Genomic DNA, 71,018 nt, shown 5'->3' on the forward strand with positions numbered 1-71,018 from the left:
TTCAACGTAAGAATTTCAAGGAGGACACAATTGTTCAATCCACTGCGGGTCACCATCCCAAAGAAAACCCCTCTCCTCACAGAGTGTCCTCCAGCGATTGCAACTAAGAAGCCGTGGGGGAGTGCTTTCCTTTCTACTGCACTGCTTCTTTGTGTCTGTCCACACCTGCTCACTTGCACCCTTCCTGGCTGCTATGGGAGCAGGGCCGGATCTCCCTGGAAGGCACCCCATTCCTCCAGCCGGGGCTCCAGACCCTGGACTTGTTGCCTCCCACCACTCCTTGAAGACACCAGGGATCAATGGAAGAGGTCTTTTGTACTCAGGGTGGAGGGGGGCACATGACTGCTTCCTGCTGCCCCTTCTTCCTCCTGTCCCACGCCCCAACAGCTCTAGAGCCACTCTAGAGCTACTCGGGGCTCCCCCACCCACCACCATTCATCCTGTCTGGTACCCTGAGGGTCCCTACTATGGCCTCATCTCTCGCCCAGGCCCTTGAGTTAAAGGATTTGTTGACCACTCTGCTACATTCATGACAATCAGCCTCCCTTCCAGAATCTCTTTCTTCCTCAGCGTCCTGCTCACATACGGGAGCCCACCCTCCCCGTCCTATCCCTATCTGAACTCAGCTTCCTGGCCCACCAGCATCCTCTTATTTAAGAATTTCCTACGTGCACAAATTGTCCCTTGGCTTAGTGTTTGATGAAGGAAAATCTTTTGTTGGGATATAGATCTTTCCAGAAGTGAGAAAATGTTAGCCAACACTGATTTTACTCTTACTCCGGAAACAAATCAGACTGGAGTTCCTAGAGCCGGTGGGATGTCCTGAGAGTTCACCTCCTCCATGTTGCTTTGGTCAGTCCGCATCCATGTTTGGGCAACTCTGCTTTGAGATCATTAAATAAACATTTGTGGAGCATTTCTTGCTTTGGGACTTGCTGCTGGGCTGATGTAGATGAAGCAGAACACTGTTTCCATCTTCATGGCCTGGTGTGGGAAGAGAAGTAAGCAGGACCTGGCTCTTGCTGGGGTCATCCCTTCATCCCCCCAGCCCTGTGTGGTTTCCACTTGGATTAGTGACCAGCCTCCATCTCGCTTCCCAGCCCAGCTTCTCTGTGGCACCTCTCTGCCATCTGTGCTGCTGCCCAAGACACTGTTCTTATGCTGAAACCTCTCTTTGCTCCCCACTACTTTCAAATTAAGTCTAAAATCCTTGGTCTGGAGTTCACGGGTCTTTAGTGTCTGGCCCTAACCTATGTCTCCAGAGCCTGGCTCAGCCTCAGCAAATGTAGTGTTCCCAAAGATGCCACGCTTCCCTATATCTGTGGGCCATCCCCGAATGTCCCCATCCCACCTGGAAAGCTCCATTCACCCATCACTTTTACAAAGAGTCTTGTTAGTCATCCTGGTCACTCTCCTTTAGCCTGTGTCTAGGACACTTGACCTGTAGTGACTATCACCGTGAACTCTGATGGTGAGGACTGTGTTGGGCCCAAAGAAAATTGTCCTTCCTTGCAGGAAGTACAGACTAAAGGGTTCCAAGATGATGGAACATCAAGTTGGCAACCTACTAGCCTAGAACCATAGTCCTAAGGTGTCTCTAGGTGCCCCAGAGTGCTACAGTGCACAGCCAGGAGTGTCATGGGATATTTTAAATATTTATTTATTTAGATAGGGTCTTGCTATGTAGCCCAGGCTAGGCTTGAATTTGAGACCTCCTGTCTTAGCCTCCTGGGTGCTGGGATTATAGACATGAGCTGCCATACCTAGCTTGCCAAGGCTATTTTAAATGTTTGAGAGAAAATCCATCAGACTACTTCTACTAAGCCTCCCCAGGAATGGCTTTCTAACCTTGCTCTGGGCTTCCCCAAACCTGGCAAAGTGGCCATTCTTGAGTCATTTAATCAGGGCAGACTTCTAGAGAACTCAGGGTGTGAGTACTTAATGTTCTTAGAGCAGAGGGAATGTTCAAGAGCCCAGAAAGAATAACATGAATATTCATGACTTAAAGACAAAATCAAAGGGTGGCTTCTGGGGAAATGTCACTAATGGATTGTTGCTGGCAACAACCCAAATGTCCATCCACAAGGGATTGGGAACATCCAGACAGCAGGACACATGCAGCTAAAGAATAGAATGGGACGGAGCCATAGAAACCTAATTGTTTAATAAATAGAACTGCTACATGGTTTTTTTTAGCCCAGGAGTGTTGTAAAAAAATTACTGAGGCACCAAGGGAGCTATTTTAGCCTAAAAATTTTGGAGCCTCTAGTTCAGAAAAAAGCTCTTTGTTGGGACTTGCAACTTTTCTGTAAGTTTCAGGTTGTTTCAAGATAAAATATTGCACTGAATTTGGTTTGTAGTCCTCTTAGAGGTTCTTCATGGACAGAAGTTTCTTCTGTCTTCTATGCAGACACAATCGCCACACACAGTAGGTGGGTAGCCAGGATGGCGGAGTCAGGCTCCTGAAGCTTCTTTCTCCAGCCACCTTGTAACAGGTTCTTCTGCATGGGTAGCTGTGCCTTATTCCAAAGAAGGCGTGTGCAGCACACTGTCAAAACTGTGAAGAAACCAGGGTGTCCTATTCTATTCCAAAGAAATACACGATTTGACCATAAGGGGGCAGAGTTGGTTTTTTTTTCTTATAAAATTGGGGAAGTATTTGAATTTTGAAAAAAAGAACCAACAAACTCAGATTCTTGGAGGGTACAAAGTCTATGCTGAACGAACAAATTCATAGTTGGGGCTGGATGTGTGGCTCAAGTGGTAGAGCACCTGCATAGTCAGTGTGAGGCCCTGAGTTCAAACCCCAGTACCACCAAACACACACACACACAAATCCAATGCATAGTTTGACAGAGAGGCAACTGCAAAATACTGACTTTTTTGTACTCTAAAAACCAATTTCCGAAAGCATATTTGGAAATTGGTGCGTATTAGGTTACAAGTGTATCCCATTTTCTTGAATAAAATTAACAAATATACAATGCCCATGTCAAGGGCATTTGCTGTGGTCTCCATAGCAAACTAGAGGTTCTAACAGAGGGCCTTCACCAGGATACGAAATGTCTCAGAACAACAGCACGTGGACAAGCGAGAAGAGGGAGGTGGAGGTAACTGTCCCAGAGAAGACTCAAGCGCCAATGAGGACCAGGTACCACTCTAGTGCATTTGGTGTGGTGCCTGAGGCAAAGCAAATCCATGACAGGAAAGTGACCTGAGGCAGAGAAAGAAGTTACTGGAGCTGCCTAACTTGAGCCACTCATGACTTTGGGGATGTCAGGCACAGGTGCCAGCGCAGGGAGGCATTGCCTGATGTGTAAAATCTGTACAGGTTGAGCTGCCACCAGTGAAATGGGGTAGGGGCAGGGAAGGGCCACCTGTTCAGCCTGTCTTTCACTTCTTCCTTGCCCTCCTCTCCCTAGGAACCCCCTAGGAATGTCCCAGAACCCTGTGTGGAAAACACTGAACTGTCCACGAATCCTAGTTCTGCCATTTATCGACTGTGTGACCTTGGATAAAAGTCACCTTTAAAGTTTTTTTTAAATTATAACAATAATTTGTGTGGTTAGGTGCAACAATGTCCACAAAGAGCCTGGCCAGCTGCCTGTGATGGCTAATCTTGGCAGTCAACTTGAATGGATTGAGAGACACCTAGGAGACTGGTAAAGCACACTGCTGGCCATGTCTGTGAGGACGTGTCCAGAGTGAATTTACTAAGAGCGGACGACCCACCCTGAATGTGGGCAGCACCTTCCCACAGGCTGGGGGCCTGGATGGAATAAAAGGGAGAAAAGGAAAAAGCCCACTAGCACAGGCATTCTCTCTCCCTGCTTCCTGGCTACCATGAAGTGAGCTTCTTGCCTCAATGAACTGAAACCTCTGAAACCATGAGCCAGAATAAATCCTTTCTCCTTTTAAGTTGCTTTGTCAGGAATTTTGTCACAGTGATGGCAAAGTAACTAGCACACCGCTCCACCCAACCTTACCACTCATTAGTGCAGACTGCAGCCCTCTCCTTGGCCAGAAAATGGAGAGATGGCCCGCTGGGCAGATGAAAACTGAAGATGTTCTTGATTCCTGCAGCTGCTTGCCAAAAGAACCCTGGTGATCGTATCAGCAATTACACGATTAGAGTGATAATGTGTCTGAGGTGGGATTCAACAGGAAGTAGCCAATGAGGAGCTGGCCTCCTCGCGGGTGTTCCGAGTGTCCTGGAGCAGGCGGGAGGGAGGAGCAGGCCAAGAGGGGAGTCTAGCTGTAGTACAAGCTCAACCCCTAGGGGGCGCTGGAAGTGATGGGCCCTCTGAATTGGCTAAATGGCCAATCACTGTATGGGGGCTGCTCAGGGGCGTGGCCAAGGGCGAGATGGCTCTCTGCAGCTGAGGAAATTCTCAAAGGAAGGGGCCGATGGCTGAGAATTATCTGCCCACAGCCCTCCCAGCATTTGGGATGCTGAAACCAGGCCATGCTCACATTCTCCACCACATGGTGACAACAGCCCTCAACTCAGCTTCTCTGCTTGACTGTGAGCTTCGGCAGGACAAAAGGGCCTTATCTGGGCTTGACCACTTCTGTCTCCATCCCTGGCTCCAACCAAGAGCATGGCTCTAGGGAAGGTTCTTAATGGCTGAACTCCCAATGGACTAATGGCATGTCCTGTGTGTGTCCTTTGTACAGTGTGTTGGTCTGTAGCATCTTACATAGAGCCAGGCATCACCAGGAGATGGAGGCATAGGGAGGAGAACTGAGCAGCTGAGGCAGATGGAGAAGCAGGCTGCTCCTTGAGCACTGGGCCTTGTGTGTTGCAGGTGATGTGAGCAGCCTCATTGGTTTGAGGATTAGATCTGTGCTGGGGCCATCCCTTCCTGTTCCCGGACCTCTCACCTCCCTTCCTTGACCTCATGTCCCTATGCCAACTTGACAGATAGCCTCCCTCTGCTTGAGTCTCTCTCTCTCCTCCATTCCACCTGCTCTCCTCTCCTCTGAGCAATCCTGGCCCATGCCTGGCCAAGGGACAGGCCATGATGAGTGGGACACACACACACACACACACACACACACACACACAGAACACACACAGAGCCAGCCTAAAAATCCCTGGTGCTATGGGCAGGCAGAGATTGAAAATCTCTAATCTGCGAATGCAGAGTCAAAAATACTCCAAAATCAAACATTTGGGAAACTAACATGACACCACAAGTGGAAGATTCCACACCTGATCTCATGTGACAGGGCACAGTCAAAACACAGGTGCACAACAAACAGTTTTTTTTTTTCTGTGTTCTGGAGAGGAAAAGACCCTTCCTGTCCCCTTCAGCTACAATGTATCTTTTCCGCAGTGCCCAGAGTCCTTTATTACCATAAAGGGCAATAAAATGACACGTGTGCAGGTCAGATGTACCAATGGCAGAATCCCCATCATGTTCCACGAGGGGTCAAGACCTCATGTATTACTCACTGTGTTTTGCTTATTCTGTGCTCTGTGGTATAAAGACCTTGTTGAAAACATCAAAAATTTCAGCAGATATTCTGATGGGCAATAGCAATTTGAAAACGAGAAACCATTTATGTTTATCTATAGCACAGGAAGCCAAGCTGTAGAGGAAAATGGATGGCAGAGAAAGTCTGGAACATCTTACAGCGAGGTGGTGTGAACTGACCACTGCCTATGACCTGAAGAAACGAAAGGACACACTGGACGTTCTAGATGAAAGTGATGAACAGAAGTGAGTGAAACACAGAAAAACACTACATAAAGCTAAAATTGCCTCCAGACTATGAGTGTTCAGTGTACAGAAAATGTAAATGAATTTCATGTTCAGATCTTAGGGATCTTATCCCGAAGATATCTCATTATGTACATGTGACTATTCTAAAATCTGAAAATATCTGATTTTCAAAACACTTCTGGTTATGAGCATTTCAGATAAAAGATACTCAACCTGCCTTTGATTCTAGAGGTTTCTAGAGAGAAGAGATGCTGGTGGAGGGATACAGATCAGAGAAAGGCTTGGAGCAGCCCAGGCAAAAGGTGACGGGCACAGGCTGGCCACACTCAGGCCTCATATCTGTGAACTCAGTCACCATAAGGCAAGTCCTGGACTCAGTGTGCTCATCTGTCCAATGGGAATATCAGTTCTTCTTTCATTAGTTGCTTCTAAAGACAAAATTCAGTTCCATATGCAAGGGATTCTGAACTTGGTAGCTACTGAAGAAGTCTTAGCTACCTTTGTCTCATTCCTCCCCCAAGGAAACGTGGAGGATCTGGGAGCTTGCTGGGGCCTCCTTCCTCAGCAACATCTTGGAAAGAAGGAAGGAGCAAAGGAGCAGGAGCAGAGACAACCCTGTGGTTAGGGGGAGCAAAAACACACTGAAAGCTCCAGATTGAGCTACTGTATGGGAATAATTATGGCTGTTATTTTTGTGCATTTGTTTAATAACCTTAATTTGGCAACAGCCTGATATTATAACATCCTCTCCCACACAGAGGTGGCTTTATTTCCCGAATCACCAGAACCCATTTGCATTTTCCCTGTGGGGTTTGGGACAGGAAAGCTGGTGACTCACAGCTGGGGGTGGAGTCCCTAGAAAAGGCCCCTCTCCCAGCGGGGGCAGAAGAAGAGGAGGAAGTGCTAGCTTCTGGTAATGTTGCCCTGTAACAGGGAGAACTTGAAACGTGCCCAACCTCCCTGGAAGTGATCTTCTAGCCCGGCTTCTTCAACCCTGACCAAAAGTGGCCATTCTTGAGTCATTTAATCAGAGCAGACTTCTTAGAGGAAAATTTGTGATGTCATTGTTTGATGTCCTTGGAGCAGAGAGAAAGCACAGAACCCCAAATAATAATGACATGAATAGTCACAACTCAGAGATTTGTGTCAGAAGATGAAGACAGACTCAAAGAATGGCTGCTGGGGCTGGCAAAATGTTACTAGTGGATGTTGCTGGAAACAACCCAAATGCCCATCAATTGGGGACTGGCTGTATCCATACAACAGGGAACAGGCAGCTGCTGAACAGAACAGGGACCGAGGTATCCAAGCCGGAAAGTGGACAGCAATATTCCTACTCACAGAAGGACAAAGAATGGTGTTGGAACATCACCCTCTGTAACTTCTAATAAAACAATGAAACTGGGACATGTTTCTTCACTGGCCAGTAACTTCACAAAGGAAAAGCAGGTGGATGTCACAGGCTTCCTGAGGGAGTTTTGTGGCCAATGGATCACACCTGCAGCCAAGTAAGATTCTAGGTCCACCCACCAAGTGCCGGGAAATAGAAGGGACAGGAGAAAATAGTCATCAACAGCACGGGGGACTCAGTCAGACAAATCCAAGCTTTGGGGCACTTGACTGACAGAGGGAAGGAAGGAAAAACTTACACAATGTTGGTTCTATGAGTGACCGTCTGTATGGTCACTGTGGGTTTTTCTTAATCACCTCTATATTGTTCCACAGTCTCCCATCCTGAAAGGGCCTACATTGTTGTCACCTGCTGTTATTGAGGTAAATGACTGACTGGATGTAGCAGGTGAGGTACATGGTGAGATATCCTGTTTCCCCATGCCCTCTCCAGAAAAGTGAAGCCTTTTTTCTTATCAGATCCAGGGACTGTGGATGTAAGCATGTATCTATGCTTGTGGCCATTGTCTCTTTGGTCTGTGTGATAGAATGCTGCTTTTCTCTGAATCCTTCAGGGACCTTTGGGCTACTCATTCTTTCTTGTGTATAAAGGTAACTATATTTTGGGTGGTTCTGAATGGGTGATCTTTTTTCTTATTTGCACACCTCCTGATGAGCTCCCTTCTGCTCCACTGGCAGAAGCCAAAGAAGGAAGGAGCCAAAGATCAGGAGGATCGAGGTTAGAGGCCAGCCTCGGCAAATAGTCCTTGAGACCCTGTTGCGGGAGTTTGCTAGCTGAGATACGCTACTTTAGAGGCAATTAGCAGGAAGCAACGTTTTATTGTGCCAGCACAGACTCAGCAGACTCGTGTCCAAAGGCTGAGCCCTGAGAACAAAGGGGTCTCACCTTAGATACCCTTGCAAGCAGGTTACAGAAGCAAAAAGCAAGGTCTAATCCATATATGGTTATATTTAATTTTAATGGCTACTTTACCCTAGTGCTTATGTGACTTTCCCCTCCCTGGTGTTACTTGACCTTCCTCATATTCAGATTTCTCAGGTTTTATCTCTTTGTATGCCATCCCTACCTCCCTGCTACTTTCTCAGGATTCAGGCCTAGTCTTTCTTTTCATCCTCCTCTCTGCTACAACCCTATCGCCATTAAATCATCACAAAAAATATATATATTTGCCACAAGTTTCTGCTTTTATTTACTTTTGTGTGCTTATAAAATGTGTGAGCCTGTCAAACTTTGTTGCCAATTCAAACAAAAAGGATGTTTTGTCTTCATTGCCTTCTAACTACCTATCAGAACTCTCTCCATTTCCCAGAAGATGGGCAAAACATCCTTTACTGCACTGTAGAAATCCATGTTGAAGGGGATTGGACTTTGATCACATGATAAAGCAAGAGCACACCACACAAGGGAGGTATGAGGATAGGAAGACACCCAAAAAACTAGATAGCATTTGTTGCCCTCAATGCAGAGAAACTAACGCAGATACTTTAAAGTGACTAAGGTCAATAGAAGGGGACCAGGAACTACAGAAAAGGTGAGTTCGAGAAGAATTAACTTAGAGGGTAACACACATGTACAGGAAAGCAATGCGAGTCAACTCCCTGTATAGCTATCCTTATCTCAACTACCAAAACCCTTGTCCTTCCTATTACTGCTTATGCTCTCTCTTCAACAAAATTAGAGATAAGGGCAAAATAGTTTCTGCCTGGTAGCGAGGGGTTGGGGGGGTAAGGGAGGGGGTGGGGGTAGGGGTAAGGGAGAGGGGGAGAAATGACCCAAACATTGTATGCACATATGAATAAAATTTTTTTAAAAATCCATGTTAATATGCCAACCAATTTTACTTTCCCAGAGTTCCAAGATAGCACCTCACTGTGTATTTAATGCAACCCCCTTCCCTTTTTCAAGGGCCACTTTATTCCTGATTGGCTCCTTGCTATGACCTTGCTGCCTATTCTTGTCCATATCACTTTTCTTTTTGGTTTAATCTTGACTGAGTTTGAGAACTCTACTCAGTATTGACTCCACATATACTCCATCCACTTCTCTACAGTGTTCAATCCCCTCTTCCATCCTGGGTCCACTTTCTGTGATTGAAGTGATTACCTGTCAGACATCTTTATTTATGTACTGCTTCTATCCTGTGACCATGTCTCATAGCCATTTAGATGTAACAAAACAGTTTAAACAGTTACGAGTTTTTAGAGCTCTTTTGAGATCATTTCATAAGCTTAACTTTTGAGAACTTCACAGTGTAAAGCCCATCACTGATAAAGTAATGAAGGGAATGTTCAACACTGTCAATGTATAATTGAGAGAAGGCAGTCATATTATATTTATTTATTTACTTAACACAGGGCCTTGGGTTACGCCCACCTACCCATTGTCATCTAGTTTGAGTGTTCTTTTATGCTTTGGCAGGTACATATAGTCTCAGTCTCTCTCTCTCTCTCTCTTTCCCTCTCTCTCCTCTACTTTTTATAAAGACAGAAAGGAAAGGAAAGGCCTAGACACCTTGAGAGACACCCCTCCACCCCAGCATGAAGGAAAATGGTTGCCAGCAAGAATTTGGCAAGGTTATCCAAGGTAAAACTTATCCATACTACCCTGGCACTCAGACCCTCTGAAGCTTCCCGGTTGTCCAGAAAAACTCCACTGTTACTCACAGTACAGACTAGCCTCCCCTGTAGTACTGGATACTTAAAAATCAGCCATCGTTCCTCTTTCCCGACAGGAAGCTTTAGTTGGGGAATGGAAATCACCAGTCCTCTGCTAAGAACTGTGTTTGGTTCTGAGAATGAGAAAAGAATAAGCTATGAGTCCCTCACATAGTTCAGGAGGTTATGAATTGGTAGTAGAGAAAGAAGTGATGTGTAAAATAGTTAGACTTAACACTTAGAGAAATTTGCATTCTCAAAGAAGCTTGTTATTGCAGGTGAGCCTCTAACAGTTTTAGTTGCCTGTAAAATTCATAGAGACATGGGTATTCCTTCATCTAACAAGGATTAGTAGCTTGGAGATGGAGTGAGTGTCAGGTTCATTTGCTTTTTAGGTCAGATTCTCAAGCAGGAGCTAGTGGATGGGAAGACAGAAACTTTGCTCACTCACAGCCCCATACTTTTGCTGCAGGGCTCCTTCATCATCATTACCACCAGATGTCACAAAAGCCTTCCAAATTATCAGGGGCCCAAAAAATGATGCAGGAAAGCACTATGACTTAGGAATAATAAATAACATTTATTTAGGGCTCACTATGAATACAGTATTAAAATGTTCCTTCTTATCCATGTAATCATCACAATCTCTTTATGAAACGAGTATTGATGAATTTCATCTGTATCCAAAATAAAGTCTCCAGCAGGTTGTGACATTTTGGTGGCTGTATTCTTCTGACTTTAGGTTTGTCTTGATACCAGGCATAAGGCAGTTCAACATCAGGCCCTGGCCCTAAACAGCTTACCATGCCAAGAACTGGCAGATTACTACTTTGGTTTCAGTTGGTGGTCAAAAAGGGTTGTTAAGGTAAAGCTTGTAAAATTAATTTGACTAACCACACTCATTATAATCCTAGACTTTAAACAGGATTGAACTGGGTTGTGGGGAGTACATGTAAGAGCCCACCTACTGTTGAGGGTGAGTGGATATATCTGAATTGGCACACCACCTAGAATTAATAATAATAATTTCACACTTCATGGTGGAGCCCATGTGAGGTGTGTAATAAAAAAAAGTTAGCTATACTTAGTAATTTATTTGCAAATCTTACTTGGTATTGAAACTATAGGACACCTCAACTGTTGTGATTCTGGAGTTCAGTTTTTATTTCTCTACATTAAAATTGTAAGGGGGGGGGTCAGGGATGTGGGCTCAGTGGTAGTGTGCTTGCCTAGCATGTGTGAGGCCCTGGGGTTGATCCCCAGCACCACAAAAACAAACCAAAACAAAATCTCAGGAAGGATCTTTGATTCAAAATCCTAACAGCTTCAGAGATTTCTGGCATTGAAAAATGGGAAAGTGAAGATCTTGGAGCACCACTTAAGAAGCCAAGCCTGAAGCTCTTCTGCACTGCAGAAGTGGTACTGCCACCCTGTGACTGCAGGAATCCTGGAGTTGGCATCGGGGAGGAGCCTCTGGATGAACTGGAGGAAGGTCTGTTCTCAGTGCAGGGAGGGGAAGAGGAAAAGGATCTCTCATTTTTTCCTTTCTAAAACTTACTTTTTAGCTACTTCTTAGGCCTATCTCTTGCTAAGCTACTAGAGTTCTGGGTAGAGTTTCTGTGCCTTACATCACAGGTTTTCCCTTTAGGCAACACCTGACAGTGTTTCAGTTTCAAATGTGAGAGCAGACTTCCTGCCAAGAAGCTTAGGAGGACAAAGGAAGTAGTGTTTCTCTAATTTTGGTTAAGAACTGAACTTGCCTTATGCTAAAATAGTTGTTCTTTGTAGTCATCAGTTATCTCAGCAAAATCACCATCTATTGATTTCCATAAACTCTTGGGTAAATGTTCAGTTCTTTGCCTACTCATGAAAGGGCTTGAGCAGAAAAAGGCAAGCATGGATACCTAGAAATGGTTGTCTGATTGATACTGAGTTTTTTCTAGAACCCATGGCCCTTGAGTTTTAGGGTTTTAAGTCAGAGGCACGGCTGCTAGCAAATGCAGCAGAGCAGGCTCCTATGGCTAATGCACAGGTAGGAGCAGAGCATCTGTTCTCCCACCAAACCTCTCTCAGTGTATGTGATGCAGGAAGGCAAGGGTCTGTAGGGGGCAGAGCTTCCACTTGCCAGTTGGAAATCAGTGGCCTTCAGTTTCAATGAGACAATAAAGTTACTGTGAAAAGGTAAATGGGTGAAAATGTGGATATCTAAAACACTCCATATTATGCTTTCATTCACTACATTATTTCGATAACGATGGTCTTGTGACATTTGTGAGAAAAGTGACTGAAAATATTGTCTCTGTTGACCAAACGCCTAATGCTCCTAGTTTGCTTTGAAGAAAGTTGTATTGTGTGTAGATACATGATGCAGTTTCTGCCAATAAAAGTTTCTAAAATAAAAGTGCGCATTGTGTCCAGTGGATTTTTGGTTGGCAAGGAGTACAGAATTGCCCCTTGCTTCTTTGTAAGGTGTCTACTAGTCCAGTGGTCTCTCTAACAGTTTTGAACTCACTTTGCCCCCATCCCGTGTCTTACTATTCAATCTTTGAACATTTTTGAATCCAACTTCCTGTCATTCTTAGTTCTTGTTCCTAAAATTACAAAGTTTTTTGAACCAGAGTTGATATTTCATATGCGTTTTTAAACACATGTTTATGTTAGAAATTGTAGTGTAAAAGGAGGACGTTTTTAGGAAAATATTTTCCCTTCCTGCTTTTTGAATTTCAAGGACCATCTCATGCCAGACATGCTGATGTAGGTCTGTAATCTCAGCATGGGGAGGCTGAGGCAAGAGCACTGTGAGTTCAAGATCAGCCTGAGCTACACAATGAGACTCTGTCTCCAAGAAAAAAAAATTAAAATTTAAAAAGAATGACTCATTATTGGGTGCTATCATTATATGCAGGATGTTTAGAACAAGGAAATTTCTCAATTTATTTCAATAGTGGTAAAAGAGCTAAAGAATACAGACCCACTGAAGAGACAGTAGATGCCAGAAGTGAAGAACTGCAGGAGTTAATTCAAGTATGTGGAGAGGAAAGCTCAAGGGTTCCTTAGCCAGTGTAGCCATGATTGAAAACAGCCAACAGGATTTGGAGGATTTGCTCATGTATCATTCTTAGCAAATGGGAAACTCTGAAACTGAATTGAATGCGGGGATTTCTGGGGCTTTTCCTAAATGTCCAGCCTTGAGTCTGAGTTCATGTTTGAGGTATGGAGAGCAGGACTGAGGCCTCTGAGTACTAGTACAGTTTTGGACCCAAGAGAGGAGCTAGGCTCCCTCTGCAGTAGTTTGAGAGGCCAGGATGCTTGAACATAAGTCTTTTTTAGAACTCTTCCCAATCAGGATCCCAGGGATTAGGAACAAAGTAAGAACTTCAGCCTTATGCCATTATGTTACAGATGTGAAAACCACTATGCCTTTCAACTTTGTAGGACTGCCTAAATCTCAGTGTCTCCCCATGTCTCAAGGAGAATATTTTGCCTTCCAACGAAGCTTTCTATAAATCAATTATATGAAAGTCCTTAATCAGGGATTACATAGCCAAGGTAATTTCTAGAAGGAAATAGACGTTACTTACTATGTATAGGATGTTTTAAAAGGGGAGGAGCAAAAAGTGTGTTTCGTGCCAGTGGGAACTTAGGGGTTTTTGATCATTTAATTTACCCTGAAGTTGTGAAGTATTTTGTCTTGAAATGGTGAAGACAGTGTGGTTGCCTTCTTGATATGCAGGTGATATGCAGGAATTTTCAGGTGTTGAGGGTTCTTGGTCCGCTCTGAGATAGAAATCAAAGTGGACTCAAGCAGCAAAAGTCAGAACGATTTTATTTGTAGAGAAGGGAAAGGCTGCATGGGGGCATGCAGCGGACCAGGTTGGAAATTGGGTTTTATAGCTTTTTTTTTTTTAATTGACCGAGGGCAGAGGTGTCTCTCTGGTGCAAACAGATGTTTCCTGGAAAGGAGAAGTGTCTCCCTGGCTAATTACCACCTTAGGGACCTCCTGCAGTCTGCCCTTCATTCTGAAAAAGTATTCGAATCTTTTCCCATGTAAAATAATGATTTTAGTTCAGTTTAAATGAAACCAGTCAAGGACACTTCACACTTTAGGCGGCCTAAGCTTCCTGTGAAATGAGAAAGAAGTTAGCATTGATTGCAGAAATCTGATTAGAACAGATCCGTCCTTAAATGAGGTGACTTTTGGAATCTGTTCCATTTTAAAACCATCAGCATGTGTCCAGCCCTGTGCAAGTCAAGAGGAATAAACAGGATGAAGCCTGTTCTGGGACTTTACATGCTAGGCTGTAGTGGACAATAAACATACAGTAAAATAGGTTATTGTAAGAAGGGCTCTGAAGGAAGTCAATGCCTGTCCACATGTGCACGGGGTAGACCTCTGAGACGTTGTGATGTCACAGCTAGATTCTCGCTGTGTTGAGCCAAGACGGGGTGGGGATGCCTCCCCAGGCCAATGTAAAGGGCCATCTCAGATTCTAACCCTCTGTGTCAGGCCCAGGACCCCTCCTGCAGACCCCTCCTGATGCTCTGGTAGCCCCAGGTAAGGGAGTGGTGAATCATGAACCATGGAACTGGGAGTTTAGAGGAAATGGCAGCATTGTCTAGTAAATAACTGTAATGTACACTCTTTTGCCTACACCCTAATTAGCCCTGGTTTGCAGGTGAGTTGCTTTTCTTATAGAAGCAGTTCAGCCAGGGGGAGAAGACTATCTCTGGGTGTCAGCTTGGAAGAGGAGAAGCTGCCAGAACTGGACTAGCCCTGAGAATATCCCCAGAGGCCCCACTGTCACACCATACCCAATGGGTTGCTGCCCCTAGGTCTGAGCTCCAACCCCACCTCGCTGTGGGGGAGGGGCCCTGTACAAGGCTTTTGTGCCTCCTCTAAGGGAATGGAGTTTGGGTCCTGTCTCTGTGGGAAAAGGCTCTTCACTGCAGGGCATGGAGCCCAACTGGGCCGAGTCTTACAAAATGTTCTGTTTCCTAAACAAACGTGTCATAAAGAAAGGGTGGGGCCGGGCAGGCACTGTTGACAAGGTAAGCTAGGGAAGAAGCTGCCAGAGGCTTTACTCCCTTGACTCTAGCTTAGTCTACTACATATCCCTGTTGCATGTCATGTCTATACTAGGTATTTGGGCCCCAAGGCTCCTTTTTATGTCGCTAGAGTTGTGGTTGTTGGTCCAGGAATTTCCCATTCCGAGTAGGACCCAGGACTCGGTCCAGCTGACCTCCGAAGCACCTGGGCCAACTGAGCCCTGGTCCTCACACTCCTTGGACTGTCTTCCTGACATGCGGCAGATGTTTACACCCCCAGAAGACCAGGGGGACTTTGATCATCTAGGGTCATCTGCTCCCTCGCAGGTGTTTGCCCCACCTCATTTATTGACTGACAGTTTGCTTCAGTTCCTAGACCGGGATTCTGGGAGGCAGCCATCTCCAGAGCCAGATCCATTTGCTGTTGCACATCAGGAGGTGAGTGACGAGCTAAACCTGCCTGAGACCCCCAGAAGCAGTGCCGATGCCCAATAGGGAACAGAATCAGGGCCCCGTGTTAGGGTATGAGGCCGGACACCTTCTGAGAGGACAAAGGACACTCGAGACAAAGGAAAGTCACAAGGCGAGGTTTATTTCTAGCCAGCTAGGGTCCGAGCATCTGCCTGACGCAGCAGGTTTCAACAAGGACCCTGAGAGCAAAGTTTAAGCAGGTCTTATACTCTTTAAAGCATCAGTCATCATCACATAGGAATTCCTCATGCCCCTGGGGTCACATTTTCCTGATCTTGCCCACATTCTGATCTTGCCCACATCCTGGTGGTGGGGTAATATTATTTATTGGGAACTGGGGAAACACCAGAGGTTTACTTATCAGGTTACAAGGAATGCGTTCTCCCATAAATTAGGGGCTAGTAGTGGAATAGAAACCTAAGGTTTAGATAAGAACAGCAAGGGAGTCCTGTTTTGGAAAGTTTATTTACAAGTGGAGACAAAGAAAGGCAGGAATGGGTGCTTATCTCTGCATGGTGCCTTTCATCTCAGAACTTTTGCATGGCTCTAATGGGCAATTCCTCACAGCTCTGTCCGAGGTTACAGCTTTTAATTGACAGTTTACCGTATTTTACAACCCTGTGTCAAGTCTATCTTCCTCTTCACGAGGTTACCCAAGGGTCATGCCAGTTATAGCTGATTTCTAGGCTAGGTGGGCTGCAAGTTAAAGTACCCCAACACCCGCTCTGCCTCCTCCACTTGAAAGTAAGACTCAGACTGTCAGTTTAGAGCAGGCTTCAGACAGCCAAACATTTGATATACCTGTTCCACCTCTTCATCCTCAGAGATCAAAAGCAGCAAAGTTTATTTGCTGGAAACTGAAGAAGGATGCTGCTCAACATCAGAGACTTGATGAGACTGTGGCTGGAACTCCACACCAATTTGCAAACCTTCAGCCAGTTCCAGCTCCAGAGGTGACAGTTCAACCTCCAGCTCAGGATCAAGCTGATCAGAATATCTTGCCCAGCATTACAGAGAAGCCTGTGCATCTCCAACTTAGCATAACTGTACAACCTATTACTGAAGATGAGCTTTCTCCAGCCATGCAAGAGACCCCAGTTCAGCTTACAGAGCCCCCTATGGAGGTTGTACCTCAATCCCCAGTACAACAGGAGATGACAGTTCCAATACCAGGTCAGGATGAAGTTCCATACCCAACATCACCCAGTGTCACATTTCAACCTTCAGACCTGGAATTAACCATAACTACAGAAACCACCACAGGAGCTGACCTTTCTCCCGTCGTGCAGGAGACCTCAACTCAGCCTCCAGAGCCACCTGAGCACCCTGAGGTGACACTTCCACATCCAGTCCAGAATCAGGCTCAGCATCCCAACCTGAATGAAGTCACAGTTCAACCTTTAGCTCTAGGAGTTCCCTTAACTTCAGAGTCCAAACAGTCTACTACTCTGAAGAAGACAACAGCTCCTCCCCCAAAGGTGGAGGTGACACTTCCACAAGTCACAGTTAAGACTTTAAAGCTGGAGCTTACCAAATCTTCACAACCTACCACAGAGGTTAAACATTCATCTATGCAGGAAACCTCAACTCAGCCTCCAAAGCCAGCTGCAGAGACTAAAATTCAGCCTTCAACATCAGGTCAAGATCAGGCTCAGCGTCCAACGTTGGCAGTTACAGAGGCAAATAACACCACAACTCCTCCTCCACAGCACCCTGAGGTGACACCTCCACATTCAGAACAGCTTCAGTCTGGTCTGGAACGTACCACTATTGCACATTCTGTAAATCCCACCACAGAAAGTGCGCTAACTGTGCAAACGGAACCGAATGCCACCCCGTACACCAACATATGTGAGCTCTGTACCTGTCGAGATGAGTCACTGTTGTGTGTTGGTCTCAGCCCAACGCAGAAGCTCCACCGAGTGCCTGTGCCGAAGCCCAACACCTACAAGAAGGTCCTCACCACCCTGTAAGATCCACCTTTCCTCCCTTGTGCTCTGCACTCTGCCTGCATGGCAGCCTTTTCCTCAAGGTCTTCTGGGCCTTCCTCATCTCCCCAACCCACACGGACTGTCTGCTTTTACCTTTTGCTTATCAACTTTTCCTTGTCGGCGTTCTCCTTCTACCGTGGTTCCCTTCCCTGTTCTTTAACTCGCAATTGCCCTTTCTCTTTTTCCTTATCCACTTTTATTCAGCTGCTTCATATCACTGCTGAACCTTTGCTCTCCCAGTTTTGTTCCACCCTCTTTACAACTCATTTCTTTAGTGAGGAGTGAGGATACAACAAAGTGATTAAGAATACATCTGGAACTAGACTACCTGGGTTTCATTTATTAACTTTGTAAGCCTGAGGAAATTATTTAGCTCTGTGACTCAGTTTCCTCATCTGTGAGATGGGAATTATGATAATTACCATTTCATAGGATTGTTGTATGATTTAGATGAATGAGTGCATGTAATACTTACCTGAATACCTAGCACATATATGAATGTTAACTATTAATAGTAATATTCAGTCCCTCAGTTATGTCCAAAACTCATCTTTGTCCTTAGATTTTCTATATATTGTGTCCATTTTGTGCCCAACCCAGGTCTAAGTCACAGAATTATGTGACTTAGTCACAGAATTATGGCATTGTCTCTGGAACATGAAAATGATAGATGTAAAGAAAGGAAAAAAAAAGGCAAAAAAGCGGAGATGGTATATAATGAAATGCTAAAAGAGAATCAGATACTAGCAGCTGTAATTCTTCAGAATCTGTAATCGCTGAGTTGTGGAGGTTATGGAAAAGTGTAGGATAAACTGAAACGTTACCTGGAGCTTAGAGAGTAATTGTTAAATAGACAAAAAACATCCTAGGCAAAGGCGTAGCTGCAGCAGTAACCAGGCTTTAGTAGAACAGTCTGCCTGCAAAGAATTGGGTTAGGAAGCAATGAAAGATATTATAAAAGACCTTGAATATGAACTGTAGGGGTTTGAAAGTTACAGTGAAATGTGGAGAGTCACTAAATGTTTCCAAGGAAGAGCGGCAAATGATTAAAGCAGGCGGATTTGTTGTTTGGTTTGATTTTGGAGACAAAGTCTTGCTATATATAGTCGAGGCTGTCCTGGAACTTGTTAAGTAGCTCAGGCTGGCCTTGAACTCACTCTCCTCCTACCTCAGCCTCCCAAGCACTGTAAACAAACCATGATTCAAGAGAATTATTTTACAATCCCTACTTAGGGTGATCTAGAGGGGAAAGGTTAATTCAAAGAGACTACCTAGAAATTGCTAGCAAAGTGGAGAGGTTAAGTACGAGGGGAGTAAGTCAGAGTTTGTGATGAGAATAGACAGAAAATCCTGGGATTCCCTACATAGAAAGTGCACAGAGGATTTAGTGACTGATGAAAGAGTTGGGGCTCGGACTAAAGAGTTGAGAAAAATCAAACATGACTCCATAGTTTCTGTCCTGTTAGGATATGGATACCATGTGGAAACACAGCATTCCAGAAGGAGAGCCAGTTGGAGGGAATTGAGTTCAGTTTTAGGTCCTTTTACTGGTAAGAAATTAGAAAGCTTGTGGTTGAGTGGAAATGTCCACTAGGCAGATGAGCTGGCTTCTTCTCTCCACCTCCAGAGAAAGTGTATGTAAACTGAATAGGAGAGTGTTGCTGAGGGGTAAGGACAGAATTAAAGGTAAATGTTCAGAGGTATCCAGAGTGAAACTGAACATAAGGTATTGAATAGCTTCTTTTTGGCAGAGGCTGGGGTTTGAACTCAGGGCTTCACGTGTGCAAAGCAGGCGCTCTACTGCTTGAGCCACATCTTCAGTCCATTTTACTCTTTTTATTTTGATGATGGGGTCTCATGAACTATTTGCCTGGGTTGGCTTTGAAACCATGATCCTCCTGATCTCAGCTTCCCAAGTAGCTAGCATTAAAGGCATGAGCCACTGGAGCCTGGTTTAACAGCTTCTTTTAATCATGTGTTACCCGAGGATACATTCCCACTTTTAAAAAAAGTCTCAGAAGCTGGTGTGGTGGCTCACATGTTTAATCCCGCCACTCCAGAGGCTGAAATAGGAGAGTCTGAACTTGGAGGCCAGTCTTGACTACATAGCAAGACTGTCTCCAAAATACAAATGGTCAGGGATGTAGCTGCGTGGTAGAGCACTTGCCTAGCATTTTCAGATTGCCTGTGTTCAATCCCCAGCACCTCCAAGGGTCAAAGAAGTATATAGGAAAAATATGAAAGTATGCAGCCCCCCTCATACCACTCTTCCATGCCTACCGCCCATAAGATAACCCCTGTTATACACCCCTGTGTGTCCTTCCTTCTTCTTTCTCTCCTTTGCAGTTTCTCCCTAATGAGGTAATACTTCCATTCTTTCTCAGATTTGTGCTTTCCCTTATTCAGCAGAGCGCTTTCCACATCATCACATGAATTTCCCTCATTTCTACTTGTCCTCACCCTTCAGGGTTGCACTTCCTTCTTTCTATGTGCTCAACCTTCCTAAGATCATTTAGGCAAAGCTTTGGTGTTACCTGGCAGAGTTTCTTTATTCTTATTTGCTAATAATGATAAAAATTATTGCCCATTGTCCAGTGGAATTATGTATCCTTTTCTCACTGATTGGTAGGAGTCAGTTTAAACACACATCATTTTGAGAAAAACACTTAAATCCAAAGTAATTGACTTGCATTATATATGTAAGAGATTGGACAGTTGGGAGTTAAGCTTCTGATGAGAGGCCTCATCATTCATGCCACTCTTCTCACTTTATTTCTTTATTAATTGCAATCTGAAAAACTGGGAGTTCTGGACGTTAGAAAGCTGGTATGTTTTCCTGTATTTGAATATCCCCTCCCCCAGGTTGCAATGATTCTTTCACTTATTCTGCTCATTATTTTCCTACTTATTCAAGGTTATAAACTGTCTCTTCACAGAAATTTCCATGGAAACGCTATTGATTACATTGATAAAAATACATGGAAAGCCTATCGTTGGACTGAGAAACTGTGAGTATTTTCTTTCCAAATATGAATACAAAAACTGCATTGTAAGAGCCTCCTTGGTTCAGAATTTTGAGGTCAGTATCTCTGAGCAAATGTATTTCCCCTCCACATCCTACATTGACCTCTATTGATGGAAATTATGTAGTTATTTTAAACATCAAATTTTATAGGGACTGGGGGTTATAGCTCAGTGGTAGAGCACTTGTCTTTCATGTTAGCCAAAATGAAAATAAAATACAAACTTTCATGGTTCCTCTTTGAAATAAGAAACAATTTAAATTGATTTTCCATTGTACAAATGAAATAACAGGTACAGTGAAAACCCTCCTTCTCATAATCCCCCACTATTGAGGTAATGACTACTCTGAATTTGTTACCTATCCTTCCATATCTTTTCCCATGCATATATACATATTTACACACAGCAGATTATTTTGTGTGATTTTCATATCTCTTTTTACATAAATGCTAACATCCTGCCTCTTGAGTCTTTCTCTTCACTATGTCATGTCTCTTTCCTTCCCTGTACATAGAAGTTTCCCTATTAATTTAAACTCCTGCACAATATTCCATAGTACGGACACATCATAGTTCATTTCATAATCCCTTATTTTTTTTAGAGCACGTCAGGTTCTCCTGTTGCACTCATAGCTACAGTGAACAACCCTGTACATACTTCTTTGTGAGCATGGACAAGTATTGCTGTACAATAGGGATCTAGGAATGGGATGGTTAAGGTGAAGACTATTATAGACAGGGAATTTTAATTGCCCTCCAAAAAGTGGTGCCAACTTACACACCAGGGAACAGAATATGACAGTACCCATTTCCCCATACCTTTCATCACTCGATACTCTCTCTCTTTTTGATGAATTTTGATCCAGCGATAACCTTTCATCTTCCAGAATTCTCAGTGAAAATCGCCTGACTGAATTACGTAAGGATTCATTTGAAGGCCTGCTGTCCCTCGAGTATTTGTAAGTTAGTCAGTTGATCATATTTATTTGTGAGTTACTATCTATGAAATGTATAAAGGGTTCAAATGAGATAATTTCTGAAATCTCCAGCAAAAAAAATTCTGCACTTGTGTAAGTCTGTGTGGGTCTCAGACTATCTCTGGCATTAAATACTCCCTATACATTTTCAGATTTCTAAAAATTATATAGATAAGAGAGATGTAAAAACAAAATACTCCACTTACAGCAGAAAACGGGCAATAAGGCCTGAGCAATTATGGTGCTCATATGAACCTTATTTTATAAGTGTTCCTATGCCATATACTTCTTGTATTTATATTTAGTCTACAGCCCATGGGTCAAATCTAATCCACATGCTTTTGTGTAGCTCATAAGTTAAGAATTGGGTTTTTTTTGTTGTTGTTGTTTTTCTTTTTACATTTTTAAGGAGCTTATCTGAGTCACTTTTTTGGTCACTGTAACCAAATGCCTGGTAAAGGAGCAAAGACACATTTTGGCTCAGTTGAGTGGTTTCGGTCTGTACCTGCACTCTCCATTGTTTCGGGGCCTCTGGGAGGCAAAGGTGTGGAGGACAAGGCTGCTAACCTCACGGCAGCCAGGAAGCAGCAAGAGGGAAGAAAGAGGGTCTTGGTCAAAGGCATGCTCCTAGCGACCTGCGCCTTCCACCTTAGCCTCACTTTCTAATCGCTCATTCAGCTGTGAGCTTCTCAGTGGGTGAATCCATCAATGAAGTCAGTGTCCTGATGATTCAGTCACCTCTCACACCACCTGTTGGTGACCAAGTCTTTAACATGTGAGCCATTTGGGGGGGCACTTCATATCCAAACTTAGAAGGGTTATAAAAAAAAAGAAGAAGAGAACTCAGGACCGTGCACTTATAGACAGGAACTCCACCACTTGAGCATGACTCTAGCCCTTGTTATACCCATAATAAAAGTATCCCTCAAGATCTACAGTGAATGTTTTATTTATGAAAATCACGAAGGTGAGATTCTTAGGTGGGAGCAGGATTAGGGGGCTCTAGAAAGTTCAAATACAAATCCAAAGTTTAGAGTTTAGAAAAAATTATGTTTTCAATATTATTGAGTCTAAATTCTATCTATTCATGCTAATTAGATACCTAATAGCTAATCAATGCAATGTTTTCTTTTACTTTTCCTAGAGATTTATCCTGCAATAAAATACAGTATATTGAAAGAGGGACATTTGAATCACTACCTTTTTTGAAATTCGTGTAAGTTACTTCATTATGCCTGGAATCTTGCTACTCATTTTGAAAGATAATTAAAATTTTGCTAGTAGAAAGTTACTAAAATTAATTAGCAGGTTCTTTAGTCTGCACCAAAGATGAGAATCATTACAGGTCAGAGTGAACAGTCCAGAGCAGTGCTTCTCCATCAGTGTGACTTTACCCCCAGGTGACACCTGGCAGCTGTGGATATGCTATTGGCACCTAGTGGGCAGACAATAGGGATGCTACTGAATATCCTGCAATGGACACAGAATTGTCCATAAATGACAAATGTCAAAGAAATGTCCAAAATGTCAATAGCACTGAAGTTGTGAAACCCTGTTGTAGAGAAATAAAGATCACTTAACACAAGTAATCATTGAGCATTCACTCTTTTGTATCTAATGCACTGCATTTGTAAATGTTAAAGTATAAATCATAAGCCAGTATCATCCATAGTGAGATTCCTTTAAGGTATGTGAAAAGTATTGATGTTATAATTCATCATATGTAAGTTAGAGTCACTGCCAATGATAAGTGTTCTGAAAGAATATCTTTTTCCTCTCCTTCTTTGGCTTTTTTTTTTTTTTTTGTAGAAATCTTGGTTGCAATTTAATCACTGAATTGAACTTCGGAACATTTCAAGCATGGCATGGAATGCAGTTTTTACACCAAGTGTAAGTGGAATAGAAGACAAACATGTTTCAAACTTATTTGTGTCTTAAAAAAAAAACAACTGATAACATTACTGTTAGCTAGGTGTAAGCCCTGTACAAATTCTGTGAATAGTACGTCTTGATGCATTCCATTTTTTCAAATAAGGAAACTAACGTACAACAGGTAAGAGCCTTGTGTGACTTATATATGACATGCTCTGCTTTCCCTAGTACTGATCTTTGGCAGGGGCACTGGAGACATCATGCAAGTAACACTCAAATTGGCACAGTCATGGTCCCCCAATGGTGCCGCTCTGATGTGTGAATGGTCCTTGAAGTTCCACTCACAAGCTGAACACTGATTCCTTCTCACATGCAGAGTTCCTAACTGCTTAAATGTTTGCAATGTATAGCTGCTTACAGAGCGCCAAGTTTAACACAGAATCCTCCAGCAAGCAAATGGGGTGGGTGCTTTCTCAATGTCAGTTTCTTCTAAATGACAAATCAAAAGAATTCTAAAAACCTGCCATAGGGCACCTCTCCCCTCAGAATATTATTTTTCAAGAAAAAGATGGTGCTGGCAGAGTGGCTCATATAATAAGAGCACCTGCCTAGCAAGTGTGAGGCCCTGAGTTCAAACCCTGGTCCCACCAAAAAAGAAAGAAAAAGATGGTGTTTGTATTAAGCTTTATGGTGAAAAATATTAATAGGAATATACACTGCTCTAGCCTGACTCCATATACCTTTTTTTTCCTTACTACCTTCAACAAGAAATGTGGAGTTTAATATCTTTTCAGCTCAAAAATTCTATGATGTGCTGGGTGCCATAACCCATGCCTGTAATCCTAGCTACTCACAAGCATAAATGGGATGATCACAGTACAGTTCATGCCTGGGCATAAACATGAGACCTCATTGGAAAAATAACTAAAGTAAAAAGGGTTGGGGATGTGGCTCAAGTAGTAGAGCACCTGCCTAGCAAGCACAAGGCCCTGAGTTCAATCCCCACTACCAAAAAAATAATAACAGTAAAAGTTTAAAAACTCTATGCTGTTCACAAGCACACATTTGTAATCCCAGCACTTGCGAGGCCTAGGCAGAAGGATCTCAAGTTAAAGGCTACCCTGGACTACATAGGAAGACCCTGTTTAAAAAAACAAAAAAAGCAAAATAAAATAAAACCTGTGATGTTGAAGAGCCTGAAGGTCATCTGAGACTCGAGAAGGACAAATTTCACCTTGAGTCTCCAAACCCAACTTTGGGAAAGGTCATCCACCTGCCTCGTGCATCAGAAATCCAGGTTCCCAAGTTCCCTTCTGGTTGGAGGGAGGGTTGAGATTTGCCTGGAGGTGGATTAACTGCTCTTACAGATGGTCCTGTGTAGCAGCCTCCTTTATCCCTTCACTAATTTGCTGATGCCTATTTGGGGAAAGAACCCTAGGGGGTCTTTGCTTTCCAGTCAAAGTAGGGATGGGTATTCGGTTAGTTAAGACTCATAAAGGAGGATGCACCAACTTGTTATTTCTAGTTACTGTGTTACTTCAGAGGAAAAGACATTTGTTTCCTGGTGATGAGAAAACCAGAAGACATAGCACATGGCTCAAATAGTACAGTGACTGCTTACCAAGCACAAGGCCCTGAGTTCAAATCCCAGTGTTGACTGGTATTAGATTTACCCCTGGGTGCCAGGTAATTACAACCCAGTAAATCTCTTGAGTAAAGCCTCCATGTTACTGAAAAACAATAACCCAACAAGTTAGCAACATGTTAGGGCCCAAATCCACCATAAAGGGGAGCCAAAAGCTCATTAGCAAACCACCATTCTTCGAATGGTCATAGTAATCCTATCTCTGTTTCAGATGAAATCAGGAATGAAACACAGAACACCAGTAGTGGTTAAGTGTAATTTTCCCCCAACTTTAAGGTGCTTCTCCTTCATTCTCCTACACAGGTCCAGACTGATAGCTTAGTTTTTAAAATTCTTTTAGTTGCTTCATTGGTTCTGACAACACAAGTGCCACTATTTTAGAAACTGAAGGATTCTACCAAGTAGAAAGGATATACCTTATTTGGATAGAGCATTTTCACAGGGCTTGTCTGCCTCTTCAGAATTGTGCCAAAAATGCAAAGCACTAAGAGAGACAAAGAGGGAAATCCAGGCTTTATTCCTGTTGAACTACTTGTTCCACTATGGAGAATATCCACAAGCAGGAGCGGCCACACTACGAAGGCAAACTGAGCTGCAGTCTCACAAACACCCTGTTGCTTCCTCCCAGACCGCTAGCATTGCTTCCTACAGATAGCTTAGGTGCCTAAAAATTGGCACGCTTCAGGCTGCGGTCATCGCTTTTGATTTGTACTGGAATCCCGGCAGCTTCTCAGGTTGAGAGAGGGCAAATCACTAAAGATGAAAATAACAGCTCGGGTCTGTCCTTTGGGATGATTTAGGTTGGTTGCTTAATTTGTAAATGTTCAAAAGTTTTGAATAATCAATTGTTCCAAATAAGGTATCCAAATAAGGAATATCCTTTCCCCCGGCAGACCCTTCAGTTTCTAAAGTCATGGAGCTTGTTGTTACACAAACATACATAAGTGGCATGGGGCATTACCTGTCTTCTGGCTACTTCCTGCTGGCTAGGGGCAATGTGGGGGGTTATTGAGTCTGGAAAGTTTGTAGAAGCATGATGGCCTTGAACTGCTCCCCTGAGATAGCCCGAGAAATGGCAGTAATACATTCCTGTAACAGTTTTTGGAGGGTACTAATGAGGCATGGTAGGAACATTACAGCCAGACAGACAAGAATGAGAGAGGGACCACCAGCAGGATTAGCCATAGGTACAAGGAGGAAAGAATATTAGTAGGCTGTACGGATGTTAGCTGTTGTGCTCTGTCCCTGAGTTTTTTTTTTTTTTATCCTGTCCCTAACTATGCCAGACTTACTGGTGAAAAAACAACAATCCTCGTTTAGGAAGAGGCATAGCCTGCCTTTTTCAGCTGTGAGGAGATCTAATCCCCTCCTGTTTTGAAGGCAAGGTCACAATGGGAAAAATAAGGAGTCCCAGTAGAGGGAAGACCCGTGGCATCCACTTAGCCCAGGAAGACCACTGTTCCCAGCTGTCTGTTGTTCACTGTTGGAGATTGGCATTGAGTTCCTGACGTAAAAGCAGCATCCTTTGTGCGTGGTCTGAGTGGTAGCCTGTCTAAAGAAATGTACCCTTTGGGAGACGAAGTGAGCCTTGACACATGGGCCAGCTATCAGCATGAGAAGGAAAACCAAGGGACCTTGGGGTACAGACCTTGGCTATAAGTTTAAGTAGGCAAAGGAACTGGGTGCAGGGGACAAAGGTATATATAGTAAACGGTTCCAGTCACAGGTGTGGCCTGGTTGGTCATTACCTCAGTCTTTGTTTTGGGAGAGGTTCCAGAGTTGCTATCTGGAGGGCAGAAGCAGTTTAGGTCTAAAACTAGAAACACCTGCTTCGAATGCAGAGGAAGTAAAAGTCAGAATGCTCCCAGTTAAACAGACTGCCTAAGGGAAGATAACTCCATGAGCATGGGCTACTAAAAAGATAAGTTTGGAGCCAGCAAAAATAATGTCTTTTTACCTAAAATGAAGGCCTTGGCCAAAAATATGAGTTTGCCTTCTGTCAGAGGTGCTGCAAAGGCTTGAGTGAAAGGCCAGTAGCCCTGCATAAGATCTTTAAAACCTCTCAGCTTTAGTAACTTTTGTGAGGCCTGGCACAGGGGAGTCCATCCGGATTGTGAAGCTTTTCCCTCTCGTCTCCAAACTCTCTCTGAAGAGAGTTAATTAATCTCTCTGAAGATTTTGTTAATTAACCATCTGGTTAATGAGAGTCACTTGGTGCAGGAATACCTTCTCCTGGATGTTCTCGGCATTGGAGGGGAAGCTTCAGGCAGGTCAGGTGGGAATCAGTGCCAGATAAGACCCATTTGCCCAAACAATAAGAAACAAAAGAGGTTTAGAAGAAATGGGCCTACCTGGCATTCATTTTTAGTTCTGCTTGGACTATAGATGATATCCTGACAACTTAAAAATGCTGCAGAATGTTAACAGACAATAGTTAAAGATTTTGAAAAAAAAAGCCAGCAAAAGTAAATATCTAGAAGGCTGACTCAATTGAAAAATAGGTACTAGGTAGAGTTATTTTGGGTTGGATTGCAAATGCTCCAAAGAGGGACCCAGACTGAGAATGACAAGACTTAGAATAGCCATAGTTAAAATGCTGAAAAATAGTTTGGGAATTGTCAGAACATTTAGTTATCTCCTTTGTGGACCACATTTTTAGGAAAATAATTATGACTGATAGTATAAAAACAACAGCACTAAATGCTCTTTGTTACAGTTAGGAACATATGGACACAAACTTGCAAAAGTCTAGCATCCTTAACTTTAGATCTCTTACAAGTTAGGGGGACAATGCCTGTGATCCCAAATAGCCTTATTTTCTAATGTACAAGTATATTTCATACATACACAGTAACACTTACTTGACTAAAACTAATATAGGCCAGGTTCTAAGTAGTAGGACTGCCCAAATAGAAAGGTTTTTCTGACTGTTACTGATAACAAACAGCACACCTGCCAAAAGTTTCATTAACCATTTTCTATGTCAAAGGTTTCGATGTAACACTTTTGGATAAAGAACTTTGGCTGTTTAGTTAAATTTAATGCTTTTTGATATGAGAGCTTTAGCTCATCATTTTACATAAATTGACACTTTTAACTTTGCAAATGTTTGTACAATACTTAAAGTCTAGACACAGAACACAGTAATAAGGTGATCATGTAAGAGCCCTTTGCATGAGCAAATACGTAAATGAACTCTGATTTAGTAGTACTTAAAGCTTGATAAAATCTTTCCTTATAACAATTTTTTGCAGATGTTACTCAGAGCAGAAAAATATTAAGATAGCCTTGTTTTATGGGCATAGAGAATTAGATTTTAGTTTGACATGAACCTAGAAAATCTTTTAGGCAACTCTTAGATTATAGTCAACTTTTAACTTTATCACATACCGAAGCTTTTATTATACACTTTTAAGACTTACTCAGAACCTTCATATAACATTCTGAAACTTCTGATGGTTTGTCCTTACCCCTCTTCTCCATATTTGGAACAATCTTTAAGACAAACTCTTCTTTACAAAATACTTTTTCATCCGAAAGCTTTCTTTCCCTTTAACTTTTCCCCAAACATACACTCAATACCTATCTATATCCTTTCTACTTGTTGACTTTGTAACTTGTATTTAAAAATAACTTTTATAAGAATTTTAAATTTAAGTAAAATTTTTTTTTAATTAGCCTTATATTTATACTGTATAGACCCATATATACAGGCAATTTTAAACTGTTTTTATGCAATAAGTAATTTATAAAGATACCATTTGTTAATAAATCTAATTATAAAAAAATTGAATATAAATTACACTTATGATGGAATAAAACAGATTAAAGTTACTGTCCATAAAATAATGCCTATAATTTAGACAGATCTGATTGACATAACCTTTGAAAAACTGGTTTTTCTTAAAAGTAGCAGCAGAAGAGGTGGAGGAAAGAAGAGAACAGAAGCCTTTCATTTCGTTACATTAACTCTATAATAAGAATCATCCTAAAGATGTTTAAACACACACATAGTAAAAAAAAGTTTTAAGTTAGGCATGCCATACATGTCAATTTAAGCACATGTATATTCAAGAGTTCAAGAACATATAAAAATTAAGTGGCCACAGTACATTGATTAGTTATTTTAAAAAAATTTTCGGAGCAGATTGAGATGTGTCCCATTTTGTTCTTTTAGGACTCGTTTTGGGCAACGTAACACCTGTGGCAAGAGTCAATTCTAGGAAAGTGTTTTGAGTCAGTCTCAGTCTCCAATAAGAAGACTGTTGTCATAGCTATCAAACTTTTGTCTCTAATAAGTTAATCATACAATAATAGCCATACACAAAATTTACACAATGAAACATAAAACAATTACATTAATTTCAAGTGCACTCTTAGATATGGAAGGCTTTAGATCTACCTCTAGGGGTGTTTTTAATAATTTTTAAGAATAGTTTGCCTTGGGCTACAGTAACTTTGTTATAAGACAAATCTTTAAAATAAATTTAGGGAGCCTAGTCTTGTAGTGTTGGCATTCCATATCCTTGTCAGGACAAAGGATACAGGATGCATGAGGGGATATACAAGTCCATCCTCTTATTTTATACTAAGAATTTTGTTTTTAAATTAGAATTTGTATGACAGGCTGGAAAATGGGCAGAGGGCAAAGTAAAAAGGATTACCTCTCCAGTGAAACTGGTGATAGTAAGCATGGAAAAGGTAGAATGAGTTAGCCCCTCAAGAGTTAATATTTAGGTAAGGCAACTCATGAAAAATCCAAATGCCTTATTGAATCTGTAGCAGAACTCAGGAAGGCTGCCCTTTTGTCTTTTAGTTCATGCCATAATCTAGAAAACAGATTTTAATTTTTATTTTAAATACATGGGGCATTTTAGATAGAGAACTGAAATTCTGTCATTGGTTTTTCCATCCTGTGCCTACATGAGGCTGAGGTCATGGGTCCATCATCCCAACTGTATTGTGCCTTGGCCAGGACAGCAAACGGGCCAGCCCATGGTCGCTACCTGCAGTGACCTGGATATGACCTGATCCCCTTCCTGGTCTTGACATGTCTGCAGTGGGAAAACTACCCACCATAAAACAAGACTTAAAGGAGAAAACTGTTAGTAGAGTGTTTAGGCAGACTTAGAGGCTTAGTCTTAGGTGAAAAACCAGGAGGCCAGTACAGAAAAGTAGCTCCAATCATAGGCCACATGTCATTTAGATTTCCAATTGATTTTATGTTTGTAGTCCTGGGACCATATGAGTCACTCGGGGTGCAGAAAGAACAGACAATGTGACTTGATCAGGACTTTTCTTTCCCTTTCTCCCTGTCCATTTCTGTCTCTACTGTCCTCATATGTGTAAGGTACTGCCGAATTAAGACCACACCACATGTGGAAAGGAAAGGTTTATTGGTCCAGACTGCAGGGCCATCACTCTTGGGTTCAGAGTGAGGTGGCTTGGCTAAATTGGGTAGTGGGCTTTATAGGAGGGTCCGAGCCATGGGGGAGGGAGAGAGAGTCTCTGGTCTCTGATTATCTGCGATCACCAGATGAAACAGGTCGACATGCCTGGCTAGTTGAGTAACTGGAAGTTCCTGAGTTGTTTTGCAAGCTGAGAAACAATCAGGCAGGGAGAAACAAGCAGTCATAAATCGGGGTCTGGTTTTAAGGTGTAGCCTCGGGTCCTTCCACCCACCCCAAGAATGCCAGGGACCTAACAATCTGTATGGCCAGTCCAAGAGAGGAGACAGGAGCTGGACATGGAGTAGGAGGAGTGAAAGTAACCTCCATAATGGCTGAGACAAATTTAGAGAAAACTTTTAAAGTTATACATTGTTTATATCTTGTGAAATGAGAAAAAAGGAAAGGATGACATAAAGCTAGGTTGAAGCCAGAGGAGACGGTTTTTGATGGTGATGTAGCTGTGGATGGTAAGGTGTTGGGTGCAAATCCAGCCATGGAAGATGGTCTCTGGTGGACCTGTCAAAGAAAGGAAAGGGTGGAACAGCGGTGAAAAAAAGGAGAGAGGCAGTGGGAACTGGGGAGGAAGACTCCAGCCTCCATTCAGTGCCTGAGAGTGAACCTGGGAAGAGCTGCTGCTGTCCACTGCTTTTCAGGTTGTAACAGCAGAGAGCTAGAGTCAAACCTACAAGCTCCAGCAGTTTGAACAAAGGGAGGGTCGGACTTGAGATAAAAGAAAGCCTAAAGAGACCTCTTGCCATTTGCTGTTTCTCACAATAAAGTTGTCAGGTCTCGGAGGACATTGGGATTAAAATTTTAAATTTGGGCCATTTAGAGGAATTGTCTAATTTGTATTGAAGTCAAATTTAGAAAAACAGATGAGGATTTTTCATTTTAGATTGCCCTTTAGGCTCAGTTTGGTAAAATTGTATAAAAGACACCCCAGGGGGAGTCAGAGGAAATCTTTGAGTGGGTATTACCCATGGCTGCGGTTAGGAAGTTTTCCCTAGGATGTCCCCCAGAGAAAACTTGCAAAACTGGAAAAACGAACCTGGGGCCACAGAGTAACCAGGGCCAGACTCACCAGGAGCCAAGTTGGCTGGAAGGTGAGAGGTAGAAATAGGAATACCGAAGGGGAGAATGGCCAGACTGACACACTGAGGTGCCACACAGCCCATCCCTGTAGAAATCAGAGCCGGTGTTGAGTGTGGAGTGGAATCCGCAAAGGGCCCTGCAGGAGGTCTCAGAGGAATGAGAAGTTAGGAGCGTATGTATGACTAAAAGGTCAGGCCCCACAGTAGTGTGGCAGAAAATATAGTAGTGTTAGCATCATATAGAGGATAGTGAGGTGGGAAAGGAGAGGAAGGGAGAAAGAGAGAGGTTAGACAGTTTTGGGGATAGAGGTGGGCACCAGCTGCACACCTCAAGGGAACTTAGCCATCTCTTGGCCTTTGTGTGTCTCTTTCAAGTCCGGACCAGATTCCCCACGGGGGTGCATCATTGACCTTATGAGGATCACCATGAAATCACAGTAGCCCCGAAAGGGTGTCCCTCCCCACATCCCTGCTCAAAACTCTCCTGGGTTTCAGCACCAAATGAAAGAAAAGTGGAAGCTGGAGGTGTGGCTTAAGTGGTAGAGTGCTAGCCTATGAAAGAAAAGTGAAGAAGCTGAAAAGAGACACACTGAGAAAGCATCTGTGACCTTCATAAGCATCAGGTCTTTATTAGGGAGACGAGACCTGAGAGGGGCAAGAGAGCACGCCTTTCTTACAGCCTGGGGATTTTAAACATCCTGTGGGGTGGGGAAATGGAGGTTGGAGGGGGATGGGCATTAGGTAAGATGGTTGGGAAGGAGGGGGGGGAGGTGCTGGACATTAGTGGGAAGGTCATTGGGGTTGGGGACTTATGCGTGTTATGTTTCAGTGTTTCTCTGCATTCCAGCAGTTATGTTCTTACTTCATCATTTTCACTAGTGTCACCATGTGCCATGATTTTAGATCACAGGGAAAAGGGAATAAAAAAACTATAATGCTCATCGAGGCTTTCCCGTATGAGGTTAAAAATTGTAATCAATTTTTGTATAGGTAATATACTCTAAAAGTTGTTTAAAAAAGTTATTTCTATATTAAGCCCTCTCAAAATTAAGTTTAAGGTACAGCTATCTTGAGCCCCTTTTTTCATAAAGGTTAAACACAGGCTTTGGAATCAGAACTGAGTTCAAATTCCAGCTTTGCCTCTTACTTGCTTGGTGACCTAAGACAAGTTACATAACCAATCTGTGCCTCAGTTTCCTCTTTTGTAAATGGGGTAATGACAACATCTACCTCACAAGATTATTGTGATGATTAAGTGTGAAATGATGATAACAGATGCCTGGCAGCCCAATGGAAACTAGCTGTAATAGTCATTTGTGTGCTCCACAGAAGTTACACTAATGATTCTTGGTTAGAGTTAACCTAAAGGCAGGTTTTCTTTTCTTCCTATTTCTTTCTTTACTTTTTGTTTTTGTTTGCTTGACTTAAACAATTGAAAAGAAAACCTATCCAGCCTTTTGAAGTAAAAATTTATATCAAAAGTGAATTTATGCCAGGCACGGTGACATGTGCCTGTAGTCAGTTAATGAGAGGCTGATGTAAGAGGACTGCTGGAGCCCAGGAGTTCAAAGCCAGCCTGGGCTACATAGCAAGGCCCTGTATCAAAGGAGAGAGACAGGGAGAGGGGGAGGGAGAAGGGGAGGAAGGGAAAGGGAGAGAATAAGTTTATTCATCTCACTGATATGTAAACAGAATGATATTAATTTATGCAGCAAACATTTGTTAAATAACTGGTAAATTTCAGGCTCTATGCCAGGCACAGGGATGATAAGAACAATAAAGTGTGGTCCCTGCCTTAACCTGCTGATAGTCTGGGTGATTGACAGGTGACAAGTGATTAATTACCTGCAGTATAACAAAGGCTGTGATGTGACAGAAGAATACAAGTAAGAGTATGGGATGGGAGCATGGGTTTAACGGGTTCAAATCATAAATTGGTCCTATTTTTTCCTTAATTGAGTGAATTAGATCATGAATTGTTTCACATTCTAAATTGAAAGATGAGCAACCTCGTGAATTATGGAGGACCTAAAATACACTGTTTCCTACAGGGCAGGGCTCCCTACCAGTGTGGTCACTTTGAGAGTTTTTGACCTGAATGTTCTTTGGCATGTTTTTTTCCCTACTTTTCCTCCTCTTTCTTTTCTCCACTTTATTTTTTGGAGACCTGGGTAGATCCCAAAAGAAGGATGCTTATGGATTCTAAAAGTAATTTGTAGGTAAAGACAAAAAATGATTTTTAACCCATAATTTTCATACAAAAATGAATACAAACTTTTCCTGTAGTCTCATCCATACTGAAAATGACCATTTTAGTTCCATTGCATTTTTCAGAATTCTCAGTCGTAATCCTCTGACAACTGTTGAAGATTCCCATCTTTTTAAATTGCCAGCATTAAAGTATCTGTAAGTATTGCAATAATTTTTATGAGTCATGAGATGATTTGTGTTTTTGTTTACTTTCATCAAAGGTTAAGCTGTCATTTTAGTTTTAACTAGGTAATTGAAAAAATGTTATTGGCAAAGGAAAGGATTAAAATGAACAAGACAGCCAGCCAGGGAAGAACACATAGAGATACTCAATATGTAAACACAGGTAGAAATATCATTTATTCCTCAAAGCAAAGAGTAAAGGATAGGAGTGAAAGCAACATGAAAATGAGAAGGAAGATAATGGTTAGAAAAAAGACTTAGGCTCTGGTCAGTGCCAAAGTCATTAATTTGATGATGCAAACAGTAAACTTAAATTTCTTCAATAAGAGTAATTATCTTAAAAAAAAATAAGAGTAATTATCTTATGTGACAAGGTCGTGAAATGGCTCGTTTCATGGGGAAGTCAAACCTGAACTAATAACATTTCCTTGAAAGGTCTTTTTAAGTACACACTGTCTGTGTTGGGGTTCATCATGAATGTGGGCTTTTCTCCCTCAGGGACCTGGGAAAAACACAAGTGCGACTTGCGACACTTGAGAACATCCTCCTGATGACTCTTAAGTTGGAAAAACTGTAAGTTAGTTTTTCTTAGATTTATGTATCGCTTTAGTTTTCTTTGGCTTGATTAATGTCTTAAATCAGGCTTCTTGAGATGCCATTTCCATGTAATAAAATTCACACTTTTTTTTTTTTTTTTTACGGGACTGGGTTTGAACTCAGGACTGCACTTGTTAGGCAGGTGCTCTACCACTTGAGACAAACCTCCCGAATTCACACTTTATACGTCTACAGTTTGATGGTTTTGCATGGCTATGTAATCATGACCCATTCCTGATGTTGAATGACCTTGTCATCCCCAAAATCCCCTCATATCCTTTTGGAGTCAGTCTACTCCTCCCACTGGTAGTCCCTGGCAACCATCAAACTTTTTTTTTTTTTTTTTGGTGGTACTGGGGTTTGAACTCAGGGCCTACACCTTGAGCCACTCCACCAGCCCTTTTTTGTGATAGGTTTTTCCAGATAGAGTTTCACAAAGTATTTGCCCAGGCTGGCTTCAAACCACGAAACTCCTGATCTCTGCATCCTGATTAGCTAGGATTACACCTGACTTTTTGAGCATTTTATAAATGGAATCATATAGTACTTTGTGTTTGGCTTCTTTTACTTAGCATATTCCACTGGCTGTGTATGAGAGTTATACTTGCTCCACATTTTCACCTGATCCTAATATTTCAATTTCTTTCTTAAATTTTAGCCTTTTTTTACTAGTAGGTGTGTAGAGGTGTCTCATTGTCGTTTTCATTTCCATTTCTTTAATAGCTGATAGATAAGGTTGACTGCATTTATGGGCAACTGTCTGCTTTACAGAAGTGTCTGCTCAAATCTGCTCTCATGTTTTAGTTGGATATTTATCTCCTTCTTTCTGAGCTTTTAAGAGTGCTTTACATACTCTGGATCCAGGTCCTTTCTCTCAGATATGTGCTTAGTAAATATCTTCTCTCTGGTTGTGGCTCGTCTTTTCACTCCACTGTCTTCTGAAGAGCAGATGTTTTAAATATTTAAATTTTGATGAACTCTATCTAATGTAGGAAGTTTTTCTTGTATGGTTTGTATTTATGTGTGTATGTGTGTCTTACCTACGAAATCTTTGTCTAAGAACTTGTCACTGGGCAAGGTGGCTCACACCTGTAATCCAACATACTTGGGAGGCTGAGAATAGGAGGACAAAGGTTCAAGGCCAGTCTGGGCAAAAATGTAGTGAGAACTCATCCCAATGAGTTCATACCAAGCCAGGTATGGTGATACATTTCCATAATCCTAGCTACAGCAGAGGCTGTATATAGAAGGATCAAGGTCTCAGGCTAGCCCCAGGCAAAAACATGAGACTCTGTCTGAAAAATAACTACAGCAAGGCCAGGTGTGGTAGCTCACATCTGCAATACTAGTTACTTGATGTTAGAAATATCTTTAAGATATCAGGATATCAGGAGAGACAGATGACACAACTCAGAAGTCAACCAACAAGGCAAAATTTACTTCTGCAGAAGGGTGGGCCATAGACAAAGAGCAAGTACAACCAGCAGGGTTTTATCTCTAATGCAATGCTGCCCCTCCCCTGAATTGGGCAGATTTTGGGGGTCACAGTCTATGCAGTTGGCTAATTTGAAAGAGGACATTGGGATGGGCTGTTGAAGAAAAGTTTAAAAGCTCTAGGAAGCAATAACTGTTTTAGGTTATCAGCTCTGGAACCAGGGGATCTAGTGGAATTTTGTCCAGCTGAGGATAACCACTTTTGTTCTTAATAGAAACTTTTATCATATTAAGTAGCATCCATGAAGCAAGTGTATGGGAAGCAAGTTAGTGAGACTAACATTTGTAACAGCAGGGGTTACTGATTAAATCCTTTGACAGAAAAGACCCAACCTAAGCTGATTCTCACACTTGAGAGTCTGAATTTGGGAGGATCATGCTTCAAGGCCACCCTGGGCAAACAGTTCATGAGACCCCTATCTCCAAAACAACTGGAGCAAAATGGAATGGAGGTCTAAGCAGTAGAGTGCCTGCTTTGCAAATGTGAAGCCCTGAGTTCAAACCCCAATCACACACACACACACACACACACACACAAAGGGCTGGGGGCATGGCTCAAGTGGTTGAGTTAGAAACCATAGTACCAGAGGTGCAGCTCAAGTGCTAGAGCACCTGCTTCTAAGTGCAAAGCCCTGAGTTCAAACCCCAGTCCAATCCCAAAACAAAACAAAAACAAAATTAAAATAAAAAACCCATAGTACCTACAAAACTGTTAAAAATGAGAGGGGAGGGGGCTGAGAAAGAGTAAAATAGATGATCAAAGAACTTTACATGCCTGTTGTAAATATCACAACAAAAGCCCTTTGTACAATTAATTTATGCTAGTAAAAATTAAATTAAAAAAACCACAGTAGCAACCAAAAAAAATCTTTGTGTAAGCCCATCATAAGATTTTCTCCTATGTTTCCTCTCAGAAATTACAGTTACATTTAGGTCTATGATCCATTTTATTTTTTTTGGAAGTTTTGAAAAATATTCTGTAGGGTCTATCACGACATACCACTTACAACAGCTTAAATTGTGACACCTTCCCTCCAATATGGCAAGCTAAGTAGAAATTTATGTGCTCAAGGTTAGTATGGAAAAGGCCCTTCATTTAGCCCTCTGCTGTGATCATTTCCTTACTGAAATCGCCACGATATCAAATCTGTTGGTTTCTGCTCCAGTCTTATCATCCTCAACCTCTCAGAGCATCTGCCAGTTGATCCCCCACTATCAGGGAGATGCCTTCCTTTGGATAGCAGAGTCCTCATCACTAACCAGGCTTCTTAGTTACACAAGGTAGTGGTGTTCTCCCTTGTCCTTCCTCCCTCCTTTCTCTTCCCTTCCTTCCCTCCCATCTTCCTTCCTATTTCTCTTTTTTTCTTCTCTTTTGAGACAGGGTCTTGCTATGTAACCCAGGCTGCCCTTTTTTTTTTTTTTTTTTTTTTTGTGCTGCGTGGGGGTACATTGTGGGATTTACAAAACTTCTTACCATGTATCAAATATATCATACTTGAATTCACCCCCTCCACTGTTCTCCTCCCCCCAGGCTGCCCTTCAATTTGCACTCCTCCTGCCTCTGTCTCCTGAGTGCTGAGATTACAGGAGGCCATCATCATGCCCTGCTGCTTTTTTCTTAGATGGAAAAACACTGCCATTCTCTGTGGCCATTTTCACTCTTTAAGTTTTCTACATACCTCATGCACATTTATAAGAACTGTTTTCATGTGCTCATGCTAACATACATGTAAGTCTTGGGTTGGTTATGACTTTTTCCCCCGCAATATGGGTCATATTTTCTTGCTTCTTAATAATTTTTGGATTCCACACATTGTGAATTTGAGTTTGTTGTGTACTGTATATTTTGATATTCCTATAAGTATGCTTGATCATATTTCAGGTGAGGTTATGTTACTCAAAAACAATTTTACCATATAGGTCCTAACTTTGAAGATTTGTAAAGGGGGACCACAAAGTAACCTTAATCCAGAGTACATTATTGACAAGTACTAAGGCAAGACCTTTGAGTACCCAGTGCACCATGATCATGAGGCTTTCCAGTCTGCCCTGTAGGAGCAGGCAGTATTGCTAGCCCTGTGCCATATCCTCTAATCTGTTTGGTGGTTCTTTTCCTGGCCTTGAGTAGTTTCCTCAGACACATGCTCTGATTAGTACTTTGCTGTATATTCCCAACCATCCTTCGACACGGCTCCAGAGTTCTTTCTCTGTGTGACTCTTTCTCCTCTGGTATTGTGCTCTAAATTATAGTCACCTTGGTTCACCTGGACTCTCAAGTTCCATTTCCTTTATTTATTTATTTTTGCCAGTACCGGGGCTTGAACTCAGGGCCTCACACTTGCAAGGCAGACTCTCTCCCACTTGAGCCACTCCGCCAGCCTCAAGTCCATTTCCTTAACTAGGGAGATCATGGGTCGCTGCTTGTGTCCTTCCCTACCTTGTAACCTGGAAGCTCTCTCAAAGCGGCAAGCTAGTGTTAGTCAGCTTTGCATCACTATGACAAAATACCTGAGAAAACAACTTAGAAGAGGAAAGGATTTATTTTTTCGGAGAGGGGGCTCTCAGTTTACGAGGTTTTTGTCTGTGGCTATTGCTGTGGGTCTGTGAGGAAGAACAAATGGTAGTGGGAGCCTGAGACAGAGGCTGCTCACTTAATGGGCAGCTAAGAAAGAGAGTGAGAGAGGGTCCAGGGAGAAAATATACACTTCAAAGACAGGCCCCTGTGACCTACTTCCTCCACCTAGACCCCATTTCCTAGGAGCCCAATTCAGCTATCCACTTATAAATGGATTAATCCATTAATGAGGTTAACATCCTTCAACACCACCCTATGGGTTATTCCTCATAAGGAAACTTTTTATTGATGTTTTGTTGTTGTTGTTGTTGTTTTGGGTGGAGGGTTAAGTTGGTTCCTGTCACTCCATCTTGGCTATAAGCCAATAATATTCTTTAAGTCTGTTTTGTTTTTATTCAGGGGTAGTCATAGACCAGATGTTGTTTCCTTTAGTCTAAAACATTTGATCACCTTTTTTTCTTTTGCCTTTCATGACATCAGTACATTTAAACAGTCTGAGACAGTTGTCTTGTAAACTGTCCCACACTCTGGATTTGTCTTTTCCCCAGAACTAAATTCAGGTGAAACCTTTGATATGCCACGTGATTTCAGGTGACCCATGATGCTCTTTAATCACGTGATTAAAGTGGCATCTTCAAGATTTCCAAGTTATTGCTTGATAATTACTAAATAACCAGTGGAGTAGCAATTTGAGATCAGTGAAGATGCTACCCTCAAACATCTTTTCACCCCACTGTGCATCAATGAGAGTCCTTGTTCAAACCAGTTATAATTCGCTTTTCTAATCCTATCACTCCTTCTACATTTATTAGCTTGCATTATTGTGCAGTCCTCACCACACATACCTGTTTTTTTTGAGTATCGCTATGGGTACAGGATTCTTCTTATTTATGTCGTACCTTATTATCATCTTTACAGTTCTTTGATGCTGACATTAAAGCCAGTGGACAAGCCCTCTACAGGGCTGAGCTGCAGCCTAGCCCTGTTTTTTTGGGTGCTTAAATTGCCCAGATTTGCACAATATGATCTGTTGCTTTCTAACAACACAATATGGATTAAGCTATGCTGTTTATAATACCTATAATAATTTCTAACATTTGCCACTCAGTGGGAATTGAGAAAGTGACTCCATAAGTTGGGAGCTTATCATAGAAGTCTGCCTCATTCCTGTGCACTCCCAACCCAGAGTGAGACTTGAGTTGAGAGGAGATGCTTCTGATTGATACTACAGATCAATGTCACTCAATTCTAATCCTTAGCACTCTATTTGAGGCATATGACACCCACTGCCATGCTGATCCTTCATTTGGGCACCTGTCTTCCTTCCCATTTATTTTCAATATTCAAGAGCAGCAGTTTATCTTTGGGCTTCTACCAACCTGTCCAGGTCGTGCTGCTTCAAGAGTTCTTTCTACACAGCCCTGTGGTAGCCTTGGCCTGCCTCTTCTACCCCTCAGTAACTGTTTCCATTAACTTAATTATCTGTGTTTCCATTTATAGGATCTTACCTCGGCATATGGCCTGCTGCCTCTGCCAACTTAAATATAATATTGAATTTGTCTGCAAGACAGTCAAGCTGCATTGTGACAATGAATGTCTGACAAACACCATACATTGTGGTGAGTCTGTTGTTATATGAAAAATGTTTTAATTTTAATGTTCAGTTTTTAAGTAATGATCATACATTTTTTATTTATTTATTTTTCTTATTCATATGTGCATACAAGGCTTGGGTCATTTCTAAATTTTTTAAGCTAATAATGTAATTGCTTTAATTTTATTCATTTACCCAGAGTTAAACTCCCTCCATTTCTGAACTGCTTCAGTGCCCAATGTCAGGTTCTTAGTTATCACATAATTTATAATATAACTCTTCCATATGGGCAAGGACCTAGAAGAGGCAGGGAATGATATTAATGGTCACACACTGTACTGTGCTCTCTGCTTGGTGCTTTGACATCCAGTGATCCCTTATTCATATAGTGTCATGTAGTTTGTAAGTTCCTTTTGTAAGTGTTAGTTACAAAATCAGAGTGCTCTCTGATTTCTAGGGCAGGTGTAGGTGGGTTTTGATAGTTTGTTTTATAATATTTTTATAAAAATATTATACGCAATGTTCTTTTATTTGGAGCCTGTGAGTTTCTAAATCTGTAACTAGCAATTGCTGCCTTGCTTTCCTGATGGAGTGAGGGCTCTTCACGCTTAGACTGTCCAACTCTGAACTCACTCTCAATCTCAGGCTTTCCTATCTATTCACAGATCCCTCGGGTGCTTTTAAGGCTTTCTCTGTGTATTGGGTCTCAACATTAGCACTGACTTCATGGCTCCCAAAATATCACTGCTTTGATATCCTGACAGCTTGGAAACAGGGCCCTACAGGTGAAGTGGGGCAAATAAATAGGAGCACTTTGTGACTTACGTGAACCCAGTGTTGCTTATTTTTCAAAACAATTTTTCACCAATAACATTCACTTCTCCCCCAGAGGTGGCAAAATACACTTTTTCATCTTCTTTTACAGTGAGGAATATAAGATCCCAGGTACCAAATAAATGCTTTAGCCCCATACCTGGGTCTTCTGCCTCCAGTTCTTGGCTCTCCAGGAGTCCACATTCTTCCTCTCTTACCATCTTTCCCTCCTCTTCTGACCCTCATCACCACCACTAATACTCTCAATTGTCCTGGGAAAAAAAAAGTCTACTTCACCATAGTCCACTTGACCTTCATGCAGTCAGAAACTTTGGATGGCTCCCAAGTTGGAAGTGTTAGAAATGAAATGAAAGCAGTGCAGACAATGGGCAAAAGTAGCATTTCCCTAAGGCACTTAGGATCTCAAGACATGTTTCCCCAGAAATTGCTGTTACTCTACAGATTCGTTGCACATTGCACTTAGACATACAGCTGGGCAAACTAAAAATTTCCTAACCTACATCCCGGCTCCCTGCCCAAATTTAAGGAAAGAGCCAGGAATGAGACAGTGTTTGTGTTTTTGTTTTTGTTTGGTGTAGAGCCTTCTTTTATGCAGGTTAGGCTACATGGGATCAGAGCCCAAGCAAAGGATGGGTAGGTGGAGGAGGACAGGGCCAGCTGAGGACTTTTTAGCAGAAAGAATGCTCCCTTCAGAGGATTGTCCTTCATCATGGTCCTCTGTGGATGGTAGCAAGAACACAGTATGGGGAAGGGAGGTTCAGAGAAGAAGCTTTGTTGTCCTCTGTTTCTGAAACAGGACAGTGTGGAGATTGTGAATGCGAAGAGAGTTTTGCTGAGCAGGCAAATATTTGTCTTCCAGTCTTGGTATTTTTTGAGTGTTGGGCAATTGACTGTCCTAAATAGAGTTCCTGTATTTCACACTATGGAATGTTCTGAGTAGGTTGCTACTTTGTTAAAGGTGGTTTTTTCTCTTTTTGTTGCCATTGCATAGGTTTAAGTTTGGGCTTATTTTTCTCCCCTTTAAATGTCACTCAAATATTTGCCTACCCCTACTTATTTGACTGTGATATGTGGCGATGAACTGATTAAAAAAAAAACAAAACTGGCTACCAGTCTTCCCTTATCAACAGCAGTCTTTTTTTTTTTTTTTTTTGGACAGTTGAAGAAGCATCTATAGGAAATACAGAAGGAAAATTCATGAAGGTGTTACAGACCCGGAAGAAGAGCACAAGCACCGAGCTGACTATTGAACCAGAAAGGGGATATGAGGACCAAAATAGTGTCAGCTTTTCTGGCTTCATAAATGAGCAGCCAGCCTTTAATGATGAAAGTGATCTCATTAGTGCACTAAATTACATATTGCCATTTTTCTCGCAGGGAAATCTGGAAGAGGCAGAATCAAAATTGTTACCATTCATTAAGCTGCTTTTTTCCAATGTGTTAAATGGAAATAATTCTCCTGATAATTTGAAAAATAATATAAGAAGACCCACTCTTAAGCCTTCTTCAAACAACTTAGCTTACAAAAATAAATTGAACAAGCTCTATTTTCTGGAAAATGTGTTAGATGCAGAAATTCAGGAAAAAATTGATGAAGTTAAAGAGAAAGAAAAAGCAGCCATGTTTATGCAGCCCAGCCTTTTAGGTCCCAAATCTAAACGCCAAATCTTTCAAAGGAAAATGGACACTGCCCAACCAGAGGAAAACAGCCTGGCAGAGTCTGCAGAGAAAAGGCTGCAGAGGGTGAACAGAGTCCTCAAGGGGCCAAAAGGCACACAGAAAAGGCCCTTCAAGGAAGTGAGGAAACAGAGCATCTGGGAGAAGCAGAGTGCCCCACCTCTTGTGGAGACTATTGCTGCAGAAAGGAGGGATAAGAGACCACCCCTAAGGGAGCTGGAGCAGCTTCACATGGTCCAGGAGCCCAGGATATCAGAGGAGTTCACCTTCCAAACAGAGCCCTCACTCACAAAAGAACAGAAGGCAACGGTCTCTTCTCTCCTAATTCCATACTCAGTGTCCACCACTGCAAAACCACTCCCTGAGGTCAGAAATAAAGCAAAAGACTTAACCTACACCATGTTTGTTTTAGAAGATGCAAATGCTAGAGTTAGAAACATGCAGGCTTCTAAACCAAGCACAAATGACCAAAAAAATCACCTTCATCAAACAGGCTCTCATGTGCTCCATAGAATACCCAAATCCAGAAAGAAAAAGTCACACTTGAACGTGCTGCTTGCACACAGGCCTCCATTCTCTGCCGTGAGAAACCTCATAAGTTCCCCTTCACGAAGGTCCTTTTCATCTTTGCGAGACCTGAGTTCTCAGAACAACCCGTTTTCAGAATTAAATGTTTTTTCAGAACCTGTTATAGAGGACACGCCTATACAAAAGCAGACTGAAGGAAGTGCTCTTATGGCAAACACGGATGAGCCAGAAGATACTCTCTCTGAAGCCACAAACCAGGAAAATGCTGCTGATGCAGATTCCAGTGTGGGTGCATTTGATGAAATACCAACTGTGAAACAAACCAGTGAGATACAATGGGAATACCCCAACATGGGCACTGACTCACCCACCAAAGATGTCCTTAGCACATTGGTACCCCTGGCTGATCATCTTCTATCGAAGCTAATCCAGCAGCTTCCGTCCCTCATCCCCAACAGTGATGTGAGAGCACTTCTTTCTCATATGATTAGGACCTTGGGAATTGACTGCTCTGATCCTGATGTGCAGGCAGTCTGTTCTAAATTCATCCTCAGAACAGGCTACCTGATGAAAGTTCTCAGTACACAGCAAGAAGCCAGTACATCCAGAACTGACTGGGATACAGACCAGTGGAAAACAAAGGACTACCTCAGTGACAACACAGACGTTCAGAGTAAACAGAAGGGGCAGGAATCAAGTGAGGTGAGCAAATCATTTAGGATATGCCACTGAAGCAGGAAGACCAGTGGCTCTAGTCTAGTGCAAAGTTATGAAGCCAAGACAGTGTCTCCCACTTTGTTTCTTTGTTGAGTGAAGTGGGACCTAAAACAGATAAAAATTAATAGAAAAAAATGCAAATTAATGAGGCATGTAACACACTACATTTGGTGTGTTCTTTAATTCCCCTAAAGTACTCACCTGCTGGAATGGGATTTTAAATAGTTTTCATCCTTCCCATCTCTTTGTTATTTGACAAAAAAAATTTTTTTTTTAGTTTACAGAAGAAGTTCCAGGATCTGGTTATAACAACAAGGACATCTTGGCAGGATCTCTGGCCACAGTACTGATGATTTTGATTATAATTATCTGTATCATTGAGGTAAGGACCACAATTTGTTCAGGTTTCCAGAATATGTGTTGTCTTTGTAATAGACTCCAAACCCACAAACTGAAAACCAAAGGGATTTTCCCACTCTCTACAGAAAAGTAATTCTGTAATGGTGTACGTAGTCTTCTCTCTATGAAATAGTATTTCTCACTGTCAAGCCTGTGACATCAGTAAGATGACAGAGTCTAATTTGTATCTAGGAGTCAGGGACCGGCAGGTGTTAGTTTATGAAGACCTCCGGGAAGATGATCACTGGCCACTGCACAGGCAGTACCCTCTGCATCTCCCAGTGGCTATGGCCTTTCTTGAAATTTCTATAAACTCCTATACTGTTTTAATCTGTATGTACAGTTCAATCTGTATTTGTATTTATTTGTGTTTTCATTATTTCCTTTGCCTGCTTAAATAATAAGCTCTGAAAGGACAGGAAGCCTGCAGTGTTTTACCTGCCGTAGAAAGTAATGGCAGTCAAAGGAAGAGAGATAAGCATTGTGTCAACTCCACAATGAGGAATAACACAATGCAATATTTATTTCAAGTAGCATACAGCGTCCAGCAACAGACAGACGAGGTGTTCCCAAGGAGTGTGTGTGTCTGTGCTGGGAATTAAACCCAGGGCCTTGCACGTGCTAACCAGGTGCTACACTGAGCTACACTCCTAGCCTAACACTAGGTGACTTTTGAAATGTCACCTTCTAATATTCTAGTCAGTGGGAGAAAATAAACAAATGGTAATAGAACAGCTGCCTAACTATGTGGGAGCAAGTAACAAAACATTCCTACTTTCACCTTAAACAAACATATTTCGGTAAATGTACAGACGGGGAAGAGAGAGACAGAAACAAAGAGGGAAGGAGGGAGAGAGAGAAAGACAGAGGGAGGGAGGAAGAGAGCGAGCTCTGAGAGAGAGGGAAACTAAGTATAAAAGTATTAGGAGAAAACACAGGCAGTACTTTTATAGTTTTGTGGTAGAAAAGAGCTTAGTAGGCCTGATGCCATGGGCAGGAACCTTTGGTAGATTTTGCCTCTGATGCCATAGCAATCTTAGCATTTATAGACAGGACAAAGAGTTTTCCACAGATCCTCACAAAAATCCTGTGAGGAAGAGCTCATTGATCCTGCTTTACCAATGAAGGAGATCATTTAAGGGTCCAGTGGCAAAACTGAAGGTAAAAAAAAAAAAACTCCAATTTCTCTGACTGTAAATTCATTCTCTTAACATTCTCCAGGGGAGGGTTTTATGGTTGCATTTGTTTTTGGTTTTGTTTTCGTACTGGGGTTTGAATTCAGGGTCTCACACTTGCCAGGCTAATGCCTAGTATTTGAGATAGGGTCTCAGGTTTTTGCCAGGGCCAGCCTGGGACCATGGTCCTCCAGTCCCTCTGAGTAGCTGGGATTACAGGCATGAATTGCCATGCCCTGCCCTGAGTTTTAATCACATAAATATTATACATCTTTGGTTAAGTTTATTCTGTGGGACTTTCTACATCTTTATTGCTAGTGTAAATGGGATCTTTCTTCCATTTTTCCAATTCATATAGGTACACAGGAAAGGTATTGAGGTGTGTGGGCTGATCTCTTTATTTTGTACTTAGCCAACTTGGTGAATTCTCATTACTTCCAGTAAAAGTTTAGTTAATTCTCTTGGGCTTTTGTGTTGTCCATCATTTCACATCCAAATAGTAATATTTTGTCCTTTCCTTTCTAGTGCTTATACCACATTTATTTTCCTTATTGCATTGACTGGGACCTCCTCAACAGCAGTGTCTCCAAGCAATAATAAGAAACATTTTACTCTTTATTTTTGATTTTGAAACAACACTGTTGTTTTGGTTTCTGGTAGATATTTTTTTCTTTTTTTTATTTATTCATATGTGCATATGTTGTTTGGGCACTTCTCTCCCCTGCCCCCCACCCCTTTCTCCACCCCCTCCCTCTACCCCCCCCCTTGCTTCCAGGCAGAACCTGTTCTGCCCTCTTCTCCAACTTTGTTGAAGACAAGACATAAGCAACAGTAAGAAAGACATAGCATTTTTACCAGTTTGACATCAGGATAGCTATACAGAGAGATTCCTAGCATTGCTTCTATGCACATGTGTATTACAACCCAGATTGATTCATCTCTATGAGACCTCTTCACCACTTCCAGGTCCCCTCGCACAGTGACCTCTGTCGTTTTAAGGTGACTATTAGATACGTATATTTTAATCAAGTTAAGGATGCTTCCTTTTTCTATTTGAAGGGTCTGTTAGGAATTATCCGCTGAATTTCATCTAAAACAGTCAATACAATGTATTAAGTGCCAGCTGCATGCAAGATCCTAAGTTAGGTACTGTGGAAGAGAAGAACTATTAACAGAGTAGAATTCCTGTGTTCAGAAAAGTTATCTCACTGGGTAAATAAGACCTAAATACAAGGACTGGATAAAGATTTGAAGATAGTGTTCACTGTGGTGGATAATCATGATTGTGCTTTCTTCCAAAAACAGATTTATTCCCACAGACGAACAACAGAGGATGATAGAGAAGGCTCCTCAAGGTAAATATAGGTCTTTTTATGAGGGTCTGAGAACGAGGGGAGAACTTAGAACTCATCTCTTTAGATCCCCTGGTCTAACAAGGAGGAAACTGCCAGAGGTGTAAAGTATACATATTTCCCATAGGGTTTTGATGGGCTCCAGCAAAAGCTGTTCCCTAGCCAAGGCGGAGATAGCCAGGACTTTGCTGTAATTAGTCCCTCAAGCATAGAGGGTGAAGAGTAAGAGGTTTGGGCTGTGCCTGCTCCTGCTGCTGGTGGGCATCAGGCCCAAGAAGAGGCCTTCTAGGGAACTGGGTTAGGAAGCCCCAGGATGTTAGGACACAGGGCTGGTGACAGATAGAGCGTCTGAGTCCTTCCTCTAAAGTGGTGGGAAAACTGACCTTCTCAATCCTACTGGTTACCTTCTCATCTCTACTCTCTCTTTTATCCAAACCTCATAGAGTTTTAGCTAGGAGAAACAGTAGTTTGTCTCTTCCTTTTATAGTAAGGAAATGGAGAAGGAGAAAGAGGAAATACCTTATCCCAGGGTCACACTGCTAGTGAGTTATCAGGAAGGTGGCTCCTTTCAAGCCTGACACTTCTCCATTGATTACACTGTGGTTGGGCTGTGATTACATATTATATCATGAATCAGTACTTATATGCCATGAAGACAACCATAGTCTCTGGAATGATACACTCTGACTTTTCCTATTCTGTTTGTATTCAGAAAAGATACGTTGTATGTTAGTGCTAGTCATGGCCGTTAAACTGATTTCATGCCACATTTATTAGTGACAGCCTGCAGTAGAAAAATCTTTGAGCTAGATAACTTCATTAGCTGGACTCAGACATTTGCTTGGGCTTGGTGTGACTCAACTTATGGGTAAAGCGGCTAGGAAAACAAAAGCACCTTCTCCCTCACTCCTCACCCCAACCCAGTGAGCAAATGATGCATGAGAGACCAAGTTTGCAGGGGACTGATATGAAAGACTCTGGAGAGCGTGAAATGCTTCTTCCCAGTATGGTTGTGCAGTTTGTTCACTGCACAGGGGTACTTAGCAGAGGAGAAAAGTGGAGCTGATGATCCTGCCTATGCTGCATGCAAGCCACACACAAAGGTCTCCCCAGACATTGTGGGGCTCTTTGGGACAGGCATGGACAGCTGCTGGAAGCCCTGCATGCATGGAATTGTTTTCAAGCCCCCAGGTCTGGGGTGACTTTGCTCATTGTGATTATGGACCAAAGCACAAGTTTTTGTCTTAGTAAGACCTGAGATGTACATCATAAGAGACTTGTAAAACAGCATGAATCACTAACTGTCTTGTGCATGTGTTTTCCTCCAAGGGGCTTTTTCGCATTTCTGCGCAGGAGATACCCAACAGAAAGTGAGAGTCAGGCAAGTTTGAAGAGGACTTGGTGTTGTGGTTGGAAAAGGGAGGGGAAAGCAGAATTAATATCTCCCCTTCTCTTTTCTAGGAGGGCTTCCTTTGCTTAAGGCAGCCACTCTGGCTTAGGGATATGTACAGACCTCTCAGTGCCACCCGGAAGAAAAATATGGCCCAGAAGCTACATGACAAGGACTCTTCTGATGAGGATGAGATTTTCAATAAAGATGCAGGGTAAATGGCTAAGGGGTGATTTAAGATTCCTGTCTAACATGGGAGTAAGGAACATTTGGGACTCTTTAGAGTAAAAGCTTTGCTTGTTTCTTCTCCTAGGGAGCTCACTGAAGTCATCGTAGACAGTTCTGGATCTTCAAGAGAAAAAGGCTTGAATGATTCTCCCAGTGAAGTCAGTGAAGAAGCTTCTGGAACTTCAAAAGAAAAAGGCTTGCATTATTCTCCCAGGGAGCTCGGCGAAGTCGTCGTAACAATTCCAGCACAGGTAGATTCAGCCCGAGGGTGAGAAGAGGGAACTGGCTGAGGTGCTCTCCACTCAGCCCATACAGTGATGCCCATCCCACCTCAGAACTGGCAAATTTTTGTTTGACACTGCTTGTCAAATACTTATTATTCTCATTAAAATGTGTAAAATTTCTAACTCAGTCTATCCATGTAGTAAGAAATTAAAACCTAAAGAGTTAAATAATGTATGTGCAAATAACAAGGACACAGGCAGGAAAACTAGAACTGATGCTGGACTCCTTTGTGGCAGTCACGCTTCTGGAAGAAGCAGTGTAGACAGAGAAGAGAGCTTCCTGCCTTAGCTCCCCCAGTTTAATCATCCTCGGGGAATCAGAAAACACATCTACAACGGATGCGGAGTTTTAAGTCAAATCCCAGTTGTTCTCTTGCCCTTTCCTCTGTTCATCAAGAACCAGTCATTTCCGAGGTGTCTGACCCCCTGCCCCCTGGAGACCATACACCTTGTAGAACTTCTCACTTGGTGTTGGGGACACTAGAATATCTAGATCAGTGAGCCTACTGCACTGTGGGGCCAGGTCTTGTGGGTTTTTTTCCCAAGCCCTCAAACTATTACATGAGTATGTAGCCTGTCTTAGAAGTGTTCTCCACTTTGACAAATGGGTAGAAAATTGACCTTAGTTTGTTTTTCTTTTAAAACTATTGACCCTGCCAGGCACCAGTACAGGCTCACTCCTGTAATCCTAGCTACTAGGAGGCAGAGCAGAGATCAGGAGGATTTCGATTTGAAGCCAACCCAAGCAAATAGTTCAAGAGATCCTATCTCGAAAAAACCCTTCACACACACACACACACAAAGAGCTAGTGGAATGGCTGAAGGTGAAGGCCCAGGACTGCACCAAAACACAATTGACCCTTGGACAATTGTAGAGAGGTACCAGAGGGATAGTGTAAGAATGTGCAGGATAATTTCCCAAGACTGCCCTCCCTAGCCTTTATTTCCAAAAATAAACTGGTGGGGCTACTTCTCCATTCACATGGGCTCCACAGCCTCTCCTAACCTCACTGAGGGTTGCACATTTGCTGCTCAGCTCCTTCCAGTTCTGCCCTGCTCCAAATCTATCTGCTTCCTGCCTTGTCCAATGGGCATCGGTAGCTACATGATTGCAAGTAGCTATTTACAAAGGACACAAGGGGTCCTTCACTCCATGCTCAAAAACAGTTATTAATAAATCATGTTGAGAATGTATTAAACACATTTGTGAGTAAAAGAAAATCAGAATAAACAAGAATAATCCACCTACTGAACACAAGAAAATGATGGCCTTCTAGTAATATGAGATGAAACGGTGCCAGCCACAAATGGATGAACAGCCCCAGGTCTCCTGGAGGAGCAGTGTGCCTGGAAAGCAGCTCAGTGGGTTTTGCTGGTTAGGGTTCCAAGCAGTTAGTGGCCTGTCAGTTCCTCATCTGGCTGATAAGTTAGCTAATTCTGGGCAGGAGATCCCTGTTATCTTGATGCTTCCCAAAGTTCCTTCCTAAAAATGAAAACCAGTGTTTCTCCTTCTATGGTGACAAGTGAGCCAAAAAATATTTACTGAATTTAGAGCACAAGACTAAATAGTAATCATAACAGGAAGCACCAACAACTACCACTTAAAATCAGCTTACTTGGTGCCAGGCCCTGGGTTAGGCATTTCACAGTCTTTCATCATTTAGCAACTTTTTTTTTTTTTTTGCATTATTTTTTTATTTTGTGAGCTCAGGGCTTCATGCTCACAAAGCAGGCGCTCTACTGCTTGAGCCATACCTCCAGTCCATTTTGCTGTAATTATTTTGGAGCACTGTTTGCCTGGGCTGGCTCAATCTGTGATCCTCCCAATCTTAGCCTCCCAAGTGGCTAGGATTACAGGCATGAGCCACTAGTACCTGGATAGAGGTGTTTCCCTAATAAAAGTATTGAACAAAAAGACAGGAGCTAATAAGAAAGGTACTTCGGGCTTCCCAAAGTGTGACACAGGACTCCAAGAAGCTTTATTTTGGCATATTTGCATTATTTTAAATTTGACACAAAAAGTGAAGTTCTTTTTTTATGTAACACTATCTCAAATTTGTACAATTAAATTGTACAATTAATTAAAACTCACAAGCATTATATTCTACATTGTCCAGCTGGTCCTAGATGGGGCAGAATTTCTGCCCCAATCCAGACTTTCTGCCCGGCCAGCCTGTGGCCAGCTGTCTGTCCTCAAGCCAGGCACACACCCCTGGCTGTAATCTGGAAGAAGAATGGTGTCTTGGGTTGGGTGGCACAGAACATGACTGTCTCCATCTTACTGATGGGCAAACTATAGCTCAGAAGACCAGCTCTTAGCTGAGACCTGAGTGAAAGAAGTGGACACCAGACCAATGCCACTACAAGAAAACTCTCAGTGATCCCAGCGAAACCTGTCAGAGAAATGAGACATTTTTAACAAGATGATGAAATGAGGCAAAATATAATTAGGGCAAAAATGCTGCAGACCAGAGATATGTCAGTTCAGTGAAGGAAAAGTTAGGTGGCCTAGGGAGAGTCCAAAAAGGGATGGAACTTAAGCTGGGTATGGGTTACATGCAAGATGCTGTGACGGTGCTGGGGAAAGAATTGACTAGGACAGAGTCCCTTTTCTCAGGGGGCTCCTAGGCTGGGAGGATGTACAGACATCTCAATCCACACTGAGAAGACAGTGTATTGGATGAGACCATGGCTGCTTATCAAGATGTGGTCCAACTCTGGGTTTGCTGGAATAGAGCAGATACTAGGGATGAAGAGAAAAGGAATAAAGTTGATTCCTGACAATAAAGATTTCCTTTCTGACAACAGGAAAGACAGGCATCTAGACAGTGGACAGTACAATGGCAAGGAAGCACAAATCCTTGAGGGAGGCCTGCATGTGGGCAGTCTGATGTTCTGGAGCATGACATGCAAGCGTGCAAGGAGTAAAAGGCATAAATGCTACACACTGCATAGGGGCCAGGGACCCTGATCCCAAAGGCACAGGAACCAGAGGTTGAACTACTGATGGGTTACAAAGTGAGAAGACATGATCAAGTTTGGAATTTAGTCCTTTGATGGTGGCCTAAAAGTAGAGGGAGAGCAGGAGGTTACGGGGAATTTACAGGGAAATCGAAAATCTTGTGATGAGGTTACAGAGATGGACTGACTGCAAGCTGGCTCAAGTAGTAGAGTGCCTGCCCAGCAAGCGCAAAGCTCTGAGTTCAAATTCCAGTCCCACCAAAAAAAGATTAAAAAAATTATAGTCTACAGCTTCAGCCAGGCAAAGCTAAGCCATGAAGAATTCCCTTTGGCAACTCTGGTAAATCAAGATGAGATATACTGATATGTATCTATGTATTTCATTGTCAGTTACACCAAAACTGCACATTGGCAAATAGAATAAGAGATTTGTTGTTGAATGGGCGTGACCAATCGTGTTTTTTTTTTTGAGCTCGGGGTGAGTAGAGCCTGATGGTGTACTTTGCAGAATTGCATGAAAATATGCATGACAAATTAATATTGTAATTATGGTTTGGGATAAATTTTGAGTTTCAGAATAAAACTAGGAATAGTAAAAGCTAAAGGTTATGTTTTAAAAAAAAAAAAAGCTCTTGTTTTGCTTAGAAGTATATTTTAAGATCATTCTGTTGAGGCAATCTAAGAGTTCTTGGGGATGGCCTGAGATCCTTGATACTCAGGAGGCAGTGGTCCAAGCCAGCCCCGGCAAATAGTTCTCCAGACCCTATCTCAAAAATACCGAACACAAGATAGTGCTGGGTGTGTGGTTCAAGCTTGAAGCCATGAGTTCAAACGCCAGAAACCCAAAATAAATAAAATCTCAGGTACAAGCAACACTCAGGTTGCAGGTGAATCTTCATGGCCTTTGTCCCAGACAAAAGATGTGCCGGCATTTTGGATTTCAATGTGAGGATGACTTGCATAAGAAATGACCCCAGCGCTTTATGTGAAACTTCAGAAAGTGATGCCAAGCTGGAGAAAGTGTTAGAGGGATGGGATGGATAAGCTGTAGCCCTATTGGCCTTATCTATGGCCTCACCACAACGCCAAAAGAACAAAGCTCTTATCACACCCTTACATCCTCCCTCCGACAACTTTGTCTCAGAAAAAATAGTAAAACTTAAGCTGAAGTATGTAAAGTTTGAACGTAGAAAAAAAACCCACTCAGCACACGCACCACAGATAAAAAAAGGAAAAGCACTGCACACAATTGAAAGAAACATAAAACACAAGCCGTATGATGATGATTAAAAAAAAATAATAATAACAATCTGAAATGGTTAAAAGACTTAGCCATAGGAAAGCCATCAATCAGGTGCCATGTTAGCTCCAAAGCTGAAGGAGGTTCATGAGAGAGTCTGGTTCCCCTAAAATTAGAAGAACAGCAGGAGCCAAATTAGAATACGGTCAAGTAATTGTGTGGACTGTGTCCAATCATGCTTACAGACAGCAGCCATTGTGTTGTTTCACATAAGATACAGTTTTCGCGTCTTTTAAACCATACAAAAAATTAGAAAAAGGGTTGGTCAGAGATCCAACAACTGTGTTTCCTTGTTGCTAGCGGGTTAATATAAACTGTATTTTAAACTGCTTACCGGAAAATCAAACACCATTCAGCTCACAACAAAAACCTTTCTTTACAACAACACTTATTCCCCCAAAGGGGTGCACCATTCCCGGAAGCACTACAATACCAGGTCGATGCGCGGAGTGGACGGAGCAAGCCCCTATTCCATCTCCCTACTCCAAAAATCCATTTAATATATTATCCTCAGATAGAGGACGTATCAGATATTAAACTGATAAGAACAGATACTACACTTGATCTTAGCCAAAAGGCCGAGAAGCGATACTGGCTTTCTGTCTTCGCCGCTGCCACTGTCCAGTCCTTCACGTTCAACTCACGGTGAAAACCCGAACCCTTAGTCTTCATCCCTTTCTTGTGCCTCCTCCTCACCCACATGGATATCTTTAGACTTCCGTGGAGAGTTCTTGCTCCATTTTCAGAAATTTTACATCGTTGCTGGTCCCAGCATTCCCTGGCTGACATGCCATGCTCAATTTGCATGCCCCGCCCCTAGCCCAGGAGGCGGGGCCATCGCGGGTGGACTCCACCCTCCGGGCTGTCCAGCCTGTGAAGAGACCGAACCGAGGGGATTGCGCTGGGCGGCAGCAGGGCCTGGGGGAGGGCGCTGTTGGGCCCTAGCGGTCCAGGTTTTCCGGAAGGAGGACAAGGTTGCAAGACACACAAGAAAAGGCCTACTGCATCGGTTTTATTTAATTACTTTGTAATGTACCTATTTGAGGCAGAGTTTGGCTGGTCTCAAAATGGCGACCTTCCTCACCTGCCTTCCCTGAGGGAAAGATTGGGGTCAAGGCCCCAAGAAAGTGTTTTGGTTTTTATTTTTATTTTTTTGGTGGGACTGAGGTTTGAACTCAGAGCTTCAAGCTGGCAAAGCAGGTGCTTTGCCACTTAAGTCACACCGCTAAGTCTTTTTTCCTCTAGTCATTCATTTTGGAGATAGGGTCTCTCAAACCATTTGCCCAGTCTGGCCTCAAACAATGATCCTCAGGATCTCAGTCTCCCAAGTAGCTAGGATTACAGATGTGAGCCACTGTACCACCGTACCTGGCTTGTCTGGCAAATGCGTTTTCTTTGTTTCTTTTTTTTTTTCTTGTTTTGGTGGGACTGGGGTTTGGACTGGCAAATATTATTTCCTTTTTTTAAAATTATTGTTGTATTGGGGCTACATTGTGACATGTACCACAGTTTAAAATATATCCGTAGTGGAATTCACCTCCTCCATCATTCTTCTTCTTTATGCCCCCTCCTGAAAATTTTTTTTTTCCGGTACTGGGGTTTGAACTCAGGGCCTACACCTTGAGCCACTCAGCCAGCCCTTTTTATGATGGGGTTTTTTGAAATAGGGTGTTGGGAACTATTTGTCCAGACTGGCTTTGAACCTTGATCCTCCTGATCTCTGCCTCCTGAGTAGCTAGGACTACAGGTGTGAGCTATTTTGTTTTTTAGTAGTTAATCAAATTAACTACTTTCAATTTTGAGACAGAAGCCCAACAGAGATGTCCACTGGGGCCTGAACCTAGTTTTCTCTGCAGCCTCCCTGCCCTTCAGTCTGGCTTCAAGACCACTGCATCTTGGTCACACCTCCCTTAAAGGTCACAGGCACTTCTAGTTAAGAAACTCACAGGGCTTCCCTGGCTCTCATTCCCTGAAACTCTGAGCGGTACCAGGCCTCAGAGTGAGTCTCCTGGTGAGAACCACCATATTGCCATAGTTCATCGCCGATGGTACATCCTGCAAGGATATAGTGGGAGGATACAGCGGGGTTTGGGTGATGTCAAGAGCTTACAGGGAGTGAGACATCCCCCAGGAAAGAGGAACCCCCAACTGTAGGCTCATTGCTTTTCATGCACAGAGCACTATACGCACTAAACACCTCTTACCTCACAAGGACACAGTTCTGCTTTGTAGGAAGCCCCGTTACTCAGGCATTGAATTCTGTTTCTGAGACTTGACATTGTTGCATTAATTGGGGTGATGTCCCCTTACCTGTGCCCACAGAACCTGAGGGTTTTCTTCCTTCTTTTCTTCCTTCCTTTCTTCTTTTGGGAGGGGATTCTGGGGTTTGAACTCAAGACCTTTTGCTTGCTAGGCAAGTGCTCTACCTCTTGACCCATACCCTAGTCTTTTGTTTTTATCCTTGAACTCAGTCCTCCTATCTCTGCCTCCTCAGTAGCTAGGATTATAGGCGTGAGCCACCGGTGTCAGTCTGATAATGTTCATTTTAATCTGATATCACTCACACAAAAAAATTGAGGAGATGCTGGGCACACCTGTAATCCTAGCTACTCAGGGGGATCTTGGTTTGAAGCCAGGCCTGGGCAAATAAGTTCGAGATGAGAGACCCTATCTCAAAAAAGCCCATCACCAAAAAGGACTGGTAAAGTGGCTAAAGGAGTAGGCCCTGAGTAGAGTTCAAACCCTAGTACTGAAAGAAGAAGAAAAGAAGAAAAAGAAGAAGGAGGAGGAGGAGGAGGAGGAGGGAGGAAGAGGAGGGAGGAGGAAGAGGGAGGAGGAAGAGAGAGAAGGAAGAAGGAGAAGAAAAAAATACCTAACCCAAAAACCAAAAAAAAGGACTGGCAGAATGACTCAAGTGATAGAGCGCTTACCTAGCAAGTGTGAGGCCCCGAAGTCAAACCCCAGTTCCACTAAAAAAAAATAAGGAGAGTGCATTCTCCATCCTCCAACCTCAAACTATAGGAGTGGCCCTGTCAGAAAAGAAGAGTTCAGGAGGAAGCAGAGACCAAGGCCACCGTAACTTCACCAGCACTCCACTTTTCTTCAGGAATCAGGCACTGACAAGAATATCCACAAGGGGGCGACATCTGCTGATCTTCAGCTCTTGGCTGTGCCCTGGGACTCGGGTTTGGGATGTTTGGGAAAGGGATCCTGTTTGTGGAGAAGGGTAGCTATGGTACCCTTTCACACTCCATGTGGTTTTTTTTGTTTTTTGGTTTTTTTCATTTTATTCATGAGGAAACAGAACTGGGATTGGAGAACTGGGTCCTTGGATTCCCAAGCTAACAGCTGCTCCTAGGCATCTGTTCCCTCCCCCCCAGACTCCCCTGTAGACTTCTCTCTTTTCTTTATCTGTTCTCTCAGACACGTATTTGATTAAAATTCTGTGGAGACAGGTGTGGTGGTACATGCCTGTAATCTTAGCACTCAAGAGTCTGAGGCAAGAGGATCTCCAGCATGAGGCTACCCTGAAGAAATGGCAAGTTCAAGGTAGCTTGGGCTACATAGTAAGACTCTGTCTCGAAAGGGAAGGGAAGTAGAGGGGAGGGGAGGGGAGGGGAGGGGAAGGAAGGGAAAGGGAAAGGAAAAAGAAAAAGAGCCAAGCACTGGTGGCTGGAGGCAGAGGTCAGGAGGATCATAACTCAAAGCCAGCTCTGGGCAAATAGTTCTTGAGATCCTACCTCAAAAAAACCATCACAGAAAAAGGCTGATGAAGTGGCTAAAGCGGTAAGAGTACCTGCCTATAATCGTGATGCACTGAGTTCAAACCCCAGGACCACAAATAAAAGTCCCTCTAGCCAGGCCCTGGTGGCTCACGCCTATAATCCTATCTATTTGAGGCTGAGATAGGGAGGATCATAGTTTGAGGCCACTGCAGGCAAATAGTTCTCCAGACCCCATTTCCAAAATAACCAGAGCAAAATAGACTGGAAGTGTGACTCAAGTGGTAGAGTGCCAGCTTTGCAAGCATGAAGCCCTGAGTTCAAATACCGGTCCCACAAAAAAACAAACAAAACCTCCCTCTTCCTCCGTTAAAGGGCTCAATACTAACCAGAACTTGCCCAGAAAGGAAGGGAAGGGTTTTATAGGCACTCTTAGCCAACCTGATATCAACAGAACTGCCTAGGGCTCCAGGACCCCAGGGAAAACTCCCATTGTAAGGCAAGAGGGTTCAGTTCCCACACTTAGGGGACCCCTTGAGTCCATGATGCATTCCAGTCATGCAAGATTTCTTGGCTGCTTAGGATGTGCCAGGAAGTGTTGGGCACTGTGGAGCTGCAGATGACAAGAGCCAGCTCCTGCCCTCCGGGGTCTAGTGTGTGGGCAGATGGCAGATGCAGATGGCTCTGAGGAAAAAGGATGATGCAACAGCTGGACTCTGACCCACATGGGGAGCCAATAGGAGCAGGTAGCTCTCAGTCTGTCCCTCTGTCTGGGACACTTTCCTGACTCCTGTCAATCCTTAATGTTGCCTCTCTGAGAGGTCCCCCTGAATACCATCACCCAAACTATCTCCCTGCTTTCTTTTCCATCACTGTTGGAAATGATTATCTTCCTTCATCCTGTCTCCCCACCCCCGCCTTATTTTTTCATTTTAATTTTTTGGCCGCACTGGGGTTTGAACTCAGGGCCTCACACTTGCTAGGCAGGTGCTCTTACTGCTGGAGCCACTCTGCCAGCCCCTTTTTTGTGATTTTTTTTTCAAGATAGGGTTTCACAGACTGTCTGAGTTGGGCTTTGAACCGTGATCCTCCTGATCTCTACCTTCTGAGTAGCTAGGATTACAGATGTGAGCCACCGGTGCCTGCCCCACTGACCCTTTTAATGTCTATTCCATGGGCGTAGGTTATTACCCATTTCACTCAGAACCTAGAACAGCATCTAACACTTGTATATCTAGGCACTCTGTATATGGTTGTTCAATGTGCATGTGTCTGAATGTTCTCTGCAGATCCCCCAGGGCCCTATGTCCTAGGTGAGCTTGTAAAAGGAAGGCTTCAGAGGAAGAGTAGCCATTGGTGGTAGAGAACAGTCCACCACCAAGGTGGCAAGGTGGAGGTGGGGATGTAGTGACGGGAGTTCCTGGTTAAAGGAGGCAGGGATTGGGGTAGCCTACTGCCTGGCACCATTTATCTGGACAAGCAAAGCCCCTTTCTTTTTTCTTTTTTTAGTGGTATTCGGGTTTGAACTCAGGGTCTTATGCTTACTAGGCAGGCACTAGACCACTTGAGCCATACTCCCCACCCCAAGCCACATTCCCTATCCCCCCGATCCCCCTCCCCATTTTTAAGCCAGTCAAATTTAGCAGTGAGGGGCTGTAAAACAAGTTTAGTGGCACTGAGGTTATTAAGTTCTGATAACCCATTACCACTGGACCAGCCCCAAGGCCCCTTTCCTTACCTCCCCTGTCTCACCTCCTCCTTCCCATTTGTTCATCAACACCTTCCCTGCAAACATGAAAGATAAAGGGTGGAGTGACATTGTCAGTTTCATTTCCTCTATCAGATAAGTGACAATTTCCATCTTGGGTGTGAATCCCAGGAGAGATATTATAGGAGAAATGTTAAAGAAGCTTCAGAGATTGTGAAAGAAACAAGACAGCCTGTGTGTTGTCAGTTCCACAGTCATTCTAACCTTTGTTCAAAGCCAGGTTTGTTTGGCCAATCTCTAGTTGGGTGATCTTGAGTAAATTACCTAACCTTTTTGTGCTTCAGTTTCTTCTTTTTAGACTAACCATACTTTTAAAAAAATATTTTTTCTCTTTTTTATTAGTATATATTAATTGTACAAAGGGGTTTCATTGTGATATTTCCATGCATGCATAAAATGTATTTTGGTGAAATTCACCCCTTCTAATTCCTGGGCTTGAGTTGTGTATTAAAAAAGGAAGAGTAAGCCCAGTGTGGTAGTCATACCTGTAATCACAGCTACTCAGGAAGGGGAGATGGGAGGATCATGAATTTGAAGCCAGTACAGGCAAAAAGGTAGAGATCCCCTGTCTTAAAAACAGTAAGAGCTGAGGGCATAGCTCAAGGGGTAAAGCAGTTGTGTAGTATGCTTGAGGCCCTGAGTTCACTCCTCAGTACTGGAAAAAAATAAATAAAAAGGAAAAAGAAGAAGTTTCTAGACTAGAGCCTGGACATGCAGTGGCCACCTGGTAAGACAAGTGTTTCTCCAAGCCCTTGGCCTGCTCTCCATTCCCCTCTCCTTAGCTGCTGCTGTAATCTCCCATCCCCCATTTGGGGGACTGTAACAAATGAAAACCCTAAGGTTTTGGTCTTAGACTAAGTTCCTAAAGTCTCCAGGGATTTGAGAAGGCTCCCTTCTTGCCAGGGAAAACCAGGTGGCTGGTTTTGTAGCAGGGAGGAAAAGGAGGAGGTGGCAAGGCACTCTGGTGGTAAACAGATGGAAGCTTATTTATCAGCACTTGATTGAGGCCTGTGAGCAGGAAAGGCTGGGCCCTGCAGTCTGGCCATGACTTCCCCTCCTCCTTTCTAGTCCCCTTTACATATAGCCTTTAAAAAGGTTATCCTACTGGCAATCACTCTTGTCCTTTTGGTCACACTACCCTTTGTGACATCTCTTCCCCTTACAGCAGCTGCAAACAGCTGTGGTGATGCTATCCAGTCCTGTGCCCCTCCTAACCAATCTTACACAGAACCAAGGAATTTCTAGAATCCTTTCCAGAGGATTCCGATTGACACTTTTCTCTTCCTACTTTGAAGTCCCACAAGTGCTTATCTCATGATTTACAAAGGCCCAATACATGGCACACATACTGAAACTTCCTTGCCAGCGGTTAGTCCTGTCACTCTCATTAGAGTGCAAGACCTTTGTGGCCTCTACATCCCGTCTCTCTGGCTTTATGCACAGGTACAGTGTGAGTGAGGCCCACAAGACTTCTCTCTTAAGGTGGTGTAGTGTTAGATGTCTGTAATCCCAGCACACAAAAGGACTGAGAGACTGAAGCCAGCCTGGATTACACTGTGGGGGTCTGTCGAGAGAGGGAGAGAGAGGGATATAGAGACGGAGGGAGAGAGAGAGAGAAGGAAAGAAGAAACTTTGTTTTAACAAGGGGGCCCTTGGAGGTTTGCTGATCACTTGGCAGCAGTGAAGGATTTGTGCTGAGGATGCTAGCCTCCACAGCTGGTACACGAGAGATTGGATAGCTGGGTGATGGGGTCCCAGGCGCTGGATTCTGGAAAATCCTTCTCAGTCTATGTGTTACTTTAGACGACTCATTTAACCCTTCGGTGTTTTTTTTTGTGGTACTGGGTCTTGAACTCAGGGGCTATACTTTGAGCCACTCCACCAGCCCTTTTTTGTGATTTTTTTTTTTTCAAGGTAGGGTCTCGTGGACTATTTGCCCAGGCTGGCTTCGAACTATCATTGATCCCCCTGAATAGCTAGGATTACAGGCATGAGCCACCGGTGCCCGCGTTTGGAGCTTTCTTTACCTGTAAAACACACAATCCCTAACAGGCAGTTGTGACTATCAATAGGGAGAATGGACTTAGCACTGTGGATCAGCTGTTTTCTAGGGTGCTGGGTTGACACTGGCGTGGAACCTGAATTACGAAAGATACAGAGAAAGGCTCAGCGTTTCTGAGCAGACTTTGGCGGAGCGAGTACACGTAGGCGGTACCTCAGCCTGGGGTGAGGGAATGCGGTGGTATCGCGAGTTTTAAGATCTTCCCCTTTACTGAGTCAAACGCTGCCACGCGAATTCCTATTGTCTTTCCCACCGCCCAGCCCTGATTAATCCCAGGTTTAATTCCAAAATTAGAATGCTGCACAAAAGGTCAAATAAAGCGGTTGCAAATTCAGGGAGCGAATCCTTCGCCCTGCTGCCGGCGCTGCAGCGCGCTTATCTTCACGCCCCGCCCCACCGCCGCCGCGAGCCCGCCGATTAGACCACGCCTCGTGACGTCACGAGAGGGTTTTAAAGTGGAGCCGCAGCCCCGCGCCGCGGACTGAGTGGTGGCTGTGTGCTGAGTGCGTTTCGGAAGCCCGCGGGCTGCCAGGGTGGCTGGCCTGGGAAGGCACCGGGGGAGCGCTGCTGACGCAAGGTAAAGGTGCCTTGCAGGCCTGGGGAGCCGATGTCGGCTATCTTGCAGGCGAGTCTTGTGGGGCGCTAAGGAAAGGATCGCAGCGTGAGGGACGTGCCAAGAGCTTGGGAATGCAGAGGCACTGGGAGCAGGATTTATCCCCGGTCTCAGCGCCAGCACCCCAACTCTTAGTTTGCCGCACTGCCGGATATCCCCCATCCAGCGATGATTCTCGCCCGGGGAATGGAAGTCGCGGCGTCTGCTTCCACGCCATAAGCTCGGAAAAGAGACTGGGCACCTACTTTCCTTGAGATCTAGCCCTCAACTTTCACCTGTGTGTCCTGGGACTTGAGCGTTTCTGTATGACTTCCAGGAAGGGAGAATCCCCTGCAGCTGCTTAAAACTTTTTTTAAAATTTATTTTATTTTATTCTTATGTGCATACAACATTTGGGTCATTTCTCCCCCCTTCCCTCTCCCTCCTTAGCCTCCCCCCCCCTTTTTTTTTAAAGAATATGTGGCTGATTTAGGAAAAATCAGGAAGTTGCAAATTTCATGTTTATTACTAAAAATGTCTTTTTTCTTTCCATGACCTTTCCCTGTTTAGATAGTCCATCTGTGTTCCCTTGTAGCCTGCAATTTCGAGACCTCTTCCTTGCCTCTACTGGAGACCCCGAAACCTGTTCCTTAACTCTGACCAGCACCTTAGCTCACAATGGGGAACCACTTGACTGAGATGGCGCCCACTGCTTCCTTCTTGCCCCATTTTCAGGCCTTGCATGTGGTGGTCATCGGCCTAGACTCAGCTGGAAAGACCTCCCTCCTTTACCGTCTCAAGTTCAAGGAGTTTGTCCAGAGTGCCCCCACCAAAGGCTTCAACACTGAGAAAATTCGGGTGCCCTTGGGGGGGTCCCGTGGAATCACCTTCCAAGTGTGGGATGTTGGAGGTCAGGAGAAGCTGCGACCACTGTGGCGCTCCTACACCCGCAGGACAGATGGGTTGGTGTTCGTGGTGGACGCTACAGAGACTGAGCGGCTAGAGGAGGCCAAAGTGGAGCTACACCGAATCAGCCGGGCCTCGGACAATCAGGGGGTGCCAGTGCTGGTGCTGGCCAACAAGCAGGACCAGCCTGGGGCACTGAGTGCAGCTGAGGTAGAGAAGAGGCTGGCAGTCCGTGAGCTGGCAGCTGCCACACTCACCCATGTGCAGGGCTGCAGTGCTGTGGATGGGATAGGCTTGCAGCCCGGCCTGGAGCGCCTGTATGAGATGATCCTTAAGAGGAAGAAGGCCGCCCGGGCAAGCAAGAAGAGACGGTGACCTGAGGCTGCCCCCTCCCTATCTACTAGGGGGTCTGTACACTTGGATAGTCAGGCAGAGTCTGTGACCTCAGTTAGCCCTGGGTGCAGGACTCCTCCACCTCAATGAAGGACTGAGGAGCATGGATTTTTGTTTTGGTGCCACACTGGGGGAGGGGATGGCAGATGGGATGTCTTCGCATCTCTCCGTCCTTACCCCTAGAGAAGTAGGGGCTGCAAGACTGTGGAGACTTAGATGTAAATGCTGACTCTACCTCGATCCTGGTTCTTTTTTTTTTTCCTTCTAGCTTTTTATTCTGATGTTTTTTGAGGTGGGGTCCAAAGTTGCTTAGAGAATGCATTTGGTATGAATGAGAACGTCCTCTCCTCTCACCCGCCAACTGGAGGAGGGGTCTCCCCAGCTACTTTTCTAGGGACACCAGTCACAATAGTCTTGTGTGTGTGTGTAAATGCCAGGAACGGTTCCCTACATTTGTAGATCCACAGCCCTTTTTATAAGCTGTGTGTGTCCTCTGTAATATTATTAACTGTTTTTTAGCATTTGCCTGTAAGTTATTAAAGATTGATAACTCTAGTTCTTTCTTTGGTCTGGCATGTTCCTTTCCTTAATCTAGCCTCAGGGACAGTCCAGGATTTCTATATGGGGTAGAAAGAGGAAGCTTATCTTAAAACTCAATTTTGAAACCAGCACTCATAAAAATTAGACTATGTACTTAGGAGATGGTTGGTGAAAACTACAGGTGTAATTGAAAACCCTTTGATCTGTTATTGCCTGATCTTTACAGGCTTTTTTTTTTTTTTTTTTTTTTTTTGGTTGAGGTCATGTTTTCTTTCTCTGACCTTCCTCTCCTCCCATCATCTCTGGCTCCTGCCTCTGATACCAGCTGCTTCTTGCAGATTTAACTTTGAATTTTGCTGGTCTGAGCTGATCCTTAGTCTGTCTGTATAGGTAAGTCTTCCAAGAGCCATTCTGTCCCCATCCTCCCAGTACTCAGGTTGTTCTAGTCTCCTCCCTCTATCCCCTGCCTTGGAGGATGTGGTAAGAATGGAAAGTAATTCCTCACTGGCCTTAAGCCACCTCCGGGTGCTCAATCCTGCTGCCTGCAACTCACTGGTAGTGTCAGCAGCAGCTGGTGCTGGGGAGGCCTGGGCTGGCCCGGTGACTAAGCGCACGTCTTCCATTTATGGGAACCATAGCTATTCTTATGAGAGGGGCAGTAGTAATTAATCGCTGTCCCCTCCACACACACACCTCTGAAACTGGAGGGGAAAACATAGGCCACCAAAGTTAGTAGTGATAGAATAAAATGTATCATTGCTAGGGCTTCAGTGTTGCCTCCGTAGCACCAAGGCCAGCTGTGTGTGATAACACAGAACAATTAAGAGTGTCCTACTCTTTCTGAGAGTAGTGAATAAAAACCAAACAATTCTTTCCAGCCCCTCAGTCCCACCCCCACCCTTTGTGCAAACATGAGATCCAGAGCAGGCTTAACAGTCTCTGCTCCAGAAGCAGATAAAAGGACCAGGGGGAGGGAGAGAAGGTTCTGGCAAGCCCTCCTGCGGAGGCTTCCTAAGGAACTTTCTACCTAGGGCTGCTGGGAGCTGAGCCTTGCTGCTGAGTCTGGGCCCTTTTGGATTTGGCTCCCTCCCCCTCTCTGCATGGCAGGATGGTGGTGGATGTGCACTGATCCAGAAGGGTGCACAAGTGTGCGTCAGTGCTGGGGAGTGTTTGCCAGAGCAGCCGGGCTGGTTCTGCTGGAGACGTGTGCTGCCTGGCCTCCCCAATGCATACCTATGAATCATCTCACCCAGTCCTCTGTGGAACAGTCCTTTAAGTCCTACAGCCTAAGAATAGTGCGAGGCCCCAGCCCAGGTTGGAAAGAATGTAGCCAGAAAGACCCTCTGTCCTATTGGGAGATTTTTTTTCCTCCCCTCCTCAATTCTTTTTTGTCTTAAAATTTCCAAGAACACATTTCCTTCCATTTCTGGTCTCTTGGGGGACTGAGGTGTCTGAATTTATGGGAAGGATGTGCAAGTTTACCCTGTCCCTCTTGCCGCTCTGCCAACCACCCTCCCTGTCTGGTCAGAACCAGCATCTTCTCCCTTGGACCCTAGCTCTGGAACCATAGTTAGGGACCATGGTCCGCAGGAGGGCTGTGGATGGTCCCAGGCTCTTCGCCACACCCTGGTGGCAGATGAGAGATGGAGAAGCCAGTTGCTCTGAAAGTGTGATGAGGAGAGGGGAGCCATGGGGAATTCTGAGTAGGTAGGTGGCTAGGGGGGAGGGTGAGAGCTAGAAAAATCCTGCCTTGGCCCATCAAAGGGGCTAGAGAACTGGAAGGGGGGGCCCAGGGAGAAGTGGTCTGGGGAGAGAGAGGATCTCCCACTCTTCTGTCCTGCCCTGGGCCTCTAGGCCAAGGACAAGGAAGGGTGCGGATGGGAGTTGAGGATGGGTTATAGTTCCCTAGTTCTGTTCCCCTGTTAGGTAGGGTGCTGAAGAGAGGTTCCCTAGGGGCAGAAGTGGTGGGCTTGGGCTGGATGCCTGTGAAGGCAAGCTGAAGGAAACCTGCAGGCCCAGAATTGGGGCTCTCTTCTGAATCACCCTTGCTCCCACGGGCCCTCCCCTCTCAGTGCAAGAATTTGTAAAACATGGATGTGTTTTGAGGTGGGATACAAAGTTGCTTAGAGAATGCATTTGGTATGAATGAGAACTTACCTTCCTCTCCCCTATCCCCCATGAGTGGAGGTCTTTTTTCTGGCATGCTTTCCCTTCTTGGAACCCCTCCTTTGAACCCAGGGATGGCAATGGTCCCCCACTTTCCCATGCCCTCTCCAGCTTCCCTGTGCCTCATGGGCACAAGGAAGAGAGAAAGGAAAGGGCAGAAATCCAGAAATCCGCAAGGCCGAATGGGCAGTGACTTGCTCAAAGACACAGCTACTTAGTGGTGTTTCCAGGTCCTTGTTCCAGGCAGGTTCTTTGTTCTCTCAGAACAGGCGACAGGAGGTGGGGGATAGGGACCAAGTCTAAGCAACTTAGAGCTCTGGCTCTTCCCTCCTTCAGTTCCTCCCTCTTCCCTCTCCCTGATTAGATTAAAGACCAGCTTTCCGCTCCCCTACTCCCTTCCTGGGAAGTGAGAGCTTTATCTCCAAAGCCCTGCAGAGCTCTGGCCTCAAATCAGGCCAGAAGTCCCCACCCTCGTTCATACTAACTGTTCAAGTCTTTCTTAAGGTGGACACCTCCACACAAAGGACAGGCTGTTCTCCAGCAGGGACCTGTTTGCAATGGAGGCCAGTGGGCAGTGGGAGGAGTGAGAGGGCAAAAATGGAAGCAGCATGCCTCAAACCAGCACAATTCACTGGTGGGCAGTCTGTGGCCATGCCTCATTTCCAAGGCCCTCTGCTGGGGAGTTTGTGGGTGGTTATCATGGACCTTCTCCACTGAATGAGGTGAAAAAAGGTATTCTTTTTTTTTTTCCTCCTTTTAAAAAAAATGGTAGCTGACCATGGTGGTGATGCCTATGATCCTAGTTATTCTAGAGGCTGAGGCAGGAGGATCACAAGTTCGAGGTCTGCCTCAGCTACATAGTCAATTGGAGGCCAGGATGGGCAATTTAGTGAGATCCAGTCCCACAATACAAAAATTGCTGAGGATGTAGCTCAGTGGTAGAGCCCAAGCCTAGCATGTACAAGGCCCTGGGTTCAACCCCAAATTCCACACAAAATTTTATTTTATTTTTTTGGCACTTTTTAGGGTTTGAACTCAGGGCCCACACCTTAAGCTGCTCTTCCAGCCCCTTTAGGAAATACCTTCTTTTTGTTTTCCTCCAGACCTTTTTGTGTTGGGTTTTTTCTGAGATAGAGTCTCGAGTACTATTTGCCCAGGCTGAATTTGGCCATGATCCTCTGATCTCTGTTTCCTGAGTAGCTAGGATTACAGGTGTGAGCCACCAGCACCCACTCCATACCAATTTTTTTGGTGGTACTGGGATTTGAACTCAGGGCCTACACTTTGGGCCACTCCACCAACCCATTTATGTGATTTTTTTTTCTTTTTTCAGATAGGATTTCACAAACTATTTTGCCTGGGCTGGTTTCGATCCTCCTGATCTCTACTTCCTGAGTAGATAGGATTACAGCCACATAATAGGCTGCGTCACTGATAGGTCTTTATTGAGAAAGAAATTTACATTTAGAATGGAGAACCCCCTAATCTACATTTCAGAGCTAACCATTGTGAACAGTTTTTTGGTTTTTTTTTTGTGGACTGGGGTTTGAACTCAGAGCCTATACCTTGAACCACTCCATCAGCTTTTCATCAACTGGTGCCTGGTTATGAACAGGTTTTTATATATTCTTCCAAATATTTTTATTTTGCATGTACAAAAAATGCTATGTCTACATAATACACAAGAGATTATATAAGTACTGTTTTACAGTTTTGCTTTTTTCATTTATTTGTTGGACATGATTCACTTCCAGGACATTTGGATTTTTCTCATTCATTTGATGACCACATGAGTTTCTGGTTTTTGTTTTTTTGTTTTTGGTGGTGGTGGGGGGACCTGGAGTTTGAACTCAGAGTCTCACACTTGCTAGGCAGGTGCTCTACCTCTTAAGCTACTCTGCAAGCACTCGTTGTGTGAATGTATCATTATTTATTTATCTTGTGATACTGGGGCTTGAACTCTGGGCCTACACCTTGAGCCACTCTGCCAGCCCTTTTTTGTGATGGGTTTTTTCGAGATAGGAGCTCCCGAACTATTTGCCAGGGCTGGCTTCAAACCGCAATCCTCCTGATTTCTGCCTCCTGAGTAACTAGGATTACAGGTGTGAGCCACCAGCGTTCAGCTTCATCACTTAAGTCCTCTGTTGAGGCTCATGGGGTGGATGAACCTGAAACTTCCGTGCACATATTTCTTTATACACTTGTGGAAGAGTTCCTGTAAGATAAGTTCCTGGAAGAGGAATTGTCATGTCAAAGGGTGTATGTATTTAAAACTTTCATTGATACTGCCAAAAGTTTTGTGTTTGTGTAGAGGTTTAGGGGAGGGAAGTTCAGTGGTCTTCATCTTCCATCAGCTCATTTAGAGACCTCTTTATGCTGAGTCAAGTGTGTGCACTGGAGTAGATATCAGTGCCCTTATTTTGGAAGGTTAAGAAATAAAATCATCAGCAACTTGGAGGAGGATTTGCTTGGATGGGGATCAGGCAAGCTTGGGCTCACTTTCTCAGCCTGCGGATCAGGCAGCACTGGGGCTGCTGGCTGGTAGTGGAGGTAGGCAGATGGCAAGGACTCCCTAGCACCCAGCTTGTCACACACGTCAGGCAGAGTGGGAGAAGTAAGTCCTGAAATAAATTCCTGGGACTTGGCTCAGAGAGGGAGTGAGGCTGAGACCAGGAGTTCTTGCTCCGAAGGGAACAGGGAGAAGAAACCTTTGGTCCCAAGGAAGATAGCAGAAATGTCAGACCACTCCCAAATGACTCCCAACTCCTTTGGTGGATCCACACCAACTGCTGTAGCTCATGAACTCCTGGAAAGGAAGCAAAAGCCTTCGGAATCAGATTGTTTGCCCGCTCTGGGCTGTTTGGGGCCTGACCTCTCTGGTTCTCAGGCTTCTGGGTTAATATTGACCATATAGCTCTCCTTAGTGGAGTGGAGTGGGGGGTGATGTGGGAGATGGGCATATCTCCTTCACATCCTCCATGCCCTCGTAATTAATCTGGTGAATAGTTCCTTGGAGGAGGGGAGAAGTGACAACTGGGTTTTTTAATATATTTTTTTTTCCTAGTGATAGGGTTTGAACTCAGGGCCTATACCTTGAGCCACTCCAACAGCTCTTTTTTGTGAAGGGTTTTTTCGAGATAGGGTCTTGTGAACCATGGCTGGCTTCAAACCACAATCTTCCTGATCTCTGCTTCCTGAGTAGTTAGGATTACATGTGTGAGCCATCAGCACCGGCCAAAGTTGTGCCAAGATTTTTTTTTTTTGGCACTGGAGTTTGAACTCAGGGCCTCACAATTGCTAGGCAGGTGCTCTACCACTTGAGCCACTCTGCCAGCCCAACAACTTAGTTTTAAAAACTTTTTGAAAGTGAGGTTTTTGTGCCTTGTTTTTTTTTTAACTTTACTTTTTAGATGGGATCTCGTTATGTAGCCCAGACTGACCTCAAACTCTTCATCTTCCTGCCTCTGCCTCCCAGAGTGCTAGGATCACAAGTGTGCACCAACACACCAGCTTTGATTTTGTGGATTTTTTGTTTTTTTTTTTGTGGGTCTGGAGTTTGAATTTAGGGTATCCTCCACTTGAGCTACTTCTCCAGTCCATTTTGCTCTGAGCTGGCCTTGAACCCTGATCCTTTCAATCTCAGCCTTCTGAGTAACTAGGATTACAGGCATGAGCCACCTGAGTTGTCTTTTTTTTTTTTTTTTCTTTTCTTTTCCCTACTGGGGTTTGAACTCAGGGTCTACACCTTGAGCCACTCCACCAGCCCTTTTTTTGTGTGTGTGATGGGTTTTGCTCTGGTTATTTTTTGGAGTTGGGTTCTCACCAGCTATTTGCCCAGGCTGGCTTCAAAACTTTATCCTTCTGAACTCTGCCTCCTGGTTAGCTAGGATTACAGGCATGAACCACTGGTGCCCGGCTTGTTTGTTTTCTGGAAGTCTCACCATATGGTCCATGCTGGCTTCAAACTCTTTTTTTATTTTTCATTTTTGGTGGTAATGGGGCTTGAACTCAAGGTCTTGAGCTTGCTAGGCAGGTGCTCTACCACTGGAGGCATGCCTCCAGCCCATTTTGCTTTCCCAAAAGGGTCTTGTAGTTTTACCAGGGCTGAACTGCAGTCCTTCTATTTATGTCTCTTATTTAGCTGGGATGGCAGGCATGCCCCACTGTGCCCAGTTTACTGGTTGAGATGAGAGGTGTCACTAAATTTTTTGCTCAGGCTGGCCTCCAACCGAGATCCACTTGATCCCTACCTCTGGAGCAGCTGGAATTATAGGCATGAACAACCACACCTATCTGCCCTCATCTTATCTCCCTTGACATGACCTTATTTCTTTTAAGTTTGTTTACTGTCTGTCTTGTTCTACAGGCTATGCATTCTGTGAGGAAGGACCGCATCCATTTTGATCACTACTCTATCCCAGTCACATATGCTTATCACATAGATGCGGAACACTGGGTGTCCCCTCCAGAGCTGAAGGGCGGCCTGGCGCTGGTGGCTCACGCCTGTAATCCTAGCTACTCAGAGGGCAGAGATCAGGAGGATTGCAGCCCAAAGCCAGGCCTGGGCAAATAGTGGAAAAAACCCATCACAAAAAAGATCTGGTGGAGAGGCTCAGGCAGTAACAGAGCCTGCCCAACAAGTGTGAACACCTGACTCGAGTGCCACCAAAAGAAAAAAAAAAAAATTGCTGAAGAGTGGAGTGACAAAGTGGCTGACAGTGGCTGGTTGCTCAGGAAAGGGAGCAACCAAGCAAGGTTGGAGAGTTTATCTGAAAAGGCTTCCTGGAGGAAGTGAGAAAAACTTGGAGCCAGAATGAAGTATCATGATTTATAAGGGACCTGGAGCACCCTGAACCTAGGTGCATTTTCGTGGCCCTACCTACTGCTCAGGAAGAAAGAAAGACCTGTATCTGAAGGTTAATAACACAGTTTCGTTCATCCCTTCCCTGGAATTACCTGTTCTGGGACACTCCCTAGAGGCTGCCCACCGCTCCCCTCCCCCAGCTCCTCCCACTGTCATCAGAAGACATTCAAGCAGTATCTAGAGTCCCTCTCTGCCATGGCAGGTAACACAGAGGGACTCCTAAGGTCAAGACTTGTGATGTTTAACATGGCAGCCATGAGCCACCTATAGTAACTGAGCACAGGAAATGTGTTGTGTAAAATACCCAACAGATATTGGATGTGTAGAATGTAAAATATTAATACTTTTTTACATTGGTTGCATGTTGAAATAATCATTTTTGTTATATTGGATAAAGTAAAATATTTAAGTTAATTAATTTATTTTTTTTGCGGTATGAGGTTTTGAACTCAGGGCCTACACATTTAGCCACTCCACCAGACTTTTTTAAGATTTTTTTTTTTTTTCAAGATAGGGTCTCTATAACTCTTTGCCCAAGCTGGCTTTGAACCCTGATCCCCCTGATCTCTGCCTCCTGAGTAGCTAGGATCACAGGCGTGGGCCAAGAGTATTGGGCTTTATTGTTTTTTTGAGACAAGGTGTTTTTGAGACAAGGTGTTGCAGTTTGGTCTCTAATTTGTGATCTTCTTCCTGTCTCAGTCTCTGGTGTTGGGATTACAGACTCGATTATCTGTTTCTTTCCTTTTTTTTTGAGCTCTGGCAGTCATTGTCTTTAAAGGTTAAAAAATAATAATAATAGGTAAAAGCTGGGTGCTAGTGACTCAAACCTGTAATCCTAGCTACTCAGGAGGCAGAGATCAGGAGGACCATAGTTTGTAGCCAGCCCAGGCAAATAGTTTGAGAGACCATATGTCGAAAAACCCTTCACGAAACAGAGCTGGGGAAGTGGTTCAAGGTGTAGGCCCTGAGTTCAAATCCCGGTACCACAAAACAAACAAACAAACCCAAAACAAAACAAAATAAAAAATTTGTGTGGGCTGGGGATGTAGTTCAGTGGTCGGGGACTTGACTAACATGCTTAAGGCACTGGGTTTGACCCCCAGTAT

The 71,018-nt window shown here is 43.7% G+C and overlaps 2 protein-coding genes and 1 non-coding gene across 4 annotated transcripts; 2 read left to right on the forward strand and 1 right to left on the reverse strand.

The window, feature by feature from the left end:
• The first annotated feature begins 15,081 nt into the window (after positions 1 to 15,081).
• LOC109702645 (leucine-rich repeat-containing protein 37A2-like) lies at positions 15,082 to 49,315 on the forward strand. Its single transcript, XM_074045490.1, has 15 exons — positions 15,082 to 15,279; positions 16,137 to 16,606; positions 16,895 to 17,281; positions 20,240 to 20,311; positions 21,214 to 21,285; positions 22,448 to 22,519; positions 33,696 to 33,767; positions 34,293 to 34,367; positions 39,961 to 40,079; positions 42,048 to 43,795; positions 44,088 to 44,192; positions 46,690 to 46,739; positions 48,066 to 48,117; positions 48,198 to 48,340; positions 48,440 to 49,315. Exons 1-15 carry the CDS (start codon positions 15,097 to 15,099, stop codon positions 48,624 to 48,626), a joined length of 3,807 nt encoding a protein of 1,268 aa, XP_073901591.1. The 5' UTR covers positions 15,082 to 15,096; the 3' UTR covers positions 48,627 to 49,315.
• A 3,983-nt stretch (positions 49,316 to 53,298) lies between these two features.
• Positions 53,299 to 53,489, reverse strand: LOC141414188 (U2 spliceosomal RNA). The gene has a single exon (XR_012439267.1). It is a non-coding gene; the product is annotated as a U2 spliceosomal RNA (small nuclear RNA).
• Positions 53,490 to 60,898: 7,409 nt separating this feature from the next.
• Arl4d (ARF like GTPase 4D) lies at positions 60,899 to 62,897 on the forward strand. Of its 2 annotated transcripts, none has more exons than XM_020186471.2 (2): positions 60,899 to 61,028; positions 61,614 to 62,897. In XM_020186471.2, the coding sequence occupies exon 2, from the start codon at positions 61,722 to 61,724 to the stop codon at positions 62,322 to 62,324; it is 603 nt and encodes a 200-aa protein (XP_020042060.2). In that variant the 5' UTR covers positions 60,899 to 61,028; positions 61,614 to 61,721; the 3' UTR covers positions 62,325 to 62,897. The 2 variants fall into 2 exon arrangements, with proteins under 2 accessions (XP_020042060.2, XP_073901592.1); XM_074045491.1 differs by having other exon boundaries at positions 60,934 to 61,076.
• Positions 62,898 to 71,018: the final 8,121 nt, after the last annotated feature.

The sequence above is a fragment of the Castor canadensis genome, chromosome 11 (assembly GCF_047511655.1).
Source record: "Castor canadensis chromosome 11, mCasCan1.hap1v2, whole genome shotgun sequence".
NCBI classification, from domain to species: Eukaryota; Metazoa; Chordata; class Mammalia; order Rodentia; family Castoridae; genus Castor; species Castor canadensis.

Bases quoted from the DNA above. Each gene is read 5' to 3' on its own strand.
- Arl4d (XM_020186471.2), top strand. From the start codon at position 61,722: ATGGGGAACCACTTGACTGAGATGGCGCCCACTGCTTCCTTCTTGCCC.
- LOC109702645 (XM_074045490.1), top strand. From the start codon at position 15,097: ATGCGGCAGATGTTTACACCCCCAGAAGACCAGGGGGACTTTGATCAT. The intron at 20,312-21,213 runs GTGAGTATTTTC...TTCATCTTCCAG, and splicing joins TATCGTTGGACTGAGAAACT to AATTCTCAGTGAAAATCGCC. The intron at 44,193-46,689 runs GTAAGGACCACA...TTCCAAAAACAG, and splicing joins TAATTATCTGTATCATTGAG to ATTTATTCCCACAGACGAAC.